At 43.3% G+C, this 72,089-nt stretch overlaps 1 long non-coding RNA gene across 1 annotated transcript; it reads right to left on the reverse strand.

The window, feature by feature from the left end:
- Positions 1–2,345: 2,345 nt before the first annotated feature.
- Positions 2,346–54,783, reverse strand: LOC122465386. The gene is made up of 3 exons (XR_006290189.1): positions 54,672–54,783; positions 38,032–38,127; positions 2,346–2,902 (listed from the first exon to the last, which is right to left on the reverse strand). It is a non-coding gene; the product is annotated as an uncharacterized LOC122465386 (long non-coding RNA).
- Positions 54,784–72,089: the final 17,306 nt, after the last annotated feature.

The raw sequence follows: 72,089 nt of genomic DNA on the forward strand, positions 1-72,089 counted from the left end.
ATGTCTGCCAAACAGGCACAAATTAGTGCTCTTCTGGCCACCCTTGGCTTATGCACAATGCTACAGGCAAGTTATTCCTGCCAGTAGCAAGTGTAAAGTGCTCAAGAGGGGGTGCATGGGGATGTGCTAAAATGGGTTAACTATGTGACTGACGTCCTAAGACATGTCCCACAAGCCATCCATGGATTTGCTATCAGAGTGTACAGAACAGCTTTTCCATGGGTTCTGAGGGAAAGAAAAATCTGGGCAGACAGTTTCTATTCCATGATCCCCTTCTGGCAGGTTTGGCTCAAAAGGGGCAACATACTGTATTGAGCATTAAAGGATCTGTTACTGCTCCCGCTGAAGTCAATGTTAAAACTCCCATTGACTTCAGTGGGAACATTACCAAGCTCTGAACAAGTGAATGAATGTGGTGAAAAGAAAAAGTCAAAGTCTGAAGAAAGAGAAGCTATCAAAAGGTGTGACCAACACCACTGCCAACTCTCACCTCCTGTTTGGTGGTCCTTTGGTCTCTCCCCTGTCTTCATCTGCTACAGCCTGATGCCAAAACAACTCCCTGGATAGGACACGTTTTTGTCCAGGTATCCTGACCAATACTGAGTGGCAGATAAAGGTTCCACAAACTCTAACATTTAGCATCTCTTCCTGGAGGTTGCAGGTTTCTTGTCTCTTTGGGGAGCTCTGTGTGACATTGTGCACACAACTGCAATTGTAATAAAAACAAGATGTATTAAACCAGAGAGGATGAATTAAACCAAAAGAAAACATTTGATTTGCATTTCAAGATTTACACTCCCCACACTGATCTAGATAAGGTATCTCAGTTTTGGGCATGCCTACACTACAACCTCTTACTGCTGCAAGGTACATCAACATAAAGTCACTGCAGTTAGCATATCAGTTGTTTGCATGCATACTTGGCTCCTTGCATCGGTACTGCACATACTGGGAGTGCTTGTGTCAATGCACAGTGCGATACACCATGGGTAAGTATCTCATTGTGCAACTCACAAACTGTCCAGTACACTGTTATTTGGGAAGTTTTGGCAATGAATGGTTGGGCAGAAATGAGTTACGCAGGGGCGAGTAGACTGTGGGGTCAAATGCCCATCATCCAACCTTCTCTGTAATGCCATCTCTCCCCCATAATTTTCTTGCCTATTTTTAAAATCCCACAAACCCACGCAGGACTTGTCACTGTCCACCATCTCTGACAGAAGCATGGAGCCTACACACTCTATATTATTGCCATGAGTGTTTGCAAGCACAGAATGCATGATCCTCTGGTATTTACAGAGCCGCAAGAAGAGCTGTAGGGAACATGATGATTTCTTGGAGGGCACATTGCTGTAGGACATAGTGAGAACCAAGTCAAGGGTGTACGTGGTGTTTGCAGAGTAGCTGCAAATGGTGGAGCGCCACTTCTGGGCCCGAGGAACAAGCAATGACTGGTGGGATCGTATCGTAATGCAGGCTTGGTGGATTGCTGTACACGCTTCCCTGACATCAATGTTCACTGGTCAGGGAAGTTGCATGAATCTTGCATCTTTAAGATGAAAGTTCAAGAAAGCTACAAGCAGATTCTTTCTTTCTTGACCGGTGGATAACCGTTGGTGATGTGGAAAGACATCAGACAGTGTTGATTAACAGAGTGCCAGTAGTGATCCGAGGGGACCCAGCCTCCCTCTTACTCCCGTGGCTCATGAAGCCATACATTAGCCACCTTGATAGCACTAAGGAATAAATTCAACTACAGCTCTGCAGGTGCAGAATGATGATTGAAAGTGCTTTTGGTAGAGTGAAGGGACACTGGTACTGTTTACTCACAAGATTGGATCTCAGTGAGAAAAATATCCCAGGGGTTATAACTGCCTGCTGTGTCCTGCCGAGTATTTGTGAAGCAAAGGGGGGAAAGTTGCCACCAGAGTGGAAGGTGGAGTAGCTGTCTGTTGAGTTCATACAGACATCAGAAGAACTCACTGTGGAGCTATGCAGCTCGGGGAGGCTTAGAAAGAGCATTCTAACAATGAGCCGCAGCAATGCTTTGTGGTGTACTGTGTCCTACCTGGAATTGTGTGGTGCTTGGTGTACGTCTATGAATATAACACTGACAATGAATCAATTGATTTTGTGGTGCTTTCTGTATGTTTGTGATTATTACAGTGTGTGTCACTGCTCCTATTAGTTGTGTGTCAGTGTGCAATCACAAGTAAGGGAATGATTTCATTACCACCAGGCATTCTACAGCATATGTTGGAAACTAGCAAAGATGAATTATTTTCTGAAGAAAATAATTTTATTGAGTAACAATAACACTTCAATAGAAAAAAAATTCTGTGCAAGTTAAAAGCAAATACATTAAAACCTTAATACATTTATGGAACAAAGCTTAAAGAAGGGGAAGGAACATTTGTGTCCATTTTAGTTACACATACACTGGCCTGAGAGAGCCACAGTTGATGAATGTGAAGCTGTGGTTGTCCTTAATGTCCTGCAGTGTGGAGTGGAGGGGTAGAGATGCAGCCCCCCAATGCCATGTGGAACGTGGAGGGAGTGGGGTTAGGGAGGTGAACTACAGAGGGAGGTGAGCCCAGGACTGTTGAAACTATAGGTCCACAAACATCTGCAGCATCTGCGTTTTGCTGCCAGAGAAGCCACATTGTGTCCTGATTTATATTCCTCTACTTTTCCTGCTGGGCCTTTCTCCTGTCCACTTTTTCCTTCTCCAGACTGTCTACAGTATTCATCCTCCAGGCCCTCTGTTTGCAGTCTGATGCAGCACTGGCTTGCAGGATCTCACTGAACATGTCCTCCCAAGTCCTTTTCTTTCTCCCCCTTTTCTGGCTCAGGCGTTCCATGCATGTGGAGAGGGAACCCCTCAAGGCCACAATGGCAGCAGCTGCAGATAAAACATACCAATACCATTGTCAGTATAGTCACAAAGCAAAGCAACATATTAAGATTCAAAATGCCCCTCCCTTGCTCCCCTGAAATATTAAACAAGAGATGCCTAGTGACACTTCTGCTTTGGAGTACCTGTGCACAGTTCCACTCTTATGGCCCATCAGGGATGAGGAAATGAGGAGGGAATTGCTCAGTTGCATGAAATACTGGCACCATTTTCCACTGGGTGGGGGATGGTTTTAGCGGATATCTCATTCCTGACAGTAGAAAAGGCACGGAAAGCCCTGCTGCTGCTGGCAAAGCCGCCCAAGCCTGTATGCTGTGAGCTTGTTTACTGCAATGGTTCCTGTTGAAGTTATGACCAACTGGTGTGGGAAAGTGCCCTACTGCAGAGGAAGAAATAAGGCTGCCAACCCTAGAAACCTTCAGCAATGGATTGCAGAGTACCTCCATGGACGTTTCATCAAGATCTCTCAGAAGGATTCAAGGGACATCTCTGTGTACCTAAACAAACTGCTCTGCATGGCCACCCCCTGCTAACTCTAGAGGGGACTGAAAAGGAGATAATGCTACCTATCTTTGTTGTACCTCTACCTTTTCTGCTAAGAGTAATTAATGAAAAATCGATAACTGTGTCCTGCTAAGTTTACACACTTATCTGAGGACCCATCCACTACTTCGGGCTCACCCATGATTGACTGCTGGGACTGACTAGACTGCGGTGGAGTCACAAACAGGTCCTGACTTGTGGCATAGCTGTAACCTCCCCCGGCCTCCCTCCGATCACATATTCCCCCATCCTCCTGCTTTTCCTTCTCCACCCCCTTCTCCTCGCTGTTCACGCCTGGGACCTGTGACTCAGACTCCTTGGAGGCATCCATCGTCATGTGCAGGGCAATGGTGGGGCCTCCACCATATATGGTATTCAGCTCTTTGTAAAAGTGACAGGTCTTCAGCTTGGCACCAGATCGACTGTTGGCCTTCCTGGTCTTCTGATATGCCTGCCACATTTCCTTTGCTTACATGCAGCACTCCTGCTGATCTCTATTATATCCCTTCTCCTGCATCCTCTATGCAATCTGCTTGTAGATGTCTACATTTCCACGGCTGATCCATAGCTGTGATTGCACAGCCTCTTCTCCCCATAGGCCCAAAAGATCCAATATGTCCTGTCTATTCCAGGCCAGAGCACGTCTGCAGTATTGTAGCTGGCATGCAACAAGGGAAAGCTGCTAGGTGTGCTTGCCAAGATGGAGAATCAGGAAAAGGCATTTCCAAAATTCATTGGGTTCTGGGGAGGGAGGGGGCATGTCTTTTGGTCTCTGTGACCCTTGGGTAGTGGAGTTCACAATTGTGACCAGAGCGGTCAGTGTCAGGCATTATGGAATAGCTGCTGGAGGACTATTAGTGTCAACACAGGTAATGAAGTGGCTACATTCGTGCTGCGTCAACCTAAGAACAGCCATACTGGGTGTCATAAACATACAGCTAAGAGTAGCATAAAATCCCTCCTTTACCTGTAAGGGGTTAAGAAGCTCAAATAACCTGGTTGGCACCTGACCAAAAGGACCAATAAGAAAAGAAGATACTTTCAAATCTGCTGGGGGCGGGGGGGATGTTTTGTTGTTCCCTCTCGGGACAAAGAGAGAGACCAAGCAGGTAACCCAGCTCCTACTGAAATGATACATCTAAAATTACAGAAATTGTAAGTAATAGCAAGGAAATGCAATAGATTATCTTTTGTTTTAGCTTGTGAATTTTCCCTATGCTAAGAGGGAGGTTTATTCCTGTTTTGTAATTTTGAAGTTAAGCCTAGAGGGGAATCCTCTGTGTTTTAAATCTTTTTATTACCCTGTAAAATTACCTTCCATCCTGATGTTACAGAGGTGATTCTTTTACTTTTTTCTTTATAATAAAGTTCTTCTTTTAAGAACCTGATTGATTTTTAGGGTCCTAAAAACCCAAGGGTCTGGTCTGTGCTCACCTTGTTAACCTATTGGTTGGTATATTATTCTCAAGCCTCCCCAGGAAAGGGGGTGAAGAGGCTTGGGGGGATATTTGGGGGAGGGGATAGGGCTCCAAGTGGCCCCTCCCTGAATGTTTGTTTAAATCACTTGGTGGTGGCAGCAATACCGTCCAAGGACAAGGAAAGGAATTTGTGCCTTGGGGAAGTTTTTAACCTAAGCTGGTGCAATATAAGTTTAGGCGGTCTTTCATGCGGGTCCCCACATCTGTACCCCAGAGTTCAGAGTGGGGAGGGAGCCCTGACACTGGGTCAGATCAAAGGTTCATCTACCCAATATCCTGTCTTCCAACAGTGATCAATGCCAGATGCCCCAGAGGGAATGAACAGAACCGTGATCATCCAGTGATCCATCCTGTCGCCCATTCCCAGGTTCTGGCAAACAGAGGCTAGGGACACCATAGCTAGTACCTTGACCATGGCTCAGTGCCAACACTGCTCAGTGGGAGACAAATTTGAGCCTAGACACATACACAAGTGGGTCAACACACTGCAGCTACGTCAACCTAACTTTGTAGTATAGACCAGGCCTTAGTTACCAGATCCTACATGTCTGAAAAGCAAAACCCTGCTCCAATATTGTCATGTCAGAGTCAGCCCCTGCTGCTGTATCCAGAGAAAGATGAGTGATTCGCTCCCTGACTCAGATAATTAAATTTTGCATATGGGTTTAGCTTATATGTCCAGAAAAACCTCTCCTTGATCCAGGGCAGCAACCCCTGCTTTCCAAACCAGTTTTCTCCAGTTACCAACTGACAGGCTCAATACTTTCTCTAAGGCCACGTCTACACTACCCGCCGGATCGGCAGGTAGTGATCGATCTATCGGGGATCGATTTATCGCATCTAGTGCAGAAGTGATAAATTGATCCCCGATTGCTCTGCTGTCGACTCCGGAACTCCACCAGGGCGAGAGGCGGAAGCAGAGCCGACAGGGGAGCGGCCGCTGTCAATCCCGCACCGCGAGGACGCGAAGTAAGTGATTCTAATTCGATCTAAGATATGTCGACTTCAGCTACGCTATTCTCGTAGCTGAAGTTGCGTATCTTAGATCGACCCCCCCCCTCAGTGTAGACCAGGCCTAAGAGAAGGGCCATTGAGGATACAAATGCTCTTTAATGATGATTAGCTGGCACCTTTCAGAGGTTTAACAACCTACTTTAGATTCCGCACCTCGCAGACTAAACTGCATATGTGCCCCAGCTAGTTTCTGTATTGTCCTTCAAAACAGGCAGATTGACATTTTCCTCCAAAACTCCCAATCATTTTCTTTTATGAATGACGAATTAGGGACTGAGCTACAGTCTCTGTCACTGAAGGCAAATGCAGGAGGAAGGAAAAGAGCCTGGAGCAAATGAAGAATGTGGCACCAAACCAGAGAAGGAGCAGAGTGTTACAAGACTTCTTTAAATATACACAAGGCACTGTGAAAAGTCAACAATCCAAATCACTAGTTACACCAGGGATGAATTTGGCCCATTGTCTAATTAAGACATCTGTTGGTAGTTACCACCTCACTATGGCTGTTAATCAACGCTGTGTGATGTCTTTCTACATTAACTTCTCAGGCGATAGGCGTTACTCTTAATAGAAATATTACTTAAATGAGAAGCTAGTTGTAAATGGGAATTTCATGGTGTTAACATGCTAGCATAACCTCTGCACCATTTAAGTACATTTCTATTTTTCTGATGAATCTTAATAGACATTGAGGGACAACATGAATGCTTTGCTAGCTAGGCAACATCCATTTTTTCCCAAGTGACTTAGGGCCTGATTTAAACCTCCACTGAAGTCAATGGGAGTTTTTCCACTCACTCCAGTGGTATCACTCCAGTGATAGATGCCTTAGAAATATCATTTTATGTTTTATGATAAACATAAAAATTGGCATGCATCCAGAGGGTCATTGGCTTCTCTTTCCTGTAGAGATAGAGAGATTTTCTGAACATGAGTATGATACCCTTCTGAATGTTAAAATTGACCATTATACACTATCTGATTTATCACTTATACTCGGCTTTAGCTATACCATGTTATTCGAGTACCCTAGTAGATTGTGAAATTAAGTAGCCAATAAGGGAGCTAAGGGTCTGAATTTCCACTGCCTTACACCTGCTAGAATCATTTACATCTCTGCAAAGCCAGTGCAAAGCTGGTATAAAACTATCAGTTGGATTTTTTTACACCAACTTTATACTGGTGCAAATGACTTCACACATTGCAAGGCAGCGGAGAAATAGGCCCCAAAGGGGATGTCGGCACAGCCCGCAAAAGCAAGCCTCCCTGCCTGGGTCCGCAGACATGGGCGAAAGAGGCTTGTGGTAGCACTCTAAACATACATGTGTGGACAGCGCTTTGAAGTTGTGGCTCAGGTTGGTGCTCGGGCTCAAAAGCCTAGGGAGGCGGGTAGGTGTCCTGTCAAGAGTGTCCAGGCACCTGGATTCTATTCCCAACTCTCTCACTGATCCATTGTGCGCTCTTAGGCAAGTTATTTATTTCTTTTTGCTTCTGTTTACCCATCAGTAAAACTGCATAACATTAACTTACATCAAAGGAATGTTGTAAGGGTTCATTGTAATGATAATCACCCAAGAATTCTGAAGGAACTCAAATATGAAATTGCAGAACTACTCACTGTAGTGTGTAACCTATCACTTAAATCAGCTTCTGTGCCAGATGACTGGAGGATAGCTAATATGATGTCCATTTTTTTAAAAAGGCTCAGGAGGTGATCCTGGCAATCACAGGCTGGTAAGCCTAACTTCAGTGCCAGGCAAATTGGTTGAAACTACAGTAAAGAACAGAATTAGCAGAAACATAAGTGAACATGATTTGTTGGGGAAGAGTCAACATGCCTCACCAATCTATTAGAATTATTCGAGAGTATCAGCAAACTGGTGATCCAGTGGATATACTGTACTTGGACTTTCAGAATGCCTTTGACCAAGTCCCTCTTCAAAGGCTCTTAAGCAAAGAGGGCAGTCATGGGATAAGAGGGAATATTCTGTTACAGATCAGTAACAGGTTAAAAGGCAGGAAACAAAGGGTAGGAATAAGTGGAGTGCACAGGTAACTAGCGGGATGCCCCAATGATCTGTACTGGGACCAGTGGTGTTCAACATATTGATAAATGATCTGGAAAAAGGAGTAAACAGTGAGGTGTCAGAGTTTGCAGATGGTACAAAATTACTCAAGATAGTTAAGTCTAAAGCAGACTACAAAGAGTTACAAAGGGATCTCACAAAACTAGGTGACTGGGCATCAAAATGGGAGATAAAATTCAGTAATGATAAGTGCAAAGTAATGCACATTGGAAAACATAATCCCAACTATACATACAAAATGATGGGGTCTAATTTAGCTGTTACCACTCAAGGAAGAGATCTTAGAATCATGGTGGATAGTTCTCTGAAAACATCCACTCAATGTTTAGCAGCACTCAAAAAAACGAACAGAACAGGAAAGGGCTGGGTAATAAAACAGAAAATATCATAATGCCGCTATATAAATCCATGGCATGCCCACACCTTGAATACTGCATGTAGTTCTGGTCATCCCATTTCAAAAAATATCTATTAGAATTGGAAAAAGTACAGAGAAAGGCAACAAAAATGATGAGGGGTCTGGAATAATGTCCATAACAGGAAAAATTAAAATGAATGGGATTGCTCAGCTTAGAAAAGAGACAACTAAGGGAGGATATGACAGAGGTCTCTAAAATCATGACTGGTGTGGAGAACGTGACTACGGAAGTGTTATTTACCCCTTCATATAACACAAGAACCAGGGTTATCTGATGAAATTAATAGGCAGCAAGTTTAAAACAAATGTAAGGAAGTACTTCAGCACACAATGCACAATCAACCTGTGGCACTTGTTGCCAGGGAATGGTGTGAAAGCCAAAAGTGTAAATGGTTTCAAAAAGAACTAGATAAGTTCATGGAGAATAGGTCCATCAATAGGTATTAGCCAGGATGGTCAGGGATACAACCCCATGCTCTGGGTGTCCCTAAACCTCCAAATGCCAGAAAGTGAGACTGGATGACAGAGGTTGGACCACTTGATAATTGCCCTGTTCTGTTCATTTCCTCTGCAGCATCTGACCTGGGCCACTGTTAGAAGACAGGATACTGTGCTAGATGGACTATTGTTCTGACCTAGAATGGCCATTCTTATGAAGAAAATAACTAAACAAGAAAAAACAAGTTCTCCCTGAAAAAGCACAGTGTGTGGCTTCTGTGTCACGCTGCATTGACTCTGCTTCACAAAATGGTAGCTGCCTTAACAGACAGGGAGACTCCTCGAAAGTTTAAAAGTCTTGTACAAAGAAAACAAAGTCATAACCATCACTCAGGTACACACTCAACTTGGGTAACAAGAAACTTAGGTATGTCAGCTCAGACGATGTGGAAAACTGGATTTCCTTTGTAAATTTCTGTATTGGTTTGTTACTTTGAGCCGTGGGTGAAAAATCAGGCCACTTATTTAGATGCCTAACTATAGTCACCTATATTTTCGCTTACATAAATATTTACAATGGCATCTTGAGGGGTGCTGAGCACTGCAACTCCCACTGTTATTGTCTCCCATCTACTGAATGTTAGCAAATGTAACCCTTCTGCCAGGTGTTGTAGGCAGCACCAAGGACTGGGTTCAGATAGCTTAAATGAAATCAGATAGCTTAATCTTCAAATGAACACACACCTCCAGCTCGAGCTCCTACCCAGAACTTCTGGAATCATTAAATACCTTTTCTGGGCTCTGTGAATAGGCAATACTGCCCCACTTGCAGGCACTGTGTCTATGAGGAAAACTTTATTGGGGGAAAGGGAATGCAGCATCAACCTGAGAAGACACAGCAATGATATAACAAAATGAATGATGATCAAAACACTCCCCTGCAGTAACTTTGGCAGGAGTCCATTAACTCATTTCTCCGCCTGCTGGTGTGAACATCCAATAGGCAAATATCCCTTCCCCACCCGCTAAACCCAACTCCCAGTTTGGTGTCAATGGGTACTGCACTCCCAGGTCCTGCAGTGCACTCAGGCAAGCCTATCTCCAATCCCTTGAGAAGTGCTTCCTGGTCCTGACCCAAGACTCTGCCCTTCCCTAGTGATTCCAGCTTTATTTAATGGTGGGGTGGAGGGGCTCTGCTGCTATCCTCTGTGTTGCATCCTGTGGAGGAGCCATCTCTGCATCCTCACCCATTGATGAGGCTCACAATTGCACAGCATCGTCAGAGGAGGGGAAGCAACAGAATAGGAAAACCTTGAGCAGAGTCCTTGCTACTAGGGATGCACTTCAGGGCATGGCTCCCCCTTCCCGTCTTGTGAAAACTGGGTCAGTCTTCTCTCTGCTCCTAACCCCCCAACATACATCTCTACCACACCAGCTCTGGGAAGGGGGTGAGGGGACCCTGCTGTAGCTGCCCCTCCCAGGACTGGGATGGGGGCAGGTAGGGTGAAGAACCGCTGTAGCTGCAGGAATAGCAGACATACTGAAGGTGGCAGAACTGATTTTGGGCTGCTAAGGTTCATAATTAATTGCTGGGATGGGGCGGGTTTGGGCAGATGCAGAGCACAGAATGAATTAATTCAAAGTTTTGGGAGGGGCTGGAAGTGCTACATCATCAGACAGCCCTTGAGAGCTCCTGCAGCAGGGGCCAAAATCACCTTACCCACTAAATGTGGAGAGCTGGCGACATTAACTGTCACACACTCCCTGGGGGCAGGCAAGGGGAGATTGTAAAATCGAAGACCAGAGCAAAAACCACAATGTAAATGCTTTAAAAAAATTGCATGATTTGGGGGCCAATCACATGATATTTGATCTGCTGGAGTTGGCATTACTGTGTTCATTCTCCCTCATCCAGCCCCACTTTTCCTTCTTGATGCCTGACTCTGCCTTGCAACCTTAATCCTGTACTTTATGATATACCCCATAACTGCTGGAATGACGTGGATGCCTGCACTCTGGTGTCACTGCAGGTTCAAATGTGAGTGGCACACAGCCTCTGAAGGCATAGTCCTTTGTTTAAGTGAACAACTTATTTGGACAACTCTTTCAGGGTGAGCATTTACTCACATGAAGTGACCTGCCACTCAAAGATTTTTGGTAATTAACAAACATAAAAGGTAATGAAAAAATTGTGAAAGGCAAATAAAGTTGGGTTTTAATTTAACAAATGTTCCCCTTTATTTGAAAGTTCTACAATAGTATGGTGTGTTTTTTCCTAATCTGATTTGGCCCAGAGTGCACAAATGCAGTAATGCTATTTCCTGATCCCTGCAGGTGCTCAGCTTTTACCCTGCTGTCTGGGACATGAATGATTACCCTTATCCTTCACTTACTTAGTTTCAAATGCTCCAGCGGTCACAAAATCGTCCTGCAGCCAACACCTAGTGGGCAAGCCAGCAATGAAGAACACACAGTAGAGGGAATGTGACTGAGAACAAAATGGGTGAGAAGTTACATACATTTAAGGAAGATAGGGTGACCAATATCCTGCTAGAATGAGCTGTGGTTAATGTTTTAACACATTGCTAACTACTGATTGATTACTGTGTCACTATTAGTACGTGTTAATTAAAATCATGGTAGCTAACATGTTTTAAAACACAACCAATTTTCCTAGTCTAGACAGGGCACACTGTAAACTACATGGTAGCTGAATGCCAGCATTGTCCTTGCTGCAACAGAAATCTGCCGTTCCACGGTATTTAAGGTATTTCACACTGGGCCAGTAGGCCATTTCTTCCAGGTTCTTTTGTATACAGTATAAACAGGGTTAACCAGAAAGAACTCATATATTCCACTCTGAAAAGGGACTGGAGAAATTGCTGATGCTTGTCTATGGTCCTTTTTTTTCTTTTAAGGTATTGAAAATGTGAACTGTGGCCCAGACAGATTTAAACTTGCCTTGTTAATAAAATGTAAATGCATAAATCAAACAGTTTGTCTGAAGCAATAAGTACTACAAGATGCAGCTCAGACTGGCAATGTAAGAGAAATTACACAAATAGTTGCCCATAGAAAACATGAATAAAATCTGCCTTGAATTATTTATTTTTAGTGCTTTATTTTATCTCCTCTATCTTGGAAGGCTGAAAATTATTCCTGATGAGAGCTTTTGAGTGCCTGAGTCTCAAATTAAAACAACACATTAATGTCTTCCATACAACCCGGTGGTAGCAAGATTAGAGTGGAGTGCTTACAAATGTACAGGCTTCACCACTTTTCACTAATGGGACTACTAGTGTGCACCACTTTAATTTACTGCCTTAAAATGTATCCATGAAACACAACGTTCTTGGATGTAAGGCAACTGAATAAAATTTAATATATACAAAAGTGGCAGAAGCAGAACTAATCCTTTCCACGGTACTGGCCCTTGCATCAACTGTATTTATTTTGGAATCTGATGAAAACCATGTCTTGCTGCATTAGCGAGATCTCATAGGGAGGCAAATCAAATGTAGTGTGGGTCATAAGAGATTTCAAATATCCAGATCATCTATAATTGGGTCTTTTTTCCCCTCCTTATTGAAGGAGTTTTCTTTATCAGAGCCTGTGTGTCTTTAAAGCCATTTTCTGAGCCAAGCTTCATGGCTTGGCATTGCGTTCTTCTAGCCAAGGAGAGGAATTCCTTCTGAGCATATCTGGGCTGTTCCTTACCTTGCCAGAGGAGTGTTTGAAGAGTGATGTCAAGCATTAATACATGGCCTGACTGGTTTACAGCCTCTGGTTCAGGCCCTCAGGTCTTTCACCAGATCCAGTGCTCCAGGCTCTCTCTCTACTACGTTCCCTGCTTTTTTATGGGGAGGATGTTTACCCATCGTCCTGGCAAAGCATAATGCCTGGACTGCAGATGACCCAGTGGGCCAAACACAGTTTGTTGGCCATTTTGCTTTACCAGTCGATACATTCATGCCCCATGCTCCATGTGAACCCTAAGCTGAGGGCGTTTTCTGTTTACTTCTGCCCGTGTCAACTTGTATTTTGCTTTTTTGTTATAAACACCTCCTGAGCAAAAGATCTTGCTGACAGTCACTGTTTTTTTTTCTTCTGCTTACCAAGGAGAAAGAGTGAATTATGAATTAACCAATAAATCTTCCTGCACAATATCTCCAATTTCTTGGGCATATTATAATACTAAGCATATTTAGGGTCCAATCTGAAGACCAGTCCTTGGCTGGAGTACTTAGGCTTTGTGCTGAGCTGATGGAGGTGCAGAGAGACTATAAGGACTCCACTGCATGAAGGCTACTAAGTAGCTTCCACAGGTCTTCACACAAGTCCCCCACAGGATGGGAAGACAGGAGGGTTAAACCAGCAGCAGATCCTCTAGCCCCCTCCTCAGTCATCAGTGCCAAAGCCACTCATGTCCCCAGGGGCTACCGCACAGGGAGTTCTCCTGGAGCAAGCCACACAATGGGTACACACCTCTTGTGCTGCTCTCTCTGCATCCAAGTCTACCCTTGCTCAATAGAACTGCACAAATTCTGCTGAAAGTCCAAGGAACAGCAGACTGGATTTGTCCCTTTTGCCACCTTTCATCTGAGTGAAAGTGCTTTGCAATCATTAATTCACTGAGGTTCACGGCATTCCTATGAAGTTAGTAACTCTTATTAACTCCATTGCCCAGATGTGAAAACTGAAGCTTGGTAATTACTTGCTCAGCATCACACACTGATTTAATGGCATTTAGAAAGAGAACTCAAGGTTCTTGATTCTCCTTCCCTTGCTCTAACACTCCCTCATGTGCATATCAATCTCTTATTTTCCTGAGCAAACCTACTTACAATAAATGTAAATAAAATCCCACTTCCTGTGTCCATTATGTTTAAATAAGTCCCTCCATCCTCCCCCATATGTCCTATAACATCTTAGGTTAGAGCAGAAATAGAGGATCTTGTTCCATCTGTTTTTCTTCTGGATTCCTGCTCAAGATTTCAGTGCCTTGGAGTGACCAGTAGTGTTTAGTGACTTTCTGCTTGTGTCTCTTGGGCACTGAAATAGCTTATCCTCATGCTGACATCTGGAGATCTGGGTCTGCCTTGTCTCATCTCCCTGAAGCCAATGGAGGCAACAGAGGATCCTGTGGTGACAATGGTTTTTCACATCATAAATGCCAAAATCAGAATGAGAAGACCTCATTCTCTCATCAGATGTTAGAAAACTAATCAGAGTCTCTGCATGATACCTTGATAGAGGCTGCCTCTCTGTTACTTAAAATACCGTGTGTATTTGACAGGTCGTCCTAATTTCAGCTTCTCCTAACATGGTAGAAAACAAGAGCAATCATTGTGCCTTGTGATGAGGTGTGTCAGCTCTGCACTCGTTCAGCAGAGGTTAATCCCACTCTGTGGGCTAAGGAGGCTCTGTTGGGCATGCTCCAGCTGGAACCTGGATATAAAAGGGAGCAACACAGTTCAGTTGGGGTAGACTGTCAAATGGAAAAGAGGCTCCTGTGCAGGGACTGCTGATACTCCAGGACGCAGAGGCCAGCCAGACTGTAAGACCAATGACCCCCGCCCTCTCCCAACATCACAGAGGGAGGAGAGGCTGTGGGACCCACAAGATGACTAGCTGCATAAGAACAGGTAGAAAGTAACCCAGGGGAACTTAGCGAAGAACCGGTCATATAACTGAGGCTTGGCTCAGCGTGTTTCAGCAGAATCCCCGCTGAGCAAGTGTCGGGCAACCCCGTCACTGCCAGGGCCCTGGGTTGGGACCAGGTGGAGTAGCGAGGGGCCAGGTCCCCCTAGCCTGGCTGCCACCTGCCCTGAGGCAGCGACCCACCCCTCCAGATGTCGCCACACGCCACAGAGCCCTGCGAGGAAGCCATATTGACTCTGCCACTGGGCCATGCAGCCCTGTGAGGGAAGGCATCTACATCAACTCTGACCATGGAGCCACACAATCCTGCGAGTGAGAGCAGCCATGTGGACTCTGGTCACATGACCACACTGCCCTGCTGCTCAAGCAAGGGTAGTCTAGTCAACTCTGGCCATTGAGGAATGCATCCAATGAAGTGGGCTGTAGCTCACGAAAGCTTATGCTCAAATAAATTGGTTAGTCTCTAAGGTCCCACAAGTACTCCTTTTCTTTTTGTGAATACAGACTAACACGGCTGCTACTCTGAAACCAACCAACAGGCTGAAACCAGCCCTGATAAGGGAGGCAGCTATATTGACTCTGGCCACTAGACCATGTACCCCTGCAATAGAGGGAAACCACATGGACTCTGGCCGCTATATTACGTAGCCCTGCTAAGGAGGACAGCCATATTGACTCTGGCTACTTGGCCATGCAGCCCTCTGAGGAAGAGCAGCCATATTGACTCTGGCCCCTAGGCCGTACCGCCATGAGACTGAGGGCGGTCAAGGAGATGCAGCCGAGGGGGCTATAACGTCCCCTTGGGGTGTACCAGCCCTGCAACATACCTCTATATAAAAACCATACTCAATTGCTTTCTAGAACTTGTAGAGGGAAATTAGTCAGGCTGCAAGACACAATAATAATAAGTTTTCCTTAAAATAGATCTGATTACATAACAGATTGCTCAATTAAAAATTAAATACACAATAATTTGCAGGCACTAGGGAACTGAACCTAACAAAAGGGAATGCATTAGCTGCGCCTACTTTTTAAAATCCAGTCTATAAATACTGTACCACCTTCCTATTTGCTTCAAATGTGGGAGGACCAGACTTTGTGAACCTGCTTGTTAAAAATCAGTGCTGAGTTAATTTTGACTGATTGCTTTTAGATATGCTGTAGTCTTAATATTTCTCTAATTGACATAGATTCATAGATTCCTAAGCAAGACGGGACCATTGTGACCAACTAGTCTGACTTCCTGTATTACACAGGCCATAGAACTTCCTCAAAATAATTCACAGAGCATCTCTTTTAGAAAAGCATCCAATCTTCATTTTAAAATAGCCAGCGATAGAGAATCCACCATGCCCCTTGGGAAACTCTTCCAATGATTAATTACCCTTATTGTTAAAAAAGTATGCCTCATTTCCAGTCTGACAATTCCAGATCTGCATGTGACCATTGCTATTCAGCTACCAGGGTATGCTCTCCTGAGTGCATTTTCTGTTTGTGTTGTGAGTTTAGGACCTAATCCTGACAGGAAAGTGATGGGAATTGAAAGGGCCCCCATCCCTCACCAGAGGCTCTCAGCATTTCACAGGACAGGGTAATGTACTTGTTTGGTAGTGGTTATTCTCAGTGTCCCCCTCTGTAAAATGGCAATAATAATCAGAGGTGAAAGTAAGCCGGTACACCCTGGTACGGCATACCGGCAAGAGCCGGTGCACCGTACTGGGGCAGCCCGCCTTCCCCAGGCAGGGCCGGCTCTAGGCACCAGCAACACAAGCAGGTGCTTGGGGCGGTACCTTTCTAGAGGCGGCATTCCCGTGCTGGCCATGCCGCCCCTAGAAATATGCCCCCGCCCCCCCAGCTTGCCTCCACTCTGCCTCCTCCCCTGAGCGCGCCACCGCAGCTCCGCTTCTCCCCCTTCCCGCCCAGGCTTGCCGCTGTTTGGCGCGGCAAGCCTGGCAAGAAGGGAGGAGAAGCCGAACAGCGGCGAGCTCGGGGGAACAGGAGGAGGCGGAGTGGACGTGAGCTGGGGCAGGGAGCAGTTCCTTTACCCCCCACGTTACTTCCTGCGGCTTCCCCCCCCCGCGCCCTAGCTCACCTCCGCTCTGCCTGCTCCCCTGAATGCGCTGCCTCTCCCTCCACCTGAGAGGGAGCGGGGAGAAGCGGAGCGGCAGCGTGTTCAGGGGAGCAGGCTAGCTAGGGCGCGGGGGGGGAGCTGCAGGAAGCAATGTGGGGAGGGAATGCTGCATGCCCCGGGGGAGGAGGCGGGGCCGGGGATTTGGGGAAGGGGCGGAGTTGTGGCGGAGCCAGGGGCACGAAAAAATTGCTGGGGCGGCCAAAAATTTTTTTGCTTGGGGCAGCAAAAATCCTAAAGCCAGCCCTGTCCCCAGGGGGCAATTTAAAGGGTCTGGGGTTCCCAGCAGTGGCTGGAGCCCCAGGCCCTTTAAATTGCTTCCAGAGCCCCACTACTCCATGGCTCTGGGGGCTATTTAAAGGACTGGGGCGCTAGAAGCAGGGAAGCCGTAGGCCCTTTAAATAGCCCCCAGAGCCCTGGGGTAGCGGGGGCTTCAGGGGTTATTTAAAAGGCCGGGGCTCCAGCTGCCTCTGCTGCCCCAGTCCTTTAAATAGCCACTGGAGCCCCGCCAGTTCCCCAGGGCTCCGGCAACCAATTAAAGGACGGGGCAGTAGAAGCAGGGGAGCCCTGGGCCCTTTAAATAGCCTCCGGAGCCCCAGGCTGCTGCTGCTACCCTGGTGCGGGGGGGGGGGGGGGGGGAAGGAGGAGAAGGAGGGGTGGCACTTACCTTACAGAGTGGGCTGGGGCTAGCTCTGACCCCCTCAGCCCCGCCCCTTCCACCGTAGGCCCTGCCCTTTGGGGGGCCAGAGCTGGCCCCAGCGTACCAGTAAGTCGCTCGACTTACTTTCACCCCTGATAATAATACTTACCAAACATAGATGTCATGAAGCTTAATTAATTAATGTTTACAAAGTGTTTTGAGATGCTCAAATGCCAGGCTGCTACAGGGTGAGTGGCCCCTTCAAGAGGTACTGGGTCTAGCCCCACCTAGGTTTCACTCAGCTTTCCTCTCTACATGGGAAGAATTATCAGTCACATGACAGGGAGATTAGGAGGCTAATTTAGGCCAGAGTAGCGATAGAGGAGAAGCCTTTAGAGAGTCAGAGGACATATAGGCAGCTTGTAGAGGAGAATGCCAGTTTGCCAGCACACCCCAAGAAGGAGGGCTATGGGACTCCTGAACCAAGGAGAGGAAGGGTTAGCATAGGCATAGTCAATAGGCAAATTATGGACCAAATTCAGACCTCCAGACAATTTTTAATAGACCGTGAAATCTTTCTATTTACTTATTGTTATCATAATTGTTATTTTTTATTTTCTCTAGAGTCTTGGTCTTGACTATACCTTGACCAAGAAATCCGGATCTTGACAAAAAAATAATTGACTACCCCTGCATTAGGGAGAGGATGCAATGAGTCAGTGTTCTGAAATGACTTAATAAATAAGACCCTACAAGGGGGAATCTTACTTTAAGTATTCTGGCTTGTGTGTAAATTATTGGAAGAACCGTTAGGAAGCTGAAGGCAGACTGCCTGCAGAACCATACCGTGCGACAAGGGGGCATGCTCTGGGACAGCACCCTTCCACACAGTGACTACAGAAGTCCAGAGTATTTCATTGTTTTTTTTAGCTTACTCCATAGCTTAAAGTGGAGAGGCCCTTGAAAACAACTAATAAGGTTACCTTATTGTTCAGTACTGATTAATTATTATTGTTATTATTTGTATTGCTGTAGTGCCTAGGAGCCCCACTCCTGGACCAGGATCCCACTGTGCTAGGTGCTGTACAAACACAGAACAAAAAGACAGTCATGGGAGATCATTCTTAAAACTGGTGATGCCTGTGTTTTGCATCTTATACTGACTATTGTCCAGGAAGTGAGCATCAATGTTTTACTCTTAGTATTAGACTAGTCCCATATTATGTACATCTATTGTACTATTATAGTTAGAATAGGTGGGACTTGGAGAACCACCTGTTATTGAGGTTGCTCAACACTTCCCATTATGAGCTAGGGGTGCTGTGGAAAAAATAGTATTTTATCAAGCAACTAAAAATTACTAAGTACGCTGAAAAATTAAGCCCCAAATGTCTTAAGCTGGGTATTGATAATTAGTGGCCATCTGACAATTTTGTCCTTAATCTCTCTCTAGCTCAGTCTCCTATCTGTAAAATGCGTAATAATCATACCACTTATTCTACAGAGGTGTTGTGAAAATAAATTCATTCGTGTTTGTGAAGCACTCATGATGAGAGCACCCCAAGGAAATTAATAATTTTATATTTAGTGCATGGTTTAAATGTTGTGTGCTAAATAAGACCAAGGGCCACATATTCCATTCTTGAGAATAAAAAGACATTTGAATGACTGCCCAGTCACTGAAAAAAAAATTGTATCATAATTCATACGCACAAGGGGCTCAGATTCAGACTGCATGGGCAACCTTAATTCTGACATTTCCTAACTTTTGAGTGCTTGACTTTGCAACCTTAATGTTCCTGTAATTTATTTTTGTGTGTAATTAGTATTATTGTGTGTATATTATTTATTTGTAATTATTAATATCACACACCTTTTCAGAGTACTGTACAAACATTAACTAATGCATCCTACCCAAGAGGCTCCTTTATTTTCCTTTGGGATAACAAAGATCTGCGGGGCTGGTCCTGCTGAGCATCTGCCAGTGTAATTCTGAGAGGTTGGGAAGCTGAAACTTTTCTACTGATGACTCATGGAAGTTCCTTCATAGAGCTGTAACATCCAATTGAAGCTCAAGACATTTTGAGGCCTGATTCTCATCTCACTCATATTGGTGTAAATCAGGAGTAATCCCATTGAAATCAATGAAATTACACTGGGGGGCAAGAGCAGAATCAGGATATTTTATCTACAGTTTGGATTCATCTGGTGGGTAGGTGTTTTATTTATGGGCTGTTGGAAAGTGAATTATTGGAGGTTTCTGTTCACTGGCTTACAAATTTATTAGGCTATTTTCCTTTTTTATTATATTTTAGTTAAATTTTGTTAGGCTGTCAGAGGAGTTTTAGACACGGGGCATATTAATAAAAATATTATTATTCTTTTCCAATTTTAATCAAAATCCAAGATAGAACCTTCTTGTGCTTCCCCCGCATCCCCCAAGCTGTGGCTGCCTTAGCCCCGTTCTTGGCATTTTTGTTCTTGTTCCCTCCCAGCCAAGTCTATCAGTATTTCAAATGTTACTTTGTAATTACCCAGTCCCCAACTTTGTCTTACTTAAACTGTCTTCTGAGGCTACTGTTATATTAAAACTAAATAAATATGTTAGAACATTTTCCATAGTTTTAGTTTTTCTTCTCAACCAGTGGAAATAATGTGTCCTGCTCTTGAAAACAGATGCATAAATTTAGCTGCTGCAGTTTAAAGAGAGTTGGAACCTAGTAAGCCCCTGAGGAGGAGATTGCAGTAATCAAGATGGAAGAAGGCTAGGATAAAGACAGTGTTTTAGCCATGGGACAGAAAAGAGGAATTGGACTTTGGTAAGTTATGGAGGAAGAAGTGGCATGACTTGGTATCATTCTGGATGTCAAAGGAATCAAAGATGATACCCAGGTGAGTGATGAGGAAAATGGAGGGGCCATCCACCATAATGGATAAAGGAAGAAATGCAGAGGACTTGGGAGACAAAATAAGGAGCAAGATTTCAGCCATATTTAGTTTGAGTTGTTGGCAAGTCATGAAGGATGTTAGGACAGAGAGATGGATGCACATGCATCTGAAGAAGTGGGTTTTTTACCGATGAAAGCTTATGCCCAAATAAATCTGTTAATCTTTAAAGTGCCACAAGACTCCTCATTGTTTTTGTGGATACAGACTAACATGGCTACCCCTCTGATAAATGGAGATAGGTCAAGTGTGGAAAGGCATGTGAGTCATCAGCTAGAGAGGTAACAGTGGATGAAGAGGTCATTAGAAATCTTGATGAGCACTCTTTCAATGTAGTGGCGGGGTGGAAAGGCAGTTTGGAAGGGATTCAGGAGGGAGTTTAGAGGAGAAAAATTCCTGGTAGTGGCTGTAAGTGGCTTAATCAAAGAGATTAGAAGTGATTTTGAGTGTCTACCTTTCAGTCCCATGCTTTTGTTTTGGTAATATGTTTTATTTCTCATAAATGTTTTGAGGATTTTTTTTAAATCGTCATTCAAAAACTAAATCCTTGGGGTTTGGGCAAATAACCACAGTTGTTTTATTATACTAATTTGCCACACTTACATTTGATCTCCAACATACAGCAGATCCCTGCCTCCATGGTACATGATAATATATTGTGAATTAACAATATGGCTGCCGTCATATTTGCCATATAGCAGCATTTTTTGGTAGTAATGCTATAGTTAAGGATGATGAGGCACTTTTCATATGCAGCTGCATTAGGCAAGGGATAAACTATCTTAAATTAAAACTTTGTTTTGTTTTGTTTTCAAATTTATTTAAAAAATAAACTTTCTGCTTTCTCTAATTCAAGACTATTCCAGAGAACAGGGTAACGTTTGTAACAACAAGAGGTGGTGCTGGCCATTAGTTCTTTCTTATGGGAAATGTATTTAGAACAATAAAAAAGCTGTGCAGAAATGAATTCTTGTTATACATTCCCCATGTGAGAGTTGAAGGGCAGACTGAGTCTATGAAAGCTTTCAAAAGTATAAAGTAGGAGGCAATCTGGAAGGCCAAGGGGGTTGTTGATTGGAATGTGGAACCTTTCACCAGTACATTTCTGATTTCAGTCAAGCTTCAGCTGATAGTAAGCAAGAATCATCATTGTATGATGACATTCATTGACCTATGTAAAATGACTTGGTAGTTTCAATCAAGTTCCTAGTGGACAGATGCCCATAATCACAGCTGGTAACTTTAAGTCTCAGCAGAGCAACCAAGTACTGAATGGCATGGAGACTGAACTAACCACCCATGCCTAGAGACTGTATGGTCCCTTCAGAAATGTGAAGCACATTGTTGGGGTATTGCGGGTATGAATGAACCTCTCTTGCTCAGATTACCCATAGGATAGGCACAGTCTCTGGCCTTCTATTAAGAAGTTGCCAATCTGCCACCTTTGAAGTCCTTCATTATTATTTTTCTTTTCCTAAGGCTAAATGTGAAGTGTTAGGTAAAATATCTGCACATTACACAATTTATATAAAATAACTATAGATCAAGTTTCTTCAGCATCCTTTCTGCCACATTCAGGGCAGCAGCAACCCAGTTTGAGTGCACATTGGGACAGGTTAGTTGGCTCATCAGATATTCTATACTTGCCTTCCAACTTCTCCTTGAAAAATAAAAACAGGGACCCTAATGAGCATTAATTAAGGATGATTTTTGCCCCCATCATGTTTTTGTTTGTATTGTTTGTTTTCTGTAAATCCATTGAGGGGGGAAAAATCATATTACTTCTCCTTCCAATATAGCAAACATAATAAAAAATGAACACATGGTAATTAGGTTCCCCAGTACGTATACCAAGCATAGACAATAGCAGTTGTACAGTGCTGACTACAGACAATATCCTAGCCTATTTTTTTATTTTATTTTTTTACTGTTCAATCAACACTGCTAAATAGAAACCTCGGTGCTCTATATTATAAGACAGTAACTGGCAGTTATACAAAGATGCCTTACACAATGTCATCTGGCTTCATGCCTGATTTTCATATTACCTTCCTCTCTTGCCTTCAACAGCAATATGCATGGCTGATTAGAGAAAAAATGCTGAAGCTATTTCCTCCTTTTCTTGCTTTTTTTCTCCATCTTCATGCCTTGAGGAGAAAATTGAATCGCATTTGTTAATTTTACCATCAGAGCCTAACCTGAGAATGGGAAGCAATTCTCTTTCAACCCAATGTACGTTATGTATAAATTCATATATGAACACTGTTCTGTGTTAGATTAATTGATTAGTGTTTGATTTCAATTTGAGGGATATATTGTTTACAATTGTTCTATAGAAGTGCGGTAGTAGCCTCAAAAGGATAAGTCTGGCTTTCCCTTTTCATTCAAAATAGAGATTCAGGGTTTTATACTGCATCCAAGCCATGAGTGAGATCTCTGAAAACAGCATTTCAGGCTGACAATGGAGAGAACTGTATTTCCACAGTCATTGTAGCTAAGCACTTCTGATGTGACTACATTTGCAAAGACTGTAGAAGCCTGTAAATACAGGCCAAGATCCTGATCTTGCCAGGAACTGCTGTTGGAAGAGATTGTGGCCCCTATCCTGCAAAGAGAACTATGAAGGCGTAGACCTAGTCTGTGTGGAGTCCTGCCAAGACCATTAGGGTACTGCATGCATACAGGGGTCTACCCACGCAGTTCTTTTTGCGAGATTGGGGCTTCTGTGGGGACCAGGGGCACAGAATCCCACAGCCAGAGTTAGTGTTTCACGGAGGGCCAGCAAAACAAATATTTGCCATTCCCTGCTTTGTTTCTGTCCACCATATTCATCAGTAGGCACAGAGCCAACCTAAGGATTTGAGGACCCCAAAATTAACTGATTCACATTACATAAAATGTAAGGGAGAAAGGGGCATGGGGCAGGAGTATCTTCAGGTCTCCCTCTGCCCCTTGCTATAGAAGGGTAGCCCAGCTCTTTGTTCCTTTCCACCACAGCAACAACTTTACATCAGTTGATTTTGTTGGGGCCATATACATAAGGGAAAGGGCTAGATGCTAAATGGAAGCTGAGATTCTCTTTTAAATTTCTGTTTCTTCAAAATCAGAGAGGACCACAACTTAAAGGCCAGCTCTGCAGATTTCCAGTCACCAGGGCACACAGGCTGCAGCCTCTGGGCAGAGTAGGAATTGCACCCGGGTGTTGCCCCAAATTTACTTGAACTGTTCCTGAGCACCTCAAGTGATAACTATCCAACTTCTGCCTGATGTAGGAGTTGTGAATAGCAGCAGTTATATGTTGTAATCTAAAGCAACAGCAGCCCCAATTCAGGCAGTATCATGTAGGTATGATGAACTACTTTCAAACATCAGGGAAGTCCCTGTCATGTATTTATGATTAAAAAGTTAGTGGAGCAAATTTGTTTTGGCAAAAAAACTTGTTCCCTAGATACACTGCCCACCATGCAAAGTGCACTCAGACAATATCTTCACTGCTGCGGGAGTTATTATAAAAGGGTGAAAAACCATGGTGCTGGCAGAAATGAGCACTTCATTTTCTCAGAATTTAATTTATACCCTTCACAACTTATGTGTCTGTCCCTCTAACTTACTTACACTCCAGAGGACGTGACACTGAACAGGGAGACCTTGGGAATATTTCTTGTTTCTGTGAGAAAGTACAATAAATAGGCGTGATTCCTCTATAAAATCAGGCTGCCTGTGGCTATTAAAAGTCAGACACCTGTGTGCAAGATATATAAAGCGTTGCACATCTCTGATCTTCATGTAGCACTCAACGAAAGCCCCTTGATTTCTTCAAAAAAGACTGGAGGTGAGGTTGGGAGAGTAAGTGTTCATTAGAAAAAGTGAAGGTCACAGCACGGTTATGAAAATGTTTCTTTTTAGAAATCGCCCACCACTTCTTGCAATGACTGTGGTGCTGCATATTGATTCAGTCCAATCCCTATGAGTATTTTCTGAATTTGGAGAATATACAGCCAACTTTTTTGAAGTTGAAGATCTCATAATTCAATCAGTGAATAACTACTAGTATTTTGAAAGAATGGGTCAGAGTTCAAATGTGACTTTACTGTACTAGAAAATATAATAATCTGCATACCTTTGATTATGATGATTTGATTTCTTCTCAGGGAGAAAATACTAGATACTAAGTGTTCTTAGTACCAAGCAGAGAAAGACATAACAAGAACCAACGGCTGGAAGTTCAAGCCAGACAAATTCAAACTAGAAATAATGCACACATTTTTAATAGTACGGGCGATCAGAGGCAAGGCAGGCAGGGACATGTGGGGTCACATGCCCTCCCTCCCCCACAGATTTCTGACAGGGTTTATATGCCCTGCCCTGAAACCTATTGTATACTACCAGAACCTTTAAACTGTCTGTCCCCCCACCACCACTGTCATCAGTTATGTGTCATCTCTGACAGGGATTAATCACTGGAACAAACTACGAAGGGGCATGGTGGATTATCCATTTCTTGAAGTCTTCACATCAAGACTGGATGCCCTTCTGGAAGAAATTCTGTAGCCAAACACAAGTTATTGATCTCAATACAAGGCTATCTGGGTGAACTTCTGTCATGTGATACACAGGAGGTCAGACTAGATGATCTAATGGTCCTTTCAGGCCTTGAAACCTATCAATCTATGAAGGTCTTGCATATAAGCAGTCACAGAGGCAGGAATCAATGTAACCATATTTCCACAAAAATAATAAAAAGACAAAGATAAAAAGTATGCAGCCATTTAAGAACATAAGAACTCACATACTGGCACAGACCCATTGTCCACCTAACTCAGTATCCTGTCCCACACAGTGGTCCATATCAGAGTTTCAGGGGGAATGTACAGAACAAGGCAGCTGGAATGATCCACCTGTGTTTTTCCCTTCTGGCAGTCAGATGTTTAGAGTTCCTCGAGCTTGGAGTTGCATCCCTGACAATTTTGGCTAATAATTATTGATGGACCTATCCTCCATGAAATTATCTAGTTCTTCTTTGAACGCAGTTATACTTTTGGTCTTTATAACATCCAATATTAATGAGTTCCACAGGTTAACTGTACATTGTGCAAAACATTCCTCTTGTTTTTATTAAACCTGCTGCCTAATAACTTCATCAAGTGACCCCTAGCTTTTCCATTCAAGCTGAAGGTGCACCATGGATTTATAAAGTAGCATTATGATATTTCCTGTCTTATTTTCTATCCCTTTCCCAATAGTTCCTAGTTACATCTTTGTAAGTCCATAACAACTCACTGAAGGCCATTTAGCCCATTCATCCCACCTTCTCATAAACAAACTAGGGAAATACAACCTAGATGGAGCTACGATAAGGTGGGTGCATAACTGGTTGGAAAATCATTCCCAGAGAGTAGTTATCAGTCGTTTACAGTCATGCTAGAAGGGCATAACGAGTGGAGTCCCGCAGGGATCAGTTCTGGATCCGGTTCTGTTCAATATCTTCATCAATTTTTTGTTTTAGATAATGGCATAGAGAGTATACTTATAAAATTTGTGGACAATACCAAGCTGGAAGGGGTTGAAAGTGCTTTGGAGGATAGGATTAAAATTCACAATGATCTGGACAAACTGGAGAAATGGTCTGAAGTAAATCGGATGACATTCAATAAGGACAAATGCAAAGTACTCCACTTAGGAAGGAACAATCAGTTGCACACATACAAAATGGGAAATGACTGCCTAGGAAGGAGTACTGCGGAAAGGGATCTGAGGGTCTTGGTGGATCACAAGCTAAATATGAGTCAACAGTGTAATGCTGTTGTAAAAAAAGCAAACATCATTCTGGGATGTATGAGCAGGAGTATTGTAAGCAAGACACAAGAAGTAATTCTTCCCCTATACTCCGCACTGACTAAGCCTCAGCTGGAGTATTGTGTCCAGTTCTGGGCATCACATTTCAGGAAAGATGTGGACAAATTGGAGAAAGTCCAGAGAAGAGCAACAAAAATTATTAAAGGTCTAGAAAACATGACCTATGAGGGAAGATTGAAAAAAAAAGGGTTTATTTAGTCTGGAGAAGAGAAGACTGAGAGGGGACATAACAGTTTTCAAATACATAAAAGGTTGTTACAAGGAGGAGGGAGAAAAATTGTTCTTCTTACCTTCTGAGGATAGGACAAGAAGCAATGGGCTTAAATTGCAGCAAGGGTGGTTTAGGTTGGACATTAGGAAAAACTTCCTAACTGTCAGAGTGGTTAAGCACTGGAATAAATTGCCTAGGGAGGTTGTGGAATCTCTGTCATTGGGGATTTTTAAGAGCAGGTTGGACAAACACTTGTCAGGGATGGTCTAGATAATACTTAGTCCTGCCTTGAGTGCACGGGACTGGACTAAATGACCTCTCAAGGTCCCTTCCAGTTCTATGATTCTATGATTCTCACACACCTCAAACTCATTACAGGTTCAGGCATTTGCAGAGGATGAGAGAGAACGTTATATAAAAATGTCACTCATACATCAATGGCTCTTCCGAACAGTAGCATAGAGAAGATCTATAAATGTTATCTTCTAGAAGCACTCATTCCAAATGCCTTGACCTCTAGAGGTAATCTGGATTAACCCAAATCAAAGGACAGAGGTCTCTGCCTTTCAATTTACAGGGCTCCTGTTACAGGTGTCCACACTGCATATTGTGGCTCAGACTTGCTACAGGTGCTTAGATCACAGTGCCTATTTCAATCTATTAGTGAAGAGAAGATGGAATTTCATACTAATTCCATCTTTGCTAGATTCCAAACAATTTCTAAATTCATTCTCCTGATTTGATGGTTAATACTTCAGTCTTTCTTCTTTTGTATTGTCTACCATTTCAGCAATACTATTTCAGAATAGATCCAGTAGCTATATTTTACTTAGATTTGAGTCAACATTGCATAAATATTTATATATATTTATTAATAAATATTAGCTTTGAAGATTTCCTGTAGTCATTTAGTGATGTACTATGCTGTGATCTTACATGTTGTATACTACCTTTTGTAGTAACCTGTACACCTTATTTTCAAATAGCTATGTGGTTCAAAGTGGAACATGATGTTGAATTACACCTGATTTGTCTGTTCCCTTAATAAGACATTGCAGTAACAGAGAAAATTTAAATTTTACAGGGGTTATTTGTTGCTTTAAAAATGGACACAGAGAGCTAAAGGCATTCAATATCCATATTATCTGTACAGCATTTGATAAGTGCATTGATACTATCCAAATTGTTACAGGCAATTCTGCATCTCCTTATTTTCAAGCTAAAATAATGTTATAGTTTATAAACTACAGAAAAAAGTAATGAACTCATAATGCTCACAGGGAATTATGGATTTGATGTCTTGGCACAAATCAAGCGCAGTATTTTAAGATCTGTAATAAAATCTGCCATCTTGCCATTTAGTCAGCCATTAAATTAAGGGTCATTTAAGATACCATTAAGACTTTCTTTTTAAAAGAAATAGAGAATATACTTTGAGTATCTGAGTTTAAAGCATTAAAAGACACCATAAACTGTTTAAGGGATATCTTTGTATCAAGCTGCTGTGGATACATTATTATTATACATTATGACAGCCTGTTTTCACAATTTTGATGTACAAACAGTTAGCACAAGGCTGCTAATGTATCAAGCAGAGATTTAAAAAAAATACCATGAGACAATGCCATGGGATAACACTGGAAATATTAGTGAAAAGAATTATTAAATACTGGCCAACTTGATAACCCACCCGATGGCCACTGAGCTCTCATAACTCCCAGTGAAACCATGGGAGTATTGGGTGGAGGTAAGGAGTTTTGAGGATTGGATCCAGAGTATACACTTTAGCATCTATAGTTGTTGCCCATAGTGCCAAGTAAATTTTGAGGAAAAGGAAAATGATTCATGATTTCCCAATGCCAAATCCAGGAAATATGAACCAGATGCAGTTTAAAACAAAAAAAAACCAAAAAGAATATGTTTTGATGCTAAAATTGAAGATCTTCATTTAATTATAATATTTTTCTTGCATTGTTAACTTTCAAGTTGTTGCTAAAGATACTAGGTCACACTGAACAGCTGATGTACAGTACCTAGGAAGTTAGAGACACTTATGTCTTTCAGCTACAGTATAAAACCAATGACCATTCATGGTCATTAAAGATCCAGGGTCATTTTCCACAGGAGTAGCAGTGATAAGGTGAGCAGTGTCATGGCCAAATTCCAGTTTGGGAAATGACAGTCTGCCTAACTGAAATATCTTCTGGATTTTCAGCTGGAGAAGTTCATTTTCATTTCCTCTCCTACGGTGTTAACAAGTGCAGAAAAACTACCCTGCTCCCTTTCAGAAGTGAGCCCTATACAGAGAGAGCCTGATGCTTTAACTTTGTCATGCTTAATAGTGCACATGCAGGGGAGTAACCCCACTGACTAAACACATGGGTAGGTGCTACTTGAGGTGAGACACGATTGCAGAATAGGACCCAGAGTTTGTAGCCAGAGATAAGTCTGGATGGAAAGTGACATATACATGCAACATACATATTGTGTATGTATATTTATGCAAGAAGTGCAAAAAGGAGAGCACCATGAGCAATTTGTGCACCAATCCTACAAACAATGGGTTAGAATCTTCATTGCATCCAGCTTACACTGGATGCAGCAGAGACAGGGGCTATCAGGGTCTGATTACAACTCTCTGATTCTCTGCTCAACCCTTGTCCTAGGTTCAAGTTAAAGGAGCAGATGGGCTGCTCTAACCTACATCAACTGGCAAAAGGGCCACCCCTAGCTGAGATAGCTAGAGCGCATTATGGTCTGGCTATTTTTCCTCCCTGTTCCTGCATTTGGGTCTATGGGAAAAGTAACATAAGAGCCAGCTCTATGTCAGCTGGGGATTTCCTCACTCCAGGGTAAGTTTCACAAAGGGAGCATTTGTAACCTGCAGGTGCAGCTCTATCATGGTAGCAATGACAGAAGCTTTAGTGTAGACAGAGGTCAGGTTTTCTTACTTCTTTATCACCTAAACACTACTCTTGTCATGGTTAAATGACACGAATAAGGAATCCTCAAGTCTGCAATGCACTTCCCCTTATTCTGACAGAGCCCTGATTGTGTGACCTTCAGCTTAGACTGTAAAATCTCTCTTCTTCCAGTCTTTCTTTGCGGGGGAGAGGTGAGAAGATGACCGGGTGCTTTTGGAAGAGTTGGAGAAGCTGGAGAAAATTGGGAGGGTTTTAGCTTGGCATTTAGCCCAATTTGTAGGTCATAAGAATTTCTCAGTGTATTTTGTACACATGGCCAAAGCTTTGGATGTAAGCATTTTAAATCAATCAAAATACATAAACTGCTGACTCCCACTGGTGAGCTGCTTATGATCTCAACAGCAGGTAGTACAAAACTGGTTAAAAGTTAATAGGTTTGTTTTCTCATAAATCCCAGATTGATCTATACCTCACCAGGATCCTTGCTCCTTCACAAAGTCAGATCAGTGTTACCAGCTGCCAGTTACAGGGCCAGAGGTTACTTTTCCAGGAAGAGCAAGTAAATCTCCTGAGTCTCAAAGCTGGAAAAGGGATCACCGTAAAGATGGTGAAATGATTCCTTGTAAATAGATTATTGGATGAATTTTGTGCTATATTTCATTAACTTATTTACAAGGTTTTTTTAATTTTCATTATTTGATGAGTTCGATTGTGTTGAGTTATAATTATTGGTCATAATGGGTTACGAATTGTACATATCCTATTATTTTTGTGAACCCATTTCCCCACCCCTATCCCAACCCATTTGTTTGTATCTCATAGACTTTAAGGTCAGAGGGGACCATCATGATCATCTAGTCTGACCTCCTGCAGAACCTCACCCACCCACTCCTGTAATAGACATCTAACCTTTGGCTGAGTTACTGAAGACCTCTGATCATGATTTAAAGACTTCAAGTTACAGAGAATCCACCATTTACACTAATTTAAATCTGCAAGTGACCTGTGCTGCAGAGGAAGGTGAAAACCCCCCATCCTAGGACTGCATTAGCCTTTTTCATGGCCACATCACATTGGCAGCTCAGTCATCCTGTGATTAACCAATACACCCTGGTCTTTCTCCTCCTCTGTCGCTTCCAAGTGATATGCTCCCAGCTTATAGCAAAAATTCTTTTTGTTAGTCCCTAACTGCGTGACCTTGCATTTTACACTATTAAATTTCATCCCATTTCTATTAATCCAGGTCATCCAGATCTTCTTGTATGATATTCCAGTCCTCCTTCGTATTGGCAATACCTCCCAACTTTGTGTCATCCGCAAATTTTATTAGCACACTTCTACTTTTTGTGCTAAGGTCAGTGATAAAAATGTTAAATAAGATTGGTCCCAGGACTGATCCCTGAGGAACTCCACTAGTAATCTCCCTGCAGCCTGATAGTTCATCTTTCAGTATGACCCGCTGTAATCTCCCCTTTAACCAGTTCCTTATCCATCTCTCAATTCTCATAGTAATCCCCATCTTCTCCAGTTTAACTAATAATTTTCCAAATGGAACTGTATCAAATGCCTTACTGAAATCCTTTGTCTAAAAAAAAAAAAATCAGTCATCTTCTCAAAGAAGGAGATCAGATTGGTCTGGCATGATCTACCGTAAGTGTTGTCCACTTATGTTTTGTCTTTTAGACTGTAAGCTTTTGGGGGCATGCAGCGTTATTTACTATGCTTTTACAGTGTATTGTACAAAGAGGTATTCACCTGGCTGGCCCCTAGGCACTACTGCAACATAAATGTATACCATTAATAATATTTACATATGAATCAAATAATATTTGGCAATTCATTTGACAGCTTTTTACCAGTCATTGTATACTTTATTTATTAAGGTTTTTGATTACCCTAGTCACTATTGCAGTGAGACATTAACAAACAAAGGTATTTCCCCTGCTAAAAGCAGCAGTTTGGTAAGTAACCATGTTAATACATAAGCCAGAGGAAATACGGTTGAGAGAACAGAAACCTCTTTAGTGTTGGCAGTGATAGATATGCTTTTGAAAGTGCATTTTCAGCTGGACTAGATAATCCATGCAGTTTGCAGTAGCCCCAGGGCACAATGTTTCATCTAAATTGTGATGCTTACTCAGCACTTACAAGGGAGACTCTGCATGTCGGATTTCAACAGATACTGACCAAGCAAGTAGCTGATTTGGGGGGTCAAACTGGGTTCATGCTGAAATGAAGAAAGCCTGTCATTTTTGCCTTCGGTATGACTGGAGAGTAATAAACTTGACAGAATATCTTTATTCAGTAAACGTTTGCTAGCGGCTGAATGACTGTACACAAACCAGTTTTCTCATATTGATGGAATGTTATCTTGCATTCTTAAATTTTTACTGTGTGCTTAGCAATGGCACAATAGCCGCTAACACCATTGTTCTGCTCTTTTGGTCGCCATCACAACTAATCAGAGGGGAAGAATGACCTTGTGATTAAGGAATTGAAGGGGGACTCAAGTGAGCCGGGTCCCATTCCCACTTCCGTCATAGGTGTCCTTGTGTTATCTTGGGCAAGACACTTAGGGTTAGATTGTGATATCCTTACTCATGCTGAATAATACCTTACCTCACAATGTGGTATATCATTGAGTAGTTCCACTGAAATAACTGTAGCCTAATGGTGTTAAAATCAGGCCCTTAGTTTCTATGTGCCTCAATTCTCCATCTATAAAATTAGGGTAATAATAACTGTCTTTGTCTGTCCTCTCATTTAGATTGTAAGCTCTCTGGAGCAGGGACTGTCTCTTACTATGTGTATGGAATATGACCAGTATTACAGAGCCCAGATAGCTGTTGGGGGTGTCTAGGAACTACTGACATATGATAACTAGTATTAATAGCCTTGTAGCATTTTCTTATCCTTTGACTTCAGTGGGAGTTTTATCTAAGGAAGAGCCAAGATTAGGCCCTGTCTGGATAACACAATTTGCAGTCATGTACAGCAACTACAGATGGGTCTGAGCTGCAAGGTTTGGAGATATTCAGATCTGGAGACTTGGCTCCATTCTAGTAGCAATGCACATAAGAGATAGAGTGCCATTATTTTGTTTTTGAATAAAAGAGTGCCATGCATCGTTATTTCTAGGGCCTTACATGGAACCAGGAGTTAATATGCGAACAAGATTGTGCAAATTAACATGATAAAATGATTATCTCCTTTCTACCTCCACCTACTCACTATGAACATTTACCCATTTGTAAAATCCAACTAAACGTTTAAGGTTCCGACATTTTGGGGAAAAGTTTCTTCACTTATAGTTTCTAGCTAGGGCCATTACCAGAGGTGTCAAAATATTGCAAGAAAACCTGTCCTTGTGAGCATTCTGGCTGCAACCCAGACTGGAAGTACCTGGAAGCTCAGGAGAAGGACTGTTCTGCTGAGATTTCGAGCCCAGTTTCACAGACTCAGGAGATTCAGAAGGTTTTACTAAGAGTCCAAGAAGCATCTGAACTCCTGGACCTGATTCTCCTCATACAGGCATGAGTATCTCCCATTGACTTCAGTGAGCTACTTGTGTCCTGTGTGGAGATAAATAAAGGCTCTTTTTATCTAAACTGATTATTGATTATCTAAACTGAATCTGAACTTTTGAGGCTTGCCCATCACTATTACGAAAAACCTCTTCCTCCCCCACATAGAATATTCTAAGATTTTGGAGAATTATAGGTGCTAATTCATATCTTTTCATCTAGATCTCATCTGCTCTAAAGTTCACAATTGTTAACAACATCACAGAACACTTGACCTCACACATATTCTAAAGTTAACATCCTCTGTCCTCGAACTAATAAAACTTGCTCCCTACACTTAATCCATTAAAGTTAAAACAAACAAGCATATTGCAATCACTTTTACTTGCGGAGTAATATTTGTTTGGTTTAAAGATTGGCTATCCTATAGCTCGTTGATTAATAGAAGAAAAAAAATCATAACACTTCAGAAGGGAGTGGGTATGGCATGGACCTTGTATTCTGTAAAGGACTCATATTTTGCTTTGCTTTTAAAGAATAGCCAGTTCTTGCTACATTTTACTGGCTAAAGCACGGAAATGAAACTGATCAGTATTTATAAAGAAATGTCTTTCAGTCACAGTGATACCTGTCTTTGTGTAAATATGCATGTTTGTGTATCCCCTCACTAAACCTGCCACTGAATCCAGTGTCCTTGCCAACTTATCATAAGGCTCTGAGTGTGTATATGTAAACAAGTTGTTTAATAATAACCCCAAAGAGCTTTCTTTTAACCTGAGCACACCCTTCATTGTCCCCTTTCCATGCTATGCCTTTTTGTGATAATTGGGTCTACAATTTTATCCTAACCTGAGTTCAACTGTAAAAAGTGAGTGAAAGTTTATAAAGTGTCACAACCTATAACAATAAATGTTGGAAAGAGGCGCAAAAGCAAGACAGAAAGGCTGAATTAGTCCAAACAAAAAGGCCTACTGGTATAACTCAAGGACTCTGTTAAGATCATGCTTGATAAACCAAAAATGTGGGACTGGAAATTAGTGAACCAAAATTGGTGTGTTGGATTTTAGGCCTAATTGGTGGACAAACTAATGAGGCAATGGACTATTCCACCCATCACTCGATTTTAGGGTCCTCAACGAAAGAGACTTTGGGAGATACATTGACTACTACGGTGAGCTTCACCATTACAGCTGCCACCCCACTGTTTCTGGGGACCCCAGTCCTTTATCATCCTGATCCTGAGAGATGTCCTGACCAGACTGAGCCAGAGAGAGGGACCCACATGACATCACCACCTCTGATTGAACCCCAAACACCACCTGGGATGTGACACTTTGTTCCCAGCTCTCTACCTCCAAATGTGTCTTTTTCTTCCCTACCTTATTTTTTCTTTTCCCCCCTCTCTCTCCTTTTTCCTTCTGTCTCATAAGAGTCAAGCCTAGCTGGCCAAGACTGCATAGTTTGCAACACTGCTGTAAGCCTGTGACCAGAAAGAGGCAGCTAAAAGCAATGCCCTAGATAACAAGATTCTGGCACAACTTTCCCAGGTCTTGGAGTGGCTGATCAGACCTTCTGCTGTGCCTGTGTTTTTCAAGCAGTGAGCTTGCAACAAGAGAGACAGAAGCTGCATTTTCTACCTTTGCTGTTCTTTTCTCTCCTTTTGTGTGTGTGTGTGTGTTTGTCTTGTTTTGTCTTCTAGGAAATGGTATTGGACTTTAACAACAACAGCAATAACAACAGCTGGAGCCCATCTCAGCTAAGTTCTTTTCTTTACCGCAAAAAGGACAGTTATTGCCATCTTTGTTACCATCTAAGAGACTGTGAAACAAGGGGGGGTTTCCTTCTAAAGACTCTCCAGCTAAAGCCAAAGGGAACCAGGTATATTGTTAAAATTAAGACATTACTCAATACTTTACATTTCATATGCTTTACCTGCTTTTCCATCTTTTTCTGTATCTTTAATAAAAGCTTAAAAGGATGTTTAATGGTGTGTTTGCCATGGTACTAAGCAGGCTGAAGTCTCTGTATACCAAACCTTGTTTAACACTCTTTAATGTTGGACAGTGACTGGGCTATGTTAAGACCTTTGATTTTTGTGCATATATATATTCCATTTAAATTAATACAACAACCCGCAAGTACATTCAGGACCATATGTTTCAGGTATAATTACGTGTAATAGCTTTGTGAGATGTGAGATACTGGTATGTCCAAAAGGCTATGGGAGTGACTTAAAGCTCAACATGCATTATGCTGCATTTCCTAACTGTCATAGTGCAGGCCATCCCGGCATGCCTCCTTGCAGTCAGGTGTAGCATTACAGGTGAGCCCTGCCTTGGTTTCCCCTCACTCAGGGTTTAAACAAGTCCAAACAGGCCAAGCCTTCAGGTATTAAGGAGTGCTCCCCTTTGCAGGGTCTCAGTTATTAACAACAATCAAAACAACAAAAAAAAGAAAACGGTATAATCAAACCTGTACCCCAGCATGTTAGCTGGGAGACAGAGTCTTAGATTATCTGTTCCCTCCTGAGGGCACTGCTTGCTTCTGTTCAGGCCCTTTACCAGCAGGGTTCTCTCCAGGCCTGGATTAAAGAATTTTGGGGCCCTGTGCACTATGGAAATTGTCTCCCTCCCCAGCTTTTCCTAAACTAGACAGCAAAGTGCCCCTACCCCACACATATCCCACTCCACACAAGCCTCAGAATGCGCCACCCACCCACACACACAGACCCCTGAATACCTTTCTTCCCCACCCCACCTGATGGAGGGCAGCCAAGCCAAACCTGAATGAGTGGTGTTGTGACTCGGTGCTCAGGGTTGTAGCACTGCTAAAAAAATTTTCCCACCCCAGTCAACGGGAATCCCCCCGAGATAGGGGCCCTGTGCAAGTGCACCCAGTGCATTTTATTTAATTCATGACTGGTTCTGCTCAGGTCGTGGCCCCTGGAGCCCAGTCTCTTGCAGCTACCTGGGTAGAATCCTTCTCTGGATTCAGGGGTCCATGGAGATCTGTCAACTGCAGCTCTTTCCCAGGGGCGGGCAGTATGTAGTTCCAGCAGGCTGGACTTCCTGTTACCATTTGGGAGTTCCCTTTGCAGAGACCAGGCACTCCTGGATGCCTGCCTTCTTAGGCTGGGGTGGGGACCCTTTAGCAGTGAGCAGGCTTCCTCCCTCCCACTTCCTGGATCCCAATAGGATCACTCTCCTGTAGCCCTCTGGCCTGGAGGGAAGAAGGAGGGAGAGGGCTGCTCCTGCTGCTGGGGCTGCTAGGCCCTGAAGCTCTCGCTGCTGCTCCGGCTACTCCCATGGCTGGGCCAGACACGCACCCCCCCCAGTTCTGAAGCTGTCCCTTTAGGAATCTCCAGGAGCACCTGCCCAGGCTCCCTGCTCTGGTGGGTTCTCTGGAGAGTTTCCTGTCTCCAGAAGTACTCCCTGCTTTGGTAAGCTCACCTAATGAGCTCACCTAGGAGTTCCATTCCTCAGAAGCTTCTTGTCTCCTTGGGAATGCCTTCCTTAATGCAGCCCAGGGAACCTTTTTTTTAGGTTTACTAATTAACCATTCAGCAGCCACCTGGAGCAGTCAATGACCGCAGCTGGACCTTGAGAAGGCATTAGTGGGCAGTCAGGGACCTGGTTCTGATTTGACGCTAATCCAGAAAAAGTGGATAAGATGTTGCTTAAATGCAGCAACTTGATGTACAATTTCTTCATCATTTTAAGAACTCCCCTGATTGCGGAACTCTCGCCTGACTGGTGAAGGAGCGGGTGGGGGGGTCTCCTGTTGGTTTCCAGAAGAAGGTCATCTTTAAGGTCATAATGCCTCTCTTGTGTTCTCTGTGGTTGAGCCATGTACACGGCTTTTAAATTTCTTCAGTGGCTGATAGGCATTCGTGTGGCTGAAGAAAACCAATCTTCCATACTATGGTGATGAACGCTCAGGCATTTGCTGAATGTCATTCATAGATCCAGATCACACTGTATGACTACCCTGTCCTCATCATTATTTACCATTCTGCTAGTCTTAGTCGTCCCCAAATGTTACCAGCAATGATTTTAGATTTACTTCTAGAACGTTGAGAAAAACGTAGAATGGCATCAGACACAGTTTCGATCCCTGTGGAACCCCACTGGAAACACCCCCAGGCCATGATGAATTCCCATTGACAACTCCTTTTAGAGTTAGCTACTTGTTAACTGATTTAACATGTACATTATTTATATTATATCCTGCTCATTTTGAAATAAGCATGTCATGCTATATGAGTTTAAATGCTTCACAGAAGTCTGTTACATCTACAAAGCTACCTTTATCAAGCAAACTTGTAATCTCATTAAAAAATTGAATCAGGCTTGTTTGAAAAGACTTATTTTCCATCTTTTGATTCTTTAATAATTGAATACTGTATCATAATTTTTCCCAGGATAGATGTCAGGTTTATGGCCTGTAATTTCCCAGGTGATCCTGCTTGCCTTTTTTAATATTGGCACAACATTAGAACTCTTCCAGTTTTCTGGAATTTCACTTATATTCCATGATGTGTGAAAAACTAACATCAGCAGGCCACAGATTCCCTCAGCCAACTCTTTTAGGACTCTTGAGTACAAATTATCTCAGCCTGTTGATTTAAAAATATGTATCCCTAGTAGGTGCTATTTAGCATCATTTTTAATACTAATGGACTACAAATTACTTCAGCAGCATCATGTGATACAAAGATATCATCCTTCTTCTTTCCAAATTCCCAAGTTCCTTAAGGAGGGGAAAATGATGAATGCTTTATTTGGCATGTCATTATTGAATACTGTATGCAGCATGGTTGTAACTGTGTTGGTCCCGGGTTATTAGAGAGACAAGGTGAATGAGGTAATATCTTCTATTGGACTAAACTCTATTGCTGAGAGACATGTTTTTTCCTTGCACAGGGTGGAAGGAGAGCTCTGTGAAAGCTTGTGTCTCTCACCAACAAAAGTTGATCCAATAAAAGATATTACCTCACCCATATTGTCTCTGTGTTATTGAAAACTGTGACTTGTCAACATGTTATTTGTCTCAGTTCCTTGCTTCTTTCTTTAATCGAGACACATTAGCCAAATGCACAGTGTTCTATGACTCTCTGTTTCACACCTCTGTCTGTTCTGAGTGGGGATCTAACATTAATATAAAATAGAGTGCTTTTATATCAAGTGTCAGGTGTCCTACAACTGGGAGAGAGAAAATTCCTAGCCACATTAGCTGGATTTTTTTCTTACCTCAAGCCTTCTAGTCTTCTTCTGCAGCTCCCAAGAGAAAGGTGGTGAGGTCAGAGAGTCTGAGACTTCCTCCCGATAAGGGCAAGTGATGAAAAGCTGAGGAATTATGCAAAAAGGTTAGAAAGTGAGATCCCTGTTTGCAATTAGCTGTCCTCAGTGTGTTTTTCCTATATCCATTAATTACAATAGGAGATTTGGTAGCTATTACGATTTGGCTACTTTACCTGAACCAACACATCTATGGGTAAAAGTTGGATCAAATTACAAGAGTTTCGGTGTCTTGGTAACTCACTCACCTCTGTTTTGTGGTAGCCTTGGAGGTCTCCATTAGTTGAAATGATAGGGAAAGAATGCCTTTGTTATCATTTTAGAGCTAGAAGCAGTTTTTGCTGTTTTATATATGGAATGAAAGAAAAAGCATGCAGGCAGGAGAAGGGTATTTGAAAGTAAACATCAAGAGATAACTTAGAATAATATGCCCATATACTTCGAACAATCCAAGTTAATGTTCTTAGTCTATTTTTTTTAAATGAGTAATTATTTTCTTCTTCTCTTTGGATAATCATTATTATCCTAGTACTGTGTATGACAGCTGTACTTGCAAATTGACAACAAAACAGAAGTAAGGTAAAAGTAATGAGCTGCTATTGGGATGTAAAGAGACAGAGAAGGAAACAATGTAAACAAAGTTTCTAGATTAGAGGAAGTGGCAATGAGAAGATCACCATTTGTTGCTTAGATGTGCAATATTCTTCATGAACATTCACAGTGATCTTCATCTTTCAATACTATTCCATTCTAATAGTTCCTATAATATGTTTCTCAGGCTGAGGGACAGGATACTGGGCTAGATGGATCTTTGGTCTGACCCAGTATGGCTGTTCTTATATGTTTACAATCAAATGTGGGGGATGGGCGAGCTAAATTTTAAAATACATTTCCCTTTTGTTAACATATCATGACCAAGATTAAGAATTCTACAGAGGCTTAAAAAGGCACAAAGACTAAAAACTTTCAATGAGATATAAAACTAAAACAGATGACAACAAACCAAGAACTATATTGACTGTTTATCAACTGCATGAAGATAGGGAGATACTTTTTATTTTCTCCTGAAAAGGATTTGCTTACTAGAACTTTACGAACAGATTTCAACTTTTGAAAATTTATTTAATCCTCAGAATTATTCTGCAAATAATTATTGGTCTGTAGCTCATCTGTATGCAGCTAGTTGCAAGTATCCCATAGGTGAAAAATAAGCTATTTAGGCTAGATACGTAGGTCAGATGGCATGGATCCAACTAGAAGAACAGAGGCCTGGATCCACAAAAGGATTTAGGCATTATAAGGAGGAGGACTTCCCTTATAACCTTTAGCCAGTGGTTAGAGTACTCACCTGAGAGACCACTGGTTCAAGTCTGCCCTCTGCCTGCTGAGGAGAATGGATTTGAACAGGGGAGTTGCCACATTTCAGGAGAGTGCCCTAATCACTGGATTATGGAATATGTTAATGTGGAGTTCCTCAATCTCTTCAACTGAAGTTGTGCCACTTTAATTAAATAGTAATCAGGATAGAGAAAGAATAAGAATCACTCTGTGCACTCATCTGAAAGATAGCAGAACCCTGTTCAAATCCCTTCTCCTTAGCAGGCAGAGCAGGGAGTTGCACTGGTTATCTCCACATCCCAGTGAGTACCCTAACCACTGGGCCAAAAGTTATAAATGATGTCCTTCTCCTACTGCCCCTGCTGTTTTGTGTTGAGGCACACAGCCTCTGAGCATACCTACAGTATTGGGCCGTGCACATGAGTTAGGTGGAAGAACACCTATCTTCCCTCTGTTTGTGGATCACTCTGCAGCTTGGACAACAGATAGGCATCTGGACGCCTCGAGCGAGGCAGCAGTGCTCATGCTCACAGGCAGGAATATAGGTGCCGAGGGAACTTTCACTACAAAAGCTTAAGTGCTTTACGTTCCTACAGGGATAGGCAGCAGCTGAGTGGGGGGTTTGTGGATCACAGTGTCAACTAAAAATGGAACTTAGGTGCCTATATTTGGGGGTTAGGGTCCTGGTCAGAAGCCTTAGAATCAGATGTCCAATGTGAATGTTTGCAATTTCAGATTCTAAATTCAGTTTATATTCTGCAATTTTGGTGATTGTTTTGACCAGGAAACTCATTTGCTAAGATATTCATAGCAGATGAAATCCTCCCATGTGCAGAAAGCCAGCAGCAGAGCTTCGCCTCACTAACACCCAATTTTGGTGGCTGTAATGGGGAGTAGGCCTTGCATTGACCTGTACCCCATGAGTGAATTTAACTCAGAAAGCAATAAAATTATTAAAAAAAATAATTGCATAAGTAAGTTATATGATTTACAGTTTCCAAATAGCTCTTAGCACTCTTGAGCTGTCTTTTGTAAACTCAACCTTTCTGCTATCACAAGTTCGTCCTATCTAAATTATCTATGGTATTTGTAAGGCACTCATGATATCTAGGAACCAGACTTCCTATGATGCCTGGTCTTCGAACATTTGAGCTGTTATGTCTCCCAAAATCCACACCGTCCATCATGCTTTTTAATTTTTAATGACAATTGTAGCTGGTTGAGCTAGAGCATATATTTTAGAAAGATTTGATTTAAAAACTTCACGTGATGGAGAATCCACCATGTCTCTAGGTTCTGATGGTAAAATAAAACACTACACTGCACATACCATTTCTCCCCTGGGGAGGGGGAGATGAGAAAAAGAGTGAACCACACATGACCGATGTTAGTTGTGTTTCTTAATGCACTCAGATACTAATGGTGATGAGTGCAATATAAGAACCTATATAGAAACAGAAATTACCCTCATTGTTAACAGTTTGTGCCTTAATTCTAGTCAGAATTTGTCTAATAAATATACCAACAAGTCTAATTTCTTTCTTTTTCTGAGACAACATACAAACCTACATGGCTGTCTTTGTTTATTTCAAAGGGGCTCTCCCATTGCCCACCTGTTCAAACATAGCTCTGTGAAACATCGAACGCTTCCACACAATCATGTAAAAGTTCTGAATATATTTTCCATTTTCACCCAATTCCCCATTATTTTCCTGAACACTGTATTCAACACCTTTCAGCTTGCGGAACTTAATTACTGCTGCACATCAATCACAATCCTTAGGTCCACTGCGCAAAGTAAGCAGGATTCACTTGTGTATTGCGAAGGTCAGTCCTTTGTTTTGCAGTGGAAAAAACCCATAGTATATGTGTCAAAAGTACAGATATGGAAATGATTAAAAGGGAGAATTTGGCTGTGTACGCATTCTGAGTGGCCAGTTAGGTCTTTTCAGTGATGTTTGAGCCATGTACCAGCCTCTGCTGGGATTTCCTCACACTGGAACACGTACAAAAGCCTTATATCGATTCTAACTGGATAGAGCAAGGGAAATATTGATGGAGGAAGGACAAAGATAAAATAGCATCCTCTGGAAATCAGGGTGAAAAAAGGTGTGAGGAAGTGGTGAGGAGAGTGAAGCTGAAAGAGTTTTTCCACCTATCAGCCACTTGCAACTCACCTCTTACAGTAAAAAGCAGTAAAAACTGTTCAATAGTGTTCACAAAGGAGAGGATGAAATTCACCCCTGTGAATCAAGTAAGCAAAAGGTCTATGTATCACTTAAGCCTCTTAAGCCTTCAAAATAGAAGTGGAAGGAAGATTCAAAACCTCAGGCCTGGTTTACACTACAAAGTTAGTTCGATGTAAGCTGCCTTGCATCAACCCATTTTTGTGTGTGTCTACATTTACATTAGTTTCCCACAGATTTAAGTGCCCCATTACACCAACATAGCAACACCAGCTCCCCGAGTGGCATTGAGCCAAGGTTGATATACGGAGGTCAACGCAGCATGGGTGTAGACACCGTGCTACCACCAACAGCTATCTAACAATGCCCGACACTGACCGCTCTGGTCACAATTGTTAACTTCACTACTCAGGGGTCACGCCTACTGGAAGCCTACTCTTTAAAATCCCCACTCATTTTTGAAATGCTTTTTCTGGTTGTCCAGCTTGGTGAACACACCTTTATCTGCTCTTTGTTGTGCGCAACTGCCCATCTGACCACGCTGGCTACATGCTCCAGACGTGCTCCTGCCTAGAGTAGACAGGAGTTTTTGGATCTCCTGGGCCTGTGGGGGGAAGATGCTGTCCAGGCACAGCTCTGACTCAGCCATAGAAATGTTGACATCTATGAGCAGATTGCTCAGGGGAATCAGGAAAAGGGGTACAACAGAGACCAGCAGCAGTGCCACGTGAAAGCCAAGGAACTGCATCAGGGATATCAGAAGGCCAGAGAGGCCAACAATCGATGTCGTGCCAAGCAGCAGACCTGCTACTTTTACAAACAGCAGCATGTCATATTTGGTGGAGACCCTGCTGCAACCCTGAACACCACCATGGATATCTCCAAGGGGTCGGAGTCACAGGTCCCTGCTGTGAACAGTGAGGAGGAGGAGTATAGGAGGCAGGTGAACAGGGGGTCCAGCTGTGCCGTGAGACAGGACCTGTTTTTGATGCCACCACAGTTCAGCCAGTCCCTTCAGTCAAGCACGAGAGAGCCTCATACAGGGGAAGGAACCTCGGATAGGTGTGAAAATGTATTTTCCATTACAGTTATCGTGCCCCCAACTTAGCAGGACACAGCTATTGACTTTTCATTACATTACTTGTACTCAAAGAGGTAATGGTACAACAAAGAGAGGTAGAGTTGCTATCTCTTTTTCATTCCCATCTAGAGTTAGGCAGGGGGGACCATGAGGAGCAATATGTTTATGTACACAAGGATGTCCCTTGAATCCTTTTGAAAGATCTCAATAAAACTTCCATGGTGGTACTCTCAATCTTCAGCCCAAGGTTTTTAGGGAGGGCTGCCTTATTTCTTCCTCCATGGTAGGACACTTTCCCATGCCAGTCAGCGATAACTTTGGTAGGCACCATTGCAATAAACAGGCTACCAGCATATGGACCTGGGAGACTTCAGGATGCCAGCAGCAGCTGCATTCTCTGTGCCTCTGTTACCCTCAGGAGTGAGATATCAGCTAAAATCACCACCGCCTGTGAGAAATGGTGCCAGTATTCAGTGCCATTGCCCTGTACTCCCATATAGCTTCATGCAACTAAGTGATTCCTTCCTTGCTTCCCTCACCCCGGCGGGTCATACTCACTATGGCTGCAGCAGAGAGTGGCACTGGGAACAAGCAGTCTAAAGCAGAAGTGTCAATAAGCTTGTCTTGTTTAACACTTTAGGAGTGCAAGGGAAGGAGGGAGTTCTGAATCTTAAGTTTTGCTTTCCATTCCTACTATACTGACAATGGATCCTCTGTGTGTTTTATCTGTAGCTGCGGCCATTGCCACAGGGGTTCCCCCTCCACATCAGCAGAATGACCGACCCAGATAAGGAGGAGAAAGAATAGGATGCAGGAGGACATGTTCTGTGAGATCCTGCTGCATTAGATCAGAGGGCCTGGAGGATGAATATTGCAGACTGTATGGAGAAAGAAAGAGCAGACAGGAGAAAGGTGCAGGAAAAAGAGAGGGAGACGCACGAGGACATTATAGGGCTTCTCCATCAGCAAATTCAAATGCTGTAGACTCTTGTCCACCTCCAAATTCAACAATCATGGGCTTGCATCCCTTTTTTAATCCATGGTGACCTCTAGTATAACGTTGATCTACCCCATCCCGACCATTCCATGTGGCCTCAGGGCTCACACACCCACGGCTACCACTCCACACTAGGGGGAAGCATGGATACCCACAGCTTCACATACACTGACCTGTGAGAGCCACAACTGATGTATGTGTAGCTACAATGGACATAAGTGTTACTTCCTCATGTGTATATATTATGGTTCCTAAAAAAATTTAATTTAAAAATGTGTTTACTTCCAAATTCTTCAGATTTCAGATTTTTTTTGGAGCCACTTTCATAAGACAATAAAACTCTTTTGTTCTGAAAGTAATTAATCTTTATTAGTTTACAACACATGATATATAATGCCTGCTGGGAGTGAAGGTAGTAGTCTTGTACATTCACAACTCATAGGATCAGTGCCAAACAGTGCAGTTGTCATAAATGTACAGCAAGCACTGCAACATTGATAGGTTCATCAGAAGTCATATATGCACAGATGTGCAGCAAGCACCACACAATTCCAAACTGCCACCCCAGGTTAAACACAGAATGTTGCTGTGGCTCACTAAAAGTGCTCTTTCAAAGTCTCCCTAAGCCCTGTTGCTCCTTGTTAAGCTTGTCTGATAGCCCTCGTGTACAACTGTTCAAACTCAGCAGGCAGTCACTCCACCTTGACCCTGTAGCAAGTTTTCCCCATTTGCTTCACAAATATTATGCAGGACACAACAGGCAGCTACAACCATTGGGATTTTTTTGCACAGAGATCCAGTCTGGTGAGTAAACAACTCCAGTACCCTTTCAATCGACCAAAATCACATTCAACTGTCATTCTGCACCTGCTGAGCCTGTAGTTGAATCTTTCCCTTGATACCATCAAGGTGATTGGTGTACGGCTCCATGAACCTGGAAGTAAGGGATAGGCTTGATCCCCCAGGATCACTATTTGCATTTCAACATTGCCAATGGTAATCTGCCAGTCAGGAAAGAAAGTTCCTGCTTGTAGTTTTCTGAACAGTCCTGGCTTCTTAAAGATGTGAGCGTCATGCAACTTCCTTGACCAGCCAATGCTGATATCAGTGAAGCATTCCCCATGATCTGCCAGTGTTTACATAACCATGGAAAAATAGTTCTTTAGTTTGCTGTCCTCTGTGGCAAGGTGGTCTGGGGCCAAAATAGAGATATGCATGCCGTTTATTGCTCCATCGAAGTTCAGGAACCCCACTGCTGCAAATCCATCCATTATGTCCTACACATTGCTGAGCATCACACTCCTGCATAGCAGCAGATGATTAATGACCCTGCACCCTTGCTTGACAGTGGATTTTCCCACTCCAGAATGACTTCCCATTGACCGACAGCAGTGCAGTGTTTCAAGTTTCCACAATGTGATAGTCACTCACTTCTGCCCTGTCAGTGCAGCTCTCATTTTGGTGTCCCTGCTTTGGATGGCTGGGACAAGCTTTGCACACAGATCCAGGAGTGTGACCTTGCACATCTAAAAGTTCTGCAACCACTGCTTATCATCCCAAACCGGCATTACAATGTTATCTCACCAGTCAGTGCTAGTTTCTTGAGCCGAGATGACAGCTCCACTGTCTGCAACTGCTTTGTGAACGCCACCAATAACCTTGAATTGGTTCTTGCTATGTCCCACAGCAAAGTGACTCCCAGAAAATCATCATGTTCCCTGTGGTTCTTCTTGTGGCTTTGCAAATAATGGAGGATCAGGCATTCGGTGCTTGCAACGCTCATGACAATAGTACATAGCTGTGCAGACTCCATGCTTCTGTCAGAGATGGTGGACGTAGACAAGTCCCACATGGGTTTGTGGGAAATTGAAAATACATGCGAAAAGTATGGGATAGAGATATTATGGGATGGAGAATATTATATTTTGGAAAGTTGACCCCTTGCTCCCAGTCACCGCTGCATGACTTGTTTCTGCCCCACCATGCATTGCCAAAACCAGCTAAAAGGCTGTGCTGAACAGTGGTGTGTTGTACACTGGGATACCTACCCCTGGTGCACCGCACTGTGCATCGACACAAGCACTCCTGGTGAGTAATTGCAGTGCTGATACAGGAAGCCAAGTATGCATGCACGCAAGTGATATGCCATCTGTGGCAGTTGTATGCCGACATATCTTGCATTGGCAACACTTTGTAGTGTAAACATAGGCTTAGTTAATTTTTGTCCGTACTGTGTGCTGTCTACTGCCCATAATATATAGCTTCTTCCACTGTGTTTCCTGGGAAATTTGATACTGTTTTTATTTGCAGTGTTGTTGTAGCCATGTTGGTCCCAGGATACGAGAGAGACAAGGACGGTGGGGTAATATCTTTTATTAGACAAACTTCTGTTGGTGGAAGGTACAAGCTTTCAAGCTACACAGAGCTCTTCTTCAAGTCTGGGGAAGGAAGCAGAGTATCTGAGCTAAATACAAATTGGAACAGATCGATAAACAGAAGGGGTAATGCATGTTGGAGGGAGTCACTTGAAAGGAAGTGGGCAACTGACCTGCTTTTATTGTGATTAGAGGAAAGTACCCAGCATAACTTTTTATTGCATCTATGCCACCATAAGCTGTGATTTTGCCAGACATCTAGTACTTGGACGCACAGGCACTGGCTTCCTCCGGACCCCGGGGGTGCTCAAACCCCCACTCCAGCCCCAGCCCTGCCCCCACCCGATTCTTCCCCCCAAACTCCCATCCCCGCCTCTTCCCGCCCCCACCCCACCCCTTCTACCAAGCCCCCAGCCCCACCCTGCCTCTTCTCACCCCTACTCCACCCCCGCCCTGCTTCTTCCTGCCTAGTTCCACCCCCTACCCCGAGCATGCCCCATCGCCACTGCTCCCCCTCCCTCCCAGTGCCTCCTGCACGCCACAAAACAGCTGACTGCAGTGGGAGGGAGGCGCTGGGAGGGAGGGGGGAGATGGCTGCCAGTGGGTGCTGAGCACCCACTAATTTTTTTCCATGGGTGTTCCAGCCCTGGAGCAGCCACGGAGTTGGTGCCTATGCTTGGATGATAGATTACTGCGGAAACCCTACTGGTGAGACACAGAATGGATATCTTGAACACTTGTGGTCATTTAAGAACCTATAGCATTTTTCAAAAGAGTAGAGAGAGGTATTTATATTACTATCTTGGACAAATTCTATTGGGCCTCCTTAAATCCATCACATAATTTCAGGTGGTTACAATATTCATCCTTTTTACCTAAACTCTTGTATAGTGTTGCTGTGTGCTGTTAAACGGTTGTTGCACCTCACCTCAAAGGTGGCTGCATCTCTCCTTTGTTGTACTTCAGTTAGTAAAATGTGTTACATGTTTTGGCACTACCTATGTAATAAGATTTCAGGATTGTCACTCCATCTGTGTGTCACTCTGAAGTCTAGAATGTCTGTTGTGTGAAGCAATGGAAACTGCTACAAGCAGGACTGACAGCTCTTTTTGTTTAGAATATCACCAGGTTCAACCATCACTGGGATTCATGGTCTGTTATCTCCCTATTTTTCTCAGCCATTTTCTGTTTTTTACACATTATGAATTACACTCATATGACAGCATGGGCTTTCACCTCATATAAGTGTACGATCATTATCATTACTATTAGCTAATTAGCTCCTGGTCAGCAAGTCCTGCCAGAAATGTATTTATTTTGTTTAAAGCAGTCTTCAAGAAACAAGATGGTGCTATGCATCAAGATTGGAGTGTAAGGTTTGTGTTCCTAAAGCAGATCAGAAAAGAAAAAGTGACATGGTCTGGGAAATCAGCCCAAGAACTATTTAATTACTAATGGACATTTACCTTGGTTGAACTCCAGCTGAATTCATCCTCCACTCTCTCCCTTCTCCCTCATTTTTTTTAAATCCTGGAAACTAGTATCAACAGGTCCCAGCATACTAATATACCTCATGGTGTGTTCACAGACCAGGCTTTAACTGGTGCATGACTGAATGTTTCAGTTCTGGCTGCGTGTTCTGATATTAACTGTGTTTGTCATGCTACATAAGGGCTATGATCAGCAGCTGGCCTCAGGCAAGGGAAAGTAATCAGTCTTTTGGAGAACTTTTCTAGTGGCTGCCAAGAATTTTCTGCATGAAGAAGCCTATTAACAAGCATCATGTGAGAGAATGTTTACAGAAAGTCAGACCTAGAATAAGGAAAATGTCCCCTCTAAATAGTTTCATGGTTGATTAACTCTATGATATTTCATTGATGGGATTTATAGATAAGGGTTACTAACTAACTACACAAAAGTGTTCTAAAAACACGTTAACATGAACTATAGCTTAGGTTTATACAGAAATTCTCTAACAGACACTGCATTTCAAGGGGCAAAGGAATGTTTTTTGTGTATAATATTTATGAAAAGCAAAATCCCACAGCTCAAAGGGTGTATCTGACCCACTGTCCTGCTTAATTTTTGTCTAAACCTCATGACTTAGTGAGTATGGTGATAGCTATATGAAATCCTTGTTCAGAAATTAACTCATTGAGTTCCGGAACAAAACCTAATAAAAATGCAAGTAATGTAATGAAAATAAACTGAACAATTACCACTCTCATATATGTGATAATTAATAATCCAGAATGAAAGGGCCTTTTTCTTATTTGTCAAACCAGTTTCCAGTAGGTTTGCCGGAGTGGTGAATGATGGGTAACTGTGATAGGTAGATGTAGCACCCTGGTCACTTAGGTGCTTGTGTAACAGTGAAAATTACACGCTTAACTGCAAGCAATTAACCTGTTCCAGGGCAGATTGTTGACACTTGGAGGCAATGGCTGGACTAATGATGTAATCAGCTCAATAAGGGGAAGATACACAATTGGCAGGAACAGGAAGTAAATGGGGAGCTCAGAGAACGAGCTATGGGTGATAGAGGAAATTGGGTAAAAGGTTCCTCCTGAGAAATGCCTTTGATATGTTCTGCAATGCTTGAAATCTAAAAAGTAAAGGTGCCCATGGGGAAAAGAAATGGGACAATGTGTATGTTGTGAATAAGAGACAAAGCAAATGAGCCAGACAGTACAGCACATTGGGTAGCTGCGGGAACACCCCACGATAGTAACAGAGAGAATATTTCTTCTAATTCAGTGGTCAGAACTGAAATGTAGAATATAAGATCTTAGTCTGAGAGAGGGATATTTATAAAATATAAATTGTCAAGGATTTTTCTCAAGGCAAGTAGTCCAGTATTAGTTCAGATAGGTTATACAGCATACTTGCCTCTCAACTTCTAGCAGACTGAGGTGCAGCGCTTTTTTCTGCTTCTTTCCCAGTGCTTGCAAGCTAGTTACAAGTGCAAACTGTAATGTCCAAAACCTACTAATAATTATTTACAAAGCCAAAGATATTCTCTAGCTACAGTGTGAGCTCCTCCCTACTGACTTGTCCATGAACTCATAATGTGGGAGTACAGTCTTCATGCCACATCTCCTTCCATTGTTGCAAAATTGTTGGAATTTCCACATCCTATACAAGCTACACTTACAACTGAAATTTGTACAGATGACAAAACAGTGGTGTAATTGAGTAGGACATCCAACATGATATGGGTTTGATGGAAGAGATTAGGCCACATGTGTTGTCACATGACACACCTACCCTTAGTACTTTGAAATAGTGGCATTTCCATTTTTTAAAAAAATCTGGTAATCAAATCACTCTGTTACAGCATGGGAACTAAACCAATCTGTAACTGAGATTCTAGCTATAATGGCACTTAGCACTAATTGTAAACAGGGAGAATTTCCTCTTTCTATACTATCTTGTGCTTTTTAGCAGATAAATTCCAGAAGATTTATGTTTTACCTATAGTAAAACATACTTTTTACCTTATGTGTATATAGATGTAGATACTGATGCACATATTCTTCGATTCATACACTATGCATGCATGTTTGTGACAGTGATACTCGAGCAATAAATTTCATAGCCATATGATAAGCTGCACTTATTGGGCACCTTTGATCACTTTATTTAAGCTTTGCCAGCTAATTGTGTGTCTGAGTCTGCTTCTAACATCCCCAGCCTCATTCAAACAGAAACAATTACGAATAATAAATAAAAACTGCTCAATAAATGTTTTTTCTTCTTTCCACGCAAATATGGAATTTACACTGATCTAATTATCTGGGAGGGTTTTCTTGGTTTTTTGGTTTTTTTTAAAGAATAATTGGATTATGGGTAAGTGAACTTCATCTGGTAAAGTATTTTACACTGTCTCACAAAATCCTGCTTTCAAAGGTCAAGATCATAGCTCCTCTTACATGATCACACCGTGATGGTTGTAGTGGGGAGTTTTCTACACTTCTGCACCAATTATTTGCTTCCTGAGTAGCAACTCAGTGGAGCAATAGCTTATACAGATTCACTACTCCAACTCCTACATGGGTGGGTGGGCCAGGGTAAGGCATATGTGAAGACTTGGCCCTGTCTCCCCAGGGCCCTTGGTGGTGCGGCTGCTCCAGCCTGTCAGTACATTCTCCCTCACGCCCTGGTGCAGGGAGATATAAGAGGTCACAATCTGTTTCCTGGGTTATTCTGGAGCAGCACCAACAGTGTGCCCTATATATGGGGTTTGTGGCAAAGCTGTAATTGAGCTCAAAGTTAATTTAGATCCTTGTGGATGTGATATGTCTCATGAATTGAAACCTGGCTGAAGGAATGTAAACCAATGGTTAGGATAAACAGCAAAACACTGAGTTGTGGGGAAATGTCTAGTCATCTGTTTTAAAGATGCTCTTGTTTAATAGCTACTTCAATGATTAGGGCCCTACCAAATTCACAGCCATGAAAAACATGTCACAGATTGTGAAATCTGGTCTTTGGTGGGCTTTTACTCTATACTATACAGATTTCACAGGGGAGACCAGCGTTTCTCAAATTGGGGGTCCTGACCCAAAAGAGAGTTGCAGGGGAGTCACCAGGTTATTCTAGGGAGGTCACAATATTGCCACCCTTACTTCTGTGCTGACTTTAGAGCTGGGCGGCCGGAGAGCGGTGGCAGCACAGAAGTAAGGGTGGAAATACCATACCATGCCATCCTTACTTCTGCGCTGCTGCTCCCAGCCTGCGGCCGCTGCTCTCCACCTGCCCAGCTCTGAAGGCAGCGCGGCCGCCAGCAGCAGCATACAAGTAAGGGTAACAGTACCGCAACCCCACCTACAATAACCTTGCGACCCCCCCGCCCACAGCTCCTTGTAATTTCAGGACCCCTACAATTACAACACCATGAAATTTCAAATTTAAATAGCTGAAATCATGAAATTTACTATTTTGAAAATCTTATGTCTGTGAAATTGACCAAAATGGACCGTGAATTTGGTAGGGCGCTATTAATGATCTAGAAAAGGAAGTAAACAGCCATAAACTCACTGATTAAAGCAATGCAGACACTTTGTTGAGGATAGAGATATAATACCAAGGGACTTGGAGAGGTGAGAAACATTGGCAGAAATATCAATCCAAGATTCAACTTCGAAAAAAGAAAGATTATTATATCTGTTGCAAAATGATCCAAAGCACAGATATTCAATGGAATGGAGAAACCTGCAAACCGATAATGCCAAAGCGGAGTGATTATAGAAGGCAAGTTAGAAATGAGTCTGCAATGTGATATGACTGCAAAAAGGGCCAATATAACTGCGGGGTTTCATACCTGTAAGCATCACATCAGAAGACAGGGAAATAAAATTCCTGTGTGTAGCCCATGTGGACCAAACCTATAAGACTGCATTCACTTCTGGCATTTTTTAATCTGGGTTCCACATACACAGCCATGATATATGCTTTTGTTCATGTGGTTCCGCAGTTTGCCAGCCATCCCTCAGCCATAGGATGTTTTGTGTCAGTGCTTAGAGATGGTCAAAAAATACCAAGTAGCTTTCCTGGGAAATTTTGAAAAAAAAAAAGTTTCAAAATTTACTGTGATTTTTTTTCCACTGGTGGGGAGGTCGGGGGGAGGGAGGGAACCAAGCTGAAAAATGTTTGCTTTTTTAAAATGATTTGCAGTAAAATTTGTTTTTCAGTAGACTGAACTGAGAATTTTTACAGAAACTTAAAAATTTTTACCAAAAAAATAAAGTTTTACTGAGAAAAATATTTTTAATGAAAAACTGGGAAATTTTGACCAAAATAAGTATTTGGCTGAGAAGCAGACTTCTGTAGGAAAAAAGTTTAAAAAAAAACTTTTTAACCAGCTGTGGCAGTTATAGACCAGCTTTTTTGTAAGTTTTTTATACTGCTAGACCATAGAGATTATTTTTTTTCTTTCCCCAACTGGCATGTGACACTAATATCACCTAATATCATTATTGTCATTTTGACATGAGTACAAACTGTTTTTTAAAAAAATTACAAAACAAAAATGTGTTTGTATTATATGATTGATTGTCTGCATCTCCCTCAGCCTTCATAGGCTTCTCATCTGATTAGACTGCAAGCTCTTCAAGGCAGAGACCATGTCTACATCTGTTTGTACAGCACCTATAATTAAGTCTGCGAGTTCGTCACAGAGGTCATGGAAGTCACGGATTCCGCAGCAGCTGGTGGTCTCAGGCCACCACCAGCAGCAGCAGGAGTTTGGGTGTGGGAGGGGGCTCAGGGCTGCGGGTTGGGGCCTAGCTCCATGTGCTGCCTCCACCTGCAGGCACCGCCCCCGCAGCTCCCACTGACTGTGGTTCCTGGCCAATGTGAGCTGTGAAGCTGGTGCTTGGGGTGGGGGCAACACACGGTGCTAGGAACTGAGGTAGGGACATGTCACTGCTTCCAAGAAGCTGTGAGGAGCTAGGTAGGGAGCCTGACAGCCCTGACAGCCCCCACCCAGCAACAGCCAGGGTCCCAGGCTTCTCCCCCCAAACACTTGCGGCACCCCCCAGGCCATCCCTCCCGAGCACCCACTGCACCCTCCAAGCCACCCCATCCTGAGCACCCATGGTACTCCCTGGGCTGCCCCCCCCCCCCCCAAGATTTAGTCAGGGGTATATAGTACACATCATGGGCAGGTCACTGTCTGTGAATTTTTGTTTACTGGCTGTGACCTGTCCATGACTTTTACTAAAAATACCCGTGACTAAAACATAGCCTTACCTATAGTGATGGAACCTGGATCCTGAATGGGACTGCTGGAAGGGCTTCAGGATATCACACACAGAATCTTTATTAGTGGCTACTTTTCCAGTACCAAGTTCAGGCTACTGTTTTTCTTGGTCTGAGCAGAGTAGTGCAGATAGAAATAACTACATGTTACTCGCAGATCCAGTCCAGAATATGGAGTACAGAATTTCACAGCATCACCCCCTCCAATTTCACTAGAACGGACATTAATTCTCCATTTGAAGTTCCCAGAGAAGATAATCTGCAGCATCAGATGGGCTGATGTAGCCAGAGAGCTTCCTGGCTGTGGTGTGTGCAAGGTCTCATTACTATGGAGGAACTCCCCACTTCTAGTTTGATGCACTGCAGAGAGCAGGGTCTGAATGGATCATATGCTGCCTTCCCCATTGTCAGAGGCCATTGGCAGCCAGTCTTGTGTGACAACCCGCATTTTCTCCAATATGTTGCTTCTTGTGTGTTTTTTCTTAAATCCACACCTGCACATGGTGGTGTGCTTACAAGTACAGCTGCTGCTGACAAGTACAACTGACCTAGTGCGCTGAAATAGACATTTAAGCAGTGGTTTGTCCACTGCTCCACAAGTCTGCAATTAGGTCGGACCTTCCAGCTGACAAAAGCATGCCCTACTGGGGCCAGGGTGCAGGGCAGAGTGAATCTCTTCCTTCCTCGCACCCTGTAATGGTAGCCACTAACAACTCCCAGAAGCCCTCTTCCTCCAGATGGAGTAAGTCAAGTGGTAATGTAACCTTTGGGTGGGCTTCAGTTTACTTCATTGCCCTTCTCCAGTGCCTAAAAAAAATCCCAACTCCCATTGAAAAGCACCTGGAAACCCAGAATTCAGTCAGTGAGGATTTTCAGCAAAAGGATTCCACAGGGACAGTCTTTCCACAATCAGTCCAAAAGAACAAAAGGAATGAACTTAATTCTTAAGTACCAGCTTCATAAAATCTTATGCTGAAGTATAATTAATAATAATAACTTAATTTTTACCTCATAACACGGCTATTTTATAAGTCACTTACATGATCTTCACAGTTAAACATACATACAAATAAAGAAAACAAATTAAATCTAAACAGTTCAGTCCCCACAGAAACACAGTGAGAAGAAACTCAAGAGTTCCCAGAAGCTTAGGTTGAGTTCACCTGAGTCTTGGAGTCTTTGATCACCAAATCTACACAGACTGCTGAGTCAAAAGCAACATCTTCCCTCCCCTTGCTTATAGAAATTCAGTTGGAAGCCAGGTAGATGCTTCCTCCTTCTCTGCTGAAATCACTGAGGCTATGTCTACACGACCATTTATGTCGATATAACTTATGTCGCTCAGGGGTGTGAAAAAACACTCCCCTGAGCATCATAAGTTACACTGACATAAATGTTGGTGGGAGAAACTACCATCGCTAATTGGGGGTGGATTAATTAAGTCGATGGGAGAGCTCTCCCCCATCGAACGGCTTCACAAGAGATCTTACAGCAGCGCTGCTGCACCGGCACAGCTGTAAGCTCTCTAGTGTAGACATGGCCTCGGTTAGCTAGTCAGCTAACCAATTAACCAACCATTCAGTTAAGTATATAGATTAAAAAAAAAAACCTGTTACAAGAAAAATACACAACTGAGAACAGCAAAGTAAATGACTCTTTCCCCATTATCACATTTAAAGAAAAGTTGGTGAATCAGACTAGTTGAGACAATTTAGCTAATACAGTTTGGCTAAAATCATACAACATTCAAAGCATACAATTAAAATAAAAAATTATTTCTCCCTCCCAGTTTCCCCTTTCTAGAATTAACACTGCCAGGGCATCCCTGTTAGAGGGTTAACAATATCACTAACCTGCTGCAAAATGCTTCAGAGTTAGGGAAAATAGCCTGCTTTCTGCTCCTGGGGCTCAGCTTCTCCCAGCCCAAAAGGGAACATGGCCTTCAGCAAAGCAGCTGCCCTGACTGCTTGCCCTCATGGAGTCTGTGTCCAGCTACAGGGAACCACACTGGCCAGTAACCGCACCCAATGGGAGCTGCAGGGGTGGCGCCTGTGGATGGGGCAGGGCGTAGAGCTGCCTGGCCACCCTTTCGTGTAGGAGTCGGAGAGGGGACATGCTGCTGCTTCAGGGAGCTACTTGAGGTAAGCGCCCCCCAGAGCCTGCACCCCTGACCCCCTCCCGTGCCCCAATCCCCTGCCCCAGCCCTGATCCCTCTCTACCTTCCAAACCCCTCAGTCCCAGCCTGGAGCACCCTCCTACACCCCAAACCCCTCATCCCCAGCCCCACCTCAGAGCCCGCACCCCCACCCAGAGCCCTCACCCCCCCCTGCAGCCCAACCCCCTGCCCCAGTCCTGATCCCCCTCATGCCCTCCAAACCTGTCAGTCACAGCCCCCAGCCTGCACCCCAAACTTTTCATCCCTGACCGCACCCCAGAGCCTGCACCCCCAGCCAGAGCCCTGACCCCCTTCCACACCCCAATCCTCTGCCCCAACCTGGAACCCCCTCCCATACACTGAACCCCTCATTTCTGGTGCCACCCCAGAACCCACACCCCCAGCCGAGAGCCTGTACCCCCTCCCACATCCCAACCCCCTGCCTCAGCCTGGAGCCCCCTCCCATACTCCGAACCCCTTGGCTCCACCCCCCCAACCCCTTATTTCTGGCCCCACCCCAGAGCCTGCACCCCTAGCCGGAGCCATCACCCCCCCGCCCCGCATCCCAACCCATTGCCTCCACCCGGAGCCCCTCCCACACACTGAACTCCTCATTTCTGGCCCCACCCCAGAGCCTGCACCCCTAGCTGCAGCCCTCACCCCCTCTTGCACACCAACCCCCTGAGCCAGCCCAGTGAAAATAAGTGAGTGAGTGAGGGTGGGGAGAGCGAGTGACAGAGGGAAGGGGATGGAATGAGCGGGGGTGGGGCCTCGGAGAAGAGGTGGGGCACGGGCAGGGCCTTGGAGAAGGGGTGGGGGAGGGGTTGGACAAGGGTGTTCGGTTTTGTGCAAGTAGAAAGTTGGCAACCCTACCCCCGCCCCCGCATAGATCTGTTAAAGAGAGATATTTCCCTATTAGGCACATGGGTTACAGAGGGAACATTCAATAATTGGGTCTGGCTCTGTGCATTATGGTATTTAGTGTCCTCAATGCTCTAGGCCAGACTCAGTTGGGAACTAAAGACTCAGAGCCTCCTAGGGACAACTGAGATTGCACTGGTGCTGCTGCTTTGCCTCCTCAACAACAAACACATGCCCTGACACCGTTGCTCAGTGATAAGGAAGGCTCTACTCCACCCACACAGTGCTGCTGCATCACTCTTCTCCCCCGCCCCCCAGTTTGGTGTCTGGACACTCATGAAGAAAAATGTTAGCAGCATACAACTGTGATCTCCTCCTTCCTGTCCTCCTGTAACACATCCCTATGGTGCCTGACATTACTACTCTACTGCTCCTCCTCCTCCAAACCCTGAAAAGTGGCAGGGTTCTTTATCTAAGAATAACTCAGAAATGGGTGATCACCAGACAAATTATCCTTTCTGGGTGTATATCCTGACCGAAGCAGCAACAGCGTCTAATTGAACAGCCTGTTTCACATCCTCTGGACTGATTTGATAGCCCCCTGAATACTTGCTTGTAAAAGACCAATATTTCCATAAAGCAGATTGCTGTGGCCTGCAACTAGTAGAAGATCCATGTTGCAATGATGAAGCTCTGCTGTTATCAACATTAGGAGTAACCCCTTCTGTCTGCCTAAGGATGTCTGTTTGGAAGACAAAGTTCTGTATCCTCTGCCGTTATGGCTGTTTCTCTTTGTTATGTTCTGAGTAAAGGCAGTTAGTATATTTTATAAGGGGCACTGCTTACCAAACCAGAGGAACAGAGTTCCCCAAACCTCTCTCCACGGCTGTGGCGCTGAAGCAATTAAATGAGCTAGATCAGAATCTGACCTTACCCTTCACAGCTTAGGACCATGGAGACACACACATACAATTATTTTGTGTCACTGACTGTGATGATGATAGGCAATTACAAGGCAGAAGACACCGTGCAGTATGTATATTTTATCTGAGTTGGAACATGGCTTAACACACTAAGAAGAGAGAGCCTGGCTAAAACTATTTGTCAAAGCCTTGGCAGAGAGACTTCTAAATGAGCCAGAGAAACCTCTGCATACCTTTTTCAGCTAAGCCCACACAAGCACATGTAATGCATTACTTTGTGTGACCATGATGAGAGAAAATTAAAGGTAAACTCTGTACCCAGCCAATGAATCTTACAGTATCCTAAATTTTCCAGGAACGAGGTTGAAGGCAAAGCCTGAAGTGTCCAGAGGGAAAATGTTTATTTCCAGTTTCTGTTGGAGCTGATGTTAGCAGGAGAAGTGCTATTCACTTCACAGTAAGCAGAAAGGGAGTGTTGATGTGGGTGGAAGAGTGTGCAGGATGGGGATGCAGGCCTTCTGTGGCCTGGCTAACTTCATAGTCCTACATGATTACACACTTTACAACTTCCTCTACAGCAGCATTTCTCAAACTGGGGTCTGTGGACCCCTGGTACTCCAGGGGGTTTGCGGGCCCCGCTGATCAACTCCTCGCCCTCCCTCCCAGCGCCTCCTACATGCTGAGTGAAAAGCTGTTCAACGGTGTGCAGAAGGTGCTGGGAGGAGCAGGGACGGGCTGTGCTCAGGAGAGGAGGCAGAATCATGTCCAGGGCTGCCAACCCCGCTGATCAACTCCTCCTCCTCACTCCCAGTGCCTCCTGCACACCGGGGGACAGCTGTTCAGTGGCATGCAGGAGGCCTTGGTAGGGAGGGGAAGGGCGGGGATGGAGTGCGCTCGGGGGAGTGGGCAGAAAGAGGCAGGGTTGATTTTAGCTGCTAGTGGAAGAAGAAGAGAAAACTTGGATGCTATAGACCATGAACCCAACCCCAACTCAGGAACAGTGTTTGCTCTACCATTGGAAAGGCAAAACCAGATGAATGAGGTTTTGCCCAAATCAAACCCAAAACACAGCTGTCCTGCCCCGTCTCTAATGTTAGCCCCAACCACATGAAATGTAAAAGTAGAATTGTCATGATTTCCAGTAAAACTGAGAGGAAAGGGGCCAGTTTTAGCTCTCAGTGATACTTTCAGAATTCTCAATACCCTAGCTCCTCCAGGGATTTATTATTTACTTTAATTACAGTATAGTAATTTAAAAACAATAAACCTATTTACCACATCTTATTGACACCATGCACATTTATGGCACTGTAGAAATGATGATGAGTAAGGCTGCGTATCTATCACAGAAGACAGATTCTGTGACTTTCTGTGACCTCGGTGACTTCTACAGTCAGCCACACTGGCAGCTGCTGGGGCAGTCTCGGGCCACCCCTTAGTGGTAACAGAAGTAGTTTGGGTGTGGGAGAGGGGCTTAGGACTGAGGCAGGGGATTGGGGTGCAGGTCGGTGCTTACTTCTGGGGGGCTCCCCGGAAGTAGCTGGCATGTCCCTGCAGCTCCTAGGGGGAGGGGCCAAGGGGCTCCATGTGCTGCCCCTGCTTGTAGGCACCACCCCTGCAGCTCCCATTGGCTGAGGCTCCTGGCCAATTGGAGCTGCAGAGCTGGAGCTCATGGCAGGGGCAGTGCATGGAGCCCCCCTGGCCTTCCCTCCCCCTAGAAGCAGCAGCGACATGCTGGCTGATTCCAGGGAGCTGTGCAGAGCCGGGTAGGGAACCTACCAACCCTCCACCCCCAGTACCAGCAGGGGTCCTGGGCCATATGCCACCGCTGCCCCCCCGCAGCATCAGTGGAGGTCCTGGGACATCCCTCCCTCCTTCCCCCCAGCACCAGCACGGGTCCCAGGCTGCGCACTGCTACCCACCTCCCCCGCTGCACCAGCGGGAGTCCTGGGCCAGCACCATAGCACCTGCCCCAGCCCAAGTTTTAGTTAGAGGTATATAGTACAAATCATGGACAGGTCACGGGCTGTGCATTTTTGTTTACTGCCCATGACCCGTCCATGACTTTTACTAAAAATACCTGTGACTAAAACGTAACCTTAATAATGATCAATAAAAATATGTGCGGAATTTTTTTTAAATGGGCAGTTTTTTAAATGGTTCAACCTACATTTTTAAAAAGTGATCATCCTAATACTTTTTAAAAAATGATTTAAAATCTTCATTTTTTTAAAGTAGCCTGGAGGGTGGGTATGAGAGAGATCAGAGCACTTTGGATCATGAAGAAGCATAGTCATTTGCCTCACGTGTCACTAAGCGCTGAGGTGCAAATGGTGTCCCTGTCTTTGCTGCTGAGAAGGCATGCAACTAATGCCATGCTGTTGTGAAAAGGCAGACAGGATTCCAGATGGCTGCCCAGTGTGGGTGGACATCCCTGTAGGACATGGAATTCAGCCTCAGGGGGACCTTCTGCAGAGTCACACACAAGGCACAAGTGGAAGTAGGAGTCACCATGCCTCAATGGGTGACAGTTGAGAATGCCAAATTCAGGACAAACTGCTGAGAAATAGGGCAGAGTCTCCCCAGACTGGTGGCTAGATTATACAAAGCTAGTGACAAAAATGCAGTCTCCTTAGTCATCTCAGCCCTGGGCTCCCCACCCAGGCACTGGACTATATGATGAGTGGTTACTGAAAATAAATGTAATCAAATATAGGGTCCTTCTACTTCCAGGAGATCAGCCACTTAGCCAGGTCTTAGATCTTACCCAATAATCATGCTGCTGCCAATCCTTTAGTAACTAAAACTAAAGGTTTAATACTAAAAGAAAAGAAGAACAGTTATTAATGGTCAATAGCTCATATACATATAAGTGATTTTTCACTGTTCATAGATCAGGATTAGAGGAGTGATGGAATAAACTGCTGGCTTGTAAAGTCTCTCTGGTAACTTCCAAAAGATTGGAAGGTCCTCAGTCCATAGTTCAAAATGTTCCTTTTAGTTGTAAATCCACAATCTAGAGAATCAGGGCAGGAAAGAGGCAAAATGGAGCTATCTCAGGGGTTTTTTATATCCTCTGCCATATACCTGAAAATTTACTGTCTCAAACAAAGCTCACAGCCCAGGTGCCTGGAAAATTACTGGCCCAAGATGGAGTTTAGGATCACATGAGCATATCACATATCTGGGCGGAACGAGTTTCTTCTATGGCCCATTGTGAGAGTGATGTGTACTTAATGGGCTATCAACACATAGCCGTCTGGCCTTGATGTAAATATTATCTGGTGCAGGGGTGGGCAAACTTTTTGGCCTGAAGGCCACATCAGGGTTGCGAAACGGTATGGAGGGCCGGGTAGGGAAGGCTGTGCCTCCCCAAACAGCCTGGCCCCACCCCCTATCCACCCCCTCCCACTTCCCCCACCCCTCAGAACTCCTGACCCATCCAATCCTCCCGCTCCTTGTCCCCTGACCGCCCCCTCCCGGGACCCCCTGCCCCCCTGGAACCCCACCCCCATCCAAACCCCCCTGCACCCTGTCCCCGAACTGCCCCATCCACTATCCACACCCCCGCCCCCTGACAGGCCCCCGGGACACCTGACCCATCCATCTCCCCTGTCCACTCCTTGTCCCCAACTGCCCCCTCCCAGGACCCCCATCCCTAACTGCCCCCAGGACCCCACCCCCCTATCCAATCCCCCCTGCTCCCTGTCCCCCCATCCTGGGACCCCCCGGGACCCCACCCCTTATCCAACCCCCCCGCTCCCTGTCTCCTGACCTCCCCCCCGAAACCTCTGCCCCATCCAACCGCCCCCTGTCCCCTGACTGCCCCCCAGGACCTCCTGCCCCTTATCCAACCCCTCCCTCCCCTACCCCCTTACCATGCTGCTCAGAGCGGTAGGACAGGCTTATTGGAAAGCCTGGGAGGTGGGCGGGCACAAGCCGCGCTGCCCGCGTGGCGCTGTAGCTGTGGGCGAGAGGGGACAGCAGGAGAGGGGCCAGGGTCTAGCCTCTCCGGCCGGAAGCTCAGGGGCTGGGCAGGATGATCCCGCGGGCCGGATGTGGCCCACGGGCCGTAGTTTGCCCACCTCTGATCTGGTGGGTGTTACCTGGGAATACAACACATGTATAAGATACAAGTCCCTGGCCAATATTCATAACTTCAGTTACAAAGATGACACGTGCATATAAACAGGATAATCATACTTAGCAAATGATACCTTTTCCACTGACACCTTAGATGACATATTTTGTACAAGCTTTGTTGCAATTATATAACAGCGGTAGCAACAATGATACAAAGGTCATATTCAATCATACAGCATCACAGTAGGGTGTCAGCCAAAAGAGCCAGAGCCAGAAAATCTGCCACTGAGGAGATCCGTCCACGCTCGCTTTCCCCACAACCTCCCATCAACTCCTGCAAGGAACTGTGTAACAAGCAACAGAACTACTCAAGACATTGGTCTGAAGTAAGCTCTTTGATTCCTTTCCACCAACCTCAACTACTCCCATTAGTGTCTGATCTGGCTAATCAGGGCAAGCACTAGACAGATGATTTGCCCTTAGTCATGTCATTTGTTGTTCTGAACACCATACACACTATGAGTTCCTGTTCTATGGAGAGTGCTTTTAGTTTGGATTGGGTTGGGTTGGGTTTTTTATTACACTATATGCTGATTACGTTATGGCAGCAATCTGCCCTATAGGGCCTCTGGGTGAAACTGATCCAATCCAAATTACATTTAAATGGACTTAAATGTATGGTATTTGGCTCCATTACAAATGAATAAAATTGAAATAATGCTTATCATAAAAGCAACTGATCCCGTCAGCTACTTTAAATACCACAAGGTCCTGCTTGATTCTGATTTAATTTTTCAAATGTCACACTGATGAGATACAGCCAGTGGGCATTTTCTGACAAAAGCTCTACATTTTGTGTAGAAATAAACATTGCAGTGATTAACACTTTCAGTGCCCAGTGTATCAGCAAGTTTTGTGCTTGTGTAACTCTCAGCCATTACATTTGTATTTCACTGAAGTTTGTACAGTACAGGTGACGTTATGGTCCAGCACTGGGCAGTTATTTTAAAAGGACACTTCGAAGTTATCTTGATGAGAAGGAAGCATTTACCCCTGTTTTACTAGCCATAAGGGAAAGGCAGTTGGCCTAGATCTCAAGTTTCACAGGCTGTCAAGGTTCCTTCCCCACTCTGAACTCTCAGGGTACAGATGTGGGGACCTGCATGAAAACCCCCCTAAGCTTATTTCTACCAGCTTAGGTTAAAACTTCCCCAAGGTACAAATTATTTTACCTTTTGTCCCTGGACCTTATTGCTGCCACCACCAAGCGTCTTACAAATATAACAGGGAAAGAGTCCACTTGGAAACGTCCTTCCCCCCAAAATCCACCCAAGCCCTACACCCCCTTTTCCTGGGGAAGGGTTGATAAAAATCCTCACCAATTTGCATAGGTGAACACAGACCCAAATCCTTGTATCTTAAGAACAATGAAAAAAGCAATCAGGTTCTTAAAAGAAGAATTTTAATTAAAGAAAAAGTAAAAGAATCACCTCTGTAAAATCAGGGTGGTAAATACCTTACAGGGTAATCAGATTCAAAACATAGAGAATCCCTCTAGGCAAAACCTTAAGTTACAAAAAGACACAAAAACAGGAATATACATTCCATTCAGCACAACTTATTTTATCAGCCATTTAAACAAAACAGAATTGAACGCATATCTAACTGGATTGCTTATTAACCCTTTACAGGAGTTCTGACCTGCATTCCTGCTCTGGTCCGGGCAAAAGACAACACAGACAGAGAGAACCCTTTGTTCCCCCCCCCTCCAGTTTTGAAAGTATCTTGTCTCCTTATTGGTCATTTTGGTCAGGTGCCAGCGAGGTTGTCTTAGCTTCTTAACCCTTTACAGGTGAAAGGGTTTTTCCTCTGGCCAGGAGGGATTTAAAGGTGTTTACCCTTCCCTTTATATTTATGACACAGGCTGATGAGCAGTCTGGGACATTTGCTTTTCTGATCTACCTTTGAAAGAGTGATAATAATCTTGAGTGTTATGCCCACCTCAATAGCATTCCGTTTGATGTTAACTCTTGCAGCACCATGACAAGTCTCACAAGATTGTCATGAGTCTCACACTATTGCCAGTATTATGATGTTAGGGGTATTGAACAACAGTTTCTCATGCTGTCCTGATGCTTGAAACTATCTACATAGTTTGCCTTTATTCAAGATGCCTGCTTTCTCCTATTACTTCTTATGAGGCTGAAGGTACAATCTACCTTCAGTTAAGATGGGCAACCTTTCCCTTTAGCCTTTGCAGCTGGAAGTAACACTGCTCTTTTTAAAGATGGTTGCCATCTTCCATTGTTTACAATGGAACTGAAACCAGGTTGCCTGTAATGAAGATAACTCAAGCCACACACACACACACACACACACACACACCCCTGGTCTCTCTGTGGTGGAAACTGTGAGAAGACAGGGAAATACGGAGAAAGAAGGAACTAAGGGTGATGGGGAAATGCAAGAAGTGAGAGAGTTACTTATGGAGGTGCTATTGGGAGACTGAGAGGATGTCTGCAGACTGTGGAGGTAAGGGGCAGGAAAGGGCCTGATGGGATGCAGAGGAACATGGAGAGATGGAAAGAGACTAATGGGGTACAGGGGAACATGAGGGATTGTAGACAAATGAGGAGTAAGGGAGGCAATATATAGGGGCAGGTGAATGTAGGAGGGCAGGTAGGGAATACAAGGGGTATGTGTGGAACAGGAGACTGCAGGAGCAGGGAGGGAGAATGAGAGTGAGGCAGGAACCTGGGTGGAAGGCAGGGAGTGAGGCAGAGAAGAGATAGGGAACAAAGGAGAGTGATGGAGGGGTGGAACAGAAAGTGAAAAAAATGACAGCTCTTCTCCCACAGGAGGTTAGGAATAAACCTGAGCAGAGAACAGAAGTTCAATTTTGTAAAGGATTTCAAGATTTGGCTTTATTCCAAATTGGGACAACTCCCCCAATTTTGAAATTCTCCATGAAGGAAAATTCTGGAGAAAAAATTGTTTTTATCAAAATGTTTTACTTTGATTTTGACTTTTTTTTTATATTATATTATGACATAAAACACTACAAAGTTTTAAAAAATTAAACAAAAAGTCATTTCAAGTTAAAAGCTCAAAATATTTCATTCAAAAGATTTTCCCATGTGGAACTCTATCAAATGCCTTATTGAAATCCAGGTAGATTAGATCTTCTGCATTTCTTTGGTCTAAAAAAATTAGTTATCTTTTCAAAGAAGGAGGTCAGGTTGGTCTGGCATGATCTACATTTTGCAAAACCATGTTGTATTTTATCCCAATTACTGTTTACCTCTATGTCCTTAACTATTTTCTCTTTCAACATTTTTTCCAAGACCTTGAAGTCAAACTAACAGGCTTGTCGTTTTCCACATCACTTTTTTCCCCTTTCTTAAAAATAGGAATGATATTAGCAATTCTCCAGTCAGAGGGCACAACCCCGGAGTTTACAGATTCATTTAAAAGCCTTGATATTGGGCTTGCAATTTCACATGCCAGTTCCTTTACTATTCTTGGATGGAGATTATCCAGGCCCACCCAATTTAGTCCCACTAAGATGTCTGAGTTTGACTTCCACTTCATATGTGGTAATTTCTACTTCCATAGCCTCATTTCTATTAACCACCCTGCCACTGCACCTAAACTCTTCATTAGGCTCATTAAAAACTGAGGCAAAATATTTGTTTAGATGTTGGGCCGTGCCTAGATCTTTAATCTCAACCCCATCTTCAGTGTTTAGTAATCCCGCTTTTTCTTCCCTTGTTTTTGTTTTACTTATATGACTGTAGAACCTTTTACTATTAGCTTTAATTCCTTTTGCAAGGTCCAACTCTGCTTGGCTTTTAGCTGTTCTCACTTTATCCCTACACTTGCTGACCTCCAAGGAGTAGCTTTCCTTGCTGATCCCTCCCAGTTTCCATTCCTTGTAGGCTTTCTGCTTTCTCTTAATCATCTGTTTGAGATTCTTCCTCATCCTGCTTAGTCTGCAACCCTTCCCCATGATTTTTTCCCCTTGCTTGGGATGCAGGTTTCAGATAGTTTCTGCAACTTTGATTTAAAGTAATTTCAAGCCTCCTCCACATTCAGATCCTTGAGGTCTTCAGTCCAGTTCACATCCCTAACTAAGTCCCTTAATTTTTCAAAGTTTACCCTTTTGAAATTAAGGACCCTATTTGAAGATCTATTTTTGTTTATCTTTCCATTTAGTTTAAACTGAATTAGCTCATGATCATTGAAACTAAGATTGTCCCCTACAACCAGTTCTTTCATGAGGTCCTCACTACTCACCAATACCAAATCTAAAATGGCATCACCTCTTGTTGGTTTGATGACTATTTCATGAAGAAATCTGTCAGCTATCACATCCTGGAAAATCTGGGCTCTATTATTATTACTAGCACTGATCCTTCAAACTATATCTGGGAGGTTAAAGTCTCCTATAATCACACAATTCCCGGTAGTATTTATTTCATTAAAAACATGAAAGAGGTCACTATCTAAATCAGATCCCGGGATCTGTGGCATACCCCAAGCACTATCTGAGGGGAACCTCTGGTAGCTTTCTTCCCCAAAGTGATTTTGACCCAAACAAACAAAGCCTTTTCCATTCCATCATTTCTTTACAGTCTATCTTATCATTAATACACAATGCTACTCCATCACCTCTGCCTTTATTTCTGTCTTTCCTGAATAGCACATACCCTTCAATACCTGTACTCCAGTCATGACTGCTATCACACCATGTTATCCCTATAATATCTGGTTTCACTTCCTACACCAATAGTTCTAGTTCCTCCATTTTGTTACCCAGCCTCCTTGCATTGGTGTACAAACATCTTAGTTGTTTCTGCTTGGCTTTGCCCAGATTCCTCCTATTGGGTACAGGCATTCTATAACCAGCATCACCTACCTGATTGTTAGCTTCATTGGTACTGTCACTATCTTTCCTCTTAATATCAATTCCCTTACCCACTGCTGTTCCTTTCTCCACTGCTGTATCCTCTCTTTCTTGATTCTCACCAGCTCAGTGTTAGAATCAGGCAGAGAGATTACATGAGCATCTCCCAGCTGTCTCCTCTGAGTTCCTAGTTTAAAGCTCTTTTAATCAGTTGTGCCAACCTCCATTCCAGAAGTCTATTTCCCTCCCTGCTCAGGTAGAGTCCATCCCATGAGAACAGTCCTCTGTCCATGAATGCCTCCCAGTGGTCAAATGTGTCAAAGCCCTCCTTAGAGAACCACTGCCTGAGCCATCTCTTGATCATCATAATCTTGTCTTGCCTTTGTTCTCCTTCTCTAGGGACAGGTAAAATCCCACTGAAGATCACCTGAGCCTCCAATTCCTTAAGCATCTTCCCCAGCCTGACATAGGCTCCCTTGAGAATCTAGCTATATCATTTGTTCCCACATGAAGGACAATTAGTAGATTCTTTCCTGCTCATATTAGGATCCTCTATGAGTCTATGAACTTACTTGTGCTTTATTTGTCTTTGTCAACATTTGTATCCTTCGTCATGCTAAAAAAGATTATTAAAGTGAATTGACCCTAGGTCAGATGTGGAGTGAGGCAGTTTTCAAATCATTTTCATGGAAAGATTACAAATATTTTATTCTGTGGATTTGAAAAGTGAAAGTAGAAGAGTGAAAAGGTCCTTTAAACTTGCAAACTGAGGGAAGGCAGAATGCAAGTGAATAAAGACACGTCCAAAAAGGGTCAATACACTCTCTCTTTTCTCCCTGAAAAACATAATATTTTTGTTCACATAAGCTGCATGTTTATGTCACTATTATTTTCTAAAAATGAGGAGTACTTGTGGCACCTTAGAGACTAACACATTTATTTGAGCATAAGCTTTCGTGGGCTAAAATCCATCATGCATCCGATTAAGTGGGTTTTAGCCCACAAAAACTTATGCTCTAATAAATGTGTTCGTCTCTAAGGTGCCACAAGTACTCCTCATTCTTTTTGCGGATACAGACTAACACGGCTGCCACTCTGAACCCTATTATTTTCTAAGTTCACCTTAGTAAAAACTAACTGATTCTGTCTTGGTGCAATGAGAAATAATTGAGCAGGATAAGGTGAAACTGAATGAACAATGGCCTTTCTTACTATAGAGCCCATTGCTGAGATAGGCAGGAAGAGAACTGGTATGGTATATCTGATTGAGGCAATTTCCTGGATGATAGCTTTTCCCCTAAGATCTAAGGACTAATGGTGTAATAAGCAACTCACAGGAGACCCACTAATTTAAGCCCTAAAATGAAGCCCTCTGTGGTGAGCCAACAGTATATTTCATGCGCAAGTCATGCCACTGAAATGTTTAATGTTCCTCAGGAGAGCAATAGACCAGTGACAAGAAAAGTAAACAAGAGCTGACGATGAAGATGTCCTTGAACTGAAAGTGCTTTCTTTAAGGATCCCAGAAGAGTGAGCAAGAGAGAGAGAGAGAAATGTGAAGCTTGATTGCTTTAAAGTAGGCAACATTTCTGATGTATTGAAGGTAAGTATTTGTACTTTTAGTTCAAATCGCATCTCCATGTATTTGTGAGGACTCTGACTTCAGTTCACAGTGTATAGACGCATGATACGCTCTCATATTTGATGGGGAAAATATGTCCATCAGATATGCTAACAAATAGTTTAATAAAAGACTGTTACTATTGTATATTGTACTAAAAGAAGAGTATTTGAAATGTTTTTCCTACAAAAATACTGACTATGTATTTCATTGCCGATTTTAAATGTGATGGACTGTTAAAGATGGAGTTGAACCCCGCAGTCTGGGTAGTGATGAATGTAATGGTAAATCAGACCCCTTTGGAAATCAGATAGGATGTCTTAAATTTAAAAACAAGTTGAAGTCAGAAGAAGCTGCAGGTGCTCAACAACTCTGAAACTCAGGCCCACATTGTCTTGAGTTGGGCAGCCAAAAAATTAAGATGAACATCCCACTAGCTTCTATAGGCCCTGTAAATAAAACTAAATCAATATAGGTCCCGGCAATATAGGTCCCGGCTCCCATGCACCATACACACAGGGCTAGTGAAGAAGAATCTTTTACTAGAAATGGCTGGGAGGAAAGGATGCAAATAGATCCCATAGGCACAAAGGGAACAACTATTGATTCAACTCTTCACCCTGAACGCTTTTGCAGCCCCTACAGCATCATCCCCTCGCTTGGCTGGCTCCCAGCATCTAGGGCACGTCTTTGGCCACAGCACCACTTTGCTAGTTGCTTCTCCTTTAAGCATTCTGGAAGAAATGGCCTTTCTTGGGCTCTCTGAATCCAACTCATGAGCACTCTTGGGTCCCTGCAGACCTCATTATACTTGCTGTCCCTGGTGTTGGGCCATACTACACCTTTATCCCCAGCACTTACTTGGCTGTAGCATTCTCTTGCTTCCCCCACTGTAACTTCTGAGATGATGCTCTAGTCATGGCACAACCATGATACACTTTCACAAGACCACCTACCTTTAGCCACCACAAGCTTGTCCCCAGCAACTCCTGGCCTTGTAGGATAATATCCCAGTCCTGCCAATCCTCTTTATCCCTTTGGCTCACAACTGTGTCTTACAGCCTGCCTCTCAAGCTATATTCCCTTTGGTCCAGTCTCTTCCAACTCCCAGCTCTTCTACAGCTCCGGAGAGTACTCTTGCTACCCTCAGGAATGTTGGCCTTCTTGGCTGCAAGTCAGGGTCTAAGATGTAGGCCAAAGTCCACTTCCAATTTACTGGATATCTGCTCACCCAGCTCTTCAATAACAAGGAGCTTTCTTTACTTAGCATACCCAATACTGACCTGTCATTAAAACATGGTTCCCAGATCACCTCTAGTTGCTGAGAGGAGGAGGCCAACAAACCCACTGCACAGTCTTTCACACAAACACAAGTTTTAAATAGGACTAGTCAGGAATTTTCCATCTGCAAATGTAGTTTATGCAAAATCAACATTTTCCAACAGGGAAATGTGGCCAAAAATTTTAGATTTTTCACCAGGAAACTTACAATGTCCACATCAAAATTATTCAGAATTTCCAGTCTATTAAAAAATTTGAAATTTCATCCTTTTGGGGATGAAAACAAATGCTGAAATACCAGAATTTCCTATGGGATGGAAATTCTGAATTTCACTCAGCTCTGGTTTTAAGGTTGGAACTGGCAATCCTTTCTAAAATTAAGTCATTGATTGCTAGTTCCTGGCAGCTCTACCACAGTCTTTATTTCCCAACTCAGGATGTTTTTTTAAAGAGTGTCAAAAGTAGCCTACACTATTACTTTCAGTTACAGTCTAATAATTTACAAAATTACATAGCATCATACCTGCAGTATGTCAGTCAGGCTTCATTATATTGCAGTGAGGTTTGATTTAGCACAGTCATTATAGCAGCTGTAAAAGGTTTGTGGGGGGGAAGCGTTCCTACAAAGGTATCACTTTTGACTATTTTAGACTAATATAATCAGCTACAGAGGAACTACAGCATATAACAGAGCACTGAGCCTACGTAAGAGTTAGACTTTGTCACTCCCATTGTTAATTTGCAAAATTAGTGTTTTAGGCTCCAAACCAGTCATGAGATGTGCACAGGCAGCCTCTGAGGGTATGTCTACATTGCAGTTAGACACCTGCAGCTGGCCTATGCCAGCTGACTGAAGCTTGCAGGGCATGAGCTAAGGGGCTGTTTAATTGCAGTGTAGACATTTGTTCAGTCTCAGACTGCAGCCTGAGCTCTAGGACCCTTCCATCTCGCAGGGTCCTAAAGCCTGGTCTCCAGCCCGAGCCCAAACATCTACACCACAATTAAACAGCCTCTTAACCCGAGCCAATGTGAGCCCGAATCAGCTGTCATGAATCAGTTGCGGGTTTTAATTGCAGTGTAGATATGCCCTGAATCAGTATAGGACCCTAGTGATGTCAACTGTTCCTTGCACAGGAGCAAGGATCCACCTGCATGCATCTTAACTATGGTTTTCAAAAGTGCTCAGTGTTAGCCTATCTTTCTTCCCACTGAAATGAAAGGGAGCTTTCAATGGGAACAGAATTAAGCCAACACTCAGAACTGTCAAAAAATCCCACCCTTCATTGCAGGAACAGGGCCTTAGGTTGCAAGCCCTTTGGGGCGAGTAGTGTCTTCAGTTTCTGTTTCATGGTGCAGCAAGTGCTGCATGTTAAACAAACAATAAATAATCATTCTGTGTTGCTGAAGGCAGTTTTCAGGACTTTTTTTTCTGAGTCATGTGCCAATGGAGCAAGATGATGCACAGCATATATCCATGGGGCCACTCAAATTCTCTATCAGACACATGCAAGAGGCCAGTGGCATCTAAAAGGTTAACTAAGGAGGATGATAGGGAGAAAGATGATGTGCATGTGGGTGGAATTATAGAAGGAGCAAATATAAGGGGAAAATGAATCATGGTATTGATGTCTGGGAGAAACAACATTATGACTATATGGATTTAATGACTGTTGATATCTAGTTCAGTGACAGGTACTCTTATCCACAGAGACAAAGTACACACTGTGCTTAGAGGAGACCTGGAGGCAATCCTTCAGCCCAAATCCCATGATAGGATAATGTGCTATGGCTCTTTTATGCTGGAGGTGGCATCTTTTCCAGATCCTTTCTGAGTATGTCAGTCGATGATAACAACATAATTTGCCTTAGAAATGTTAATTCCCCTCCCCTCTTTTCCTTACAAAGAAGAAAAGGCATGAATATTTCCTTTGAGCTGTCCTGAATAAATACTTTAAGAATATTAAAAAGGAGAAGTGGATTAACTGAATTCCAAACCCTGTAGATTACTTTGTTAGTTTAAAAGGAGGAATGTTACAACCTTCAGTGCTCACGCTGTGTAATGGACAGCCATCATCGGCATTAAAAACATGTAATATCTAGCTATAGCTATAGCTCAATATATATATTCTGCTAGAACAAGGTCTGCCTTTTTTCCCCTTTCATGCAGAAAATTTAGCAGGGATCAGGTAAAGCAATTTTGTGACATCATGGTTGTACTACTGGAACTCCCGGGTGTCATTAGTTGTTGCACTTTGTTTCCTCATATTTTATATTCAGAATGCATTAGCATTTGCTTGTTTTGAAGTTCTCCAGGGTATTCTACAACCAAGTTGCCTGGTAGCAGAACAATATGGGTTCCTCAGATATGCAAGTGACTAATTTTCCATCAATCAGAGATGAGGCTTAAATAAATAAAGGTACTTCATGGGGCTGCTGGGCCTAATGATAAGCAATTATATAAAGTCAAATTAAGGCAGTTCTTTGTGTGGGTCCTGTGAAATTGGTTAAGCAAAAAGAATAACTGCACCATTTCAATGATTCATCCTATTGCTCATTTCAGTAGGAGCATTATCTCAGCTAACTGATGCAATTAATATGAAAATGAGGAAATCATTGTTTAAGGAGATGAGGGGAAAGAGGGGGTCTTAATGCGGCAGCAGTGAAGAATAAGAGTCACAGGGATAAAAATGTTCATAGGTCAATGGTAATGTAATGCATTTAGCACACTTTCAAAGCTTAACTTGCATAGTAATACATATCCATTAAATTCTCATTATGATGACCTGTGTCCAACACAATTCAATTTTCTTGAATCTTAATGATAAAAAGTTAATTATGCTAAGGTGAAAACCTTTTGTACTTGGTCTTAAAATAAAACACTGAAAGGGCATTGAGACTATCTTTTAGATATGCCAGGTAGTTTCACTTATGCTTAGTTCAATATTTTATTAAGCATGACAAGATTTGAAGTTTGGCTTCTGTGTGCATTGCATATTTTTAATGTAGTCAGTAGCACTAAATAAGCCTTTGTCTGTATGTTTATGATTTAATGCTAGTAATTTTCCACTTACAGCCTTCAGTTACAGATCACATTGTCCCCGTTTATCTTGATTTTCTTGTTTAGTAACTAGAAAACCCACCCAAACTTGGGGAGTGGGAGGAGGAGCTGTCTTTTTCCTTTAAATGCTCCATATATATTCCAGCTTTTGTTCCGATGATCTGACTTTGTAGCCAATGACTCTTAACTCGGTATATTACAAGCTCTACAACAGCTGTTTCTTGTCATTACCTGATTTCACGTCTCACAGCAGCTACAGGTGGAAGATAAGTGTCTGTGTGCAGCTGAGCCTTATGCCATTTGTGTCCATTTATCCCACATTCTAAGAAAATGGCAATACTTTAACATATTCATCTTATGCACTGTTTGGTAATGTTCTGAGA

Source organism: Chelonia mydas, chromosome 4 (genome assembly GCF_015237465.2).
Source record: "Chelonia mydas isolate rCheMyd1 chromosome 4, rCheMyd1.pri.v2, whole genome shotgun sequence".
NCBI classification, from domain to species: domain Eukaryota; kingdom Metazoa; phylum Chordata; order Testudines; family Cheloniidae; genus Chelonia; species Chelonia mydas.